At 40.9% G+C, this 72,089-nt stretch overlaps 1 protein-coding gene across 1 annotated transcript; it reads left to right on the top strand.

The window, feature by feature from the left end:
- Nucleotides 1-27,573: 27,573 nt before the first annotated feature.
- On the top strand, nucleotides 27,574-29,619 carry LOC110885142. The gene is made up of 5 exons (XM_022132835.2): nucleotides 27,574-27,876; nucleotides 28,000-28,089; nucleotides 28,193-28,241; nucleotides 28,431-28,519; nucleotides 29,326-29,619. The coding sequence occupies exons 1-5, from the start codon at nucleotides 27,832-27,834 to the stop codon at nucleotides 29,485-29,487; spliced, it is 435 nt and encodes a 144-aa protein (XP_021988527.1). The 5' UTR covers nucleotides 27,574-27,831; the 3' UTR covers nucleotides 29,488-29,619.
- The last annotated feature ends 42,470 nt before the right edge of the window (nucleotides 29,620-72,089 follow it).

The raw sequence follows: 72,089 nt of genomic DNA, 5'->3' as shown, positions 1-72,089 counted from the left end.
GTCGTCACCTGCTCCAGCCAACCACCTCCATCTCTTTCTCTCCCTGTTTCTCGCGCCGCCGCTGTGTGCGGCGGCTCTCTTTCGTCGGAACGGCATAAGCGACAGGGGGGGGGGGTTATATAAAACAAGATCAGACGTGTGTTTGTTAGATTAACATATCGGCGGTGATGGGGTTCCGGTGACCGGATGTTGTCGAGAGGAGAGCAGGGATGGTGAGACTTTTGTTTGTGTTTGAAGATGAATGGAGGGTTTTGCAAAGAGATGAAGCTTTATGCTTCTTGTGTGTGTATAAGTGCAGACAAAGGAATTTGAAAAGGAAAGAATGGGTGTCGGCTGGGAACAAATGAAAAGGGGCTAGGGTTTGAGCTCTTAAATACTTAGGTTAAGATTAATGGGCTTTGGGCTTGGGCCCAAGGCCCACAAGCCCAAACCCCGTGTTTATGTGGCCCATAATTTCCTACAAGACCCCTTACCAAAACCCGAACTTTCCTTAACGTCGTAAACTAAAATTTTCGAGTCGTAACACTCAAAATTACATCAGATGTCGATATATGAAGTGTCCGTTCATCGTTTACGTTAAAATGCGTAAAACTTGACTCGGTTGTCGTTCGTAACACGTTTTTCGATCCGTTTTCAACTACGGATAGCAAAACTTAAAACGAAGCTAAGTATATCATAATATTTCCGTTTTTAAGTTAATACACGCCTCTGATGCTTCCGTTTCGTTGTCGGTGTGTTCCTGCAGTCGCGTTTTCGTTCACGTTTATGTTTTGTGACGTTCGAGAGCACAATGAATCCGTAAAATCAAGTTCATATGTAAATATCATACATATAAAATTTGTATTTGTTGGCGCTGTCAGTATTTTGTACGCCATCAGTTCGTTATCGTTTATCGTTACGCAGTTCCTCCACAGATTATCATTCGCGTACTGTAAGGTCAAGTAGGCGTTCCTAGGCATTACTAAAGCCTAAATTAAGTTAATCCGTGCCTTAAAACACTATTAATTGTCATCTTAAACATTGGTTAATCGCGTAATTAGAAGCCGTTAATTACCGGTTGTCACAAAACATGTCGGAAATGGCCTTAAACCACGACAGGGACCTAAACTGTGATTTTTGAAAGTTGTCTTCTGATCAGGACATCCAGGCGGCCCGCGTAAGCCCAGGGTGATCCTTTACGCGGCCCGCGACAACCCTTCAGATCAGCAAAGGTCATTTTTCCAGCTGCTAGCAGCCTTTCAGCACTCCAAAGGGCAATGCCTCTTGCAAATCTCTGGGGTTGGGGTCACATTATGATACCACAACTTTGCGACACTTGTACGGACGAGATTCGAGCACGTAAATCAATAAACGATCCTAATGGTCTTGCATATCCTATAAATACCCCCCCATTCTTGTTTAAAACCCACAAATCTGATCTAAAAGCTTTAAGTTGAGGCCATTGCTTCATACCTGAGCTCCTGGATCAAGATTAGCTTTCGGGGACCCTTCGTAAGTGTTCTTTCGTTCTTTTATCGCTTTTCGAATCCTAAAGTCAAACTTCGTTTGACGTTCTGCAATTTTATGGTCAATGCGAAGTTCGTTTGAACTTCATAATGTGAGCGTGATCACGATGGTTATAGTCCCTAGTGACTATACCTACTGATTACCACGTTATCTAGGCTCAGTGACGAGTCGTAGTTTCGGCCAAAATGTGCATTCTTGCGTATTTTGTAACCAAACTACTCATAGGTATCAAAACCGTTTGTTTTGATACCAAACCTGTTTTCTAAACTTAGTTAAGCATGTTTTAACATGCTTAGCTCGTCACTTTTAGTTTAGTGCTTATATAGGGTCGTAAGGTAAGCGATCTAAACAATCACTTATACTTTGGAACCAGACCCATTTGGTCGATCATTAGGATCCGACCAAACACATTAGGTGACCATAGTTGTATAGGGAATAACCTTCCGAGGTTATACCTTATGGTCACATCGTTTAAGTAGTTGTATGATAGGTAGTTTATATGCCTTAGGTAAATTACCAAAATGCCCTTTTTACGCCAAAATTCACATTAAGCATACGTAACATAACTTTTGACATCTAAACTAATTTGGTAACAATATTAGATATGTTAAGGCATATTTTACTTATCATAGGACTAGTTAGGCGTTCCGAATGCGTTTTACGTGAACGACACGTTTAAGTAGCATAAGCTACCTAAACGGGTCGTAATGGGTCGTAAGCACTTAGGTTAGGTTTCATTTTAGTATGTGGGCTTTGTTAAACCATATTACATGAGTTCCCATACTCGTTTGGTTTACGAACCCTCATTCTATCAAATCCTCCGACTTAGGTCCGGTATATTAACATAGTTACCTATATTAGGTGCCGTTTGATATCCGTGATCTCTAGCACTGTTTGGTTGTTACTCAAGGACTTCTAAGCAATCTCAAGTGAGTACATAGACCCTTTTTTTTCTGTTTTCCAAACTGTTTTAGGGTGAAACACATGTGCCTACTTGTTACTTTCATGCTTTCATGTTTTCACATCATATACTTGCTATGTTCATTAGTACAATTATAGTACATGATTTACATTACATCGTTTTGCTATGTATGTTGACTGATAGTATACTTAGTACATTGTTTTACATTACATTTCATGCTATGTATGTCCATTGTGTGCATACTTAGTACATTGTTTACATTGCATTTCTGTTGCATATGCTCAGCCAGCATATGAACACATTATACTACATTTTGAACCGTTGTAACCATTTGACCATGCGAACCGTCGTAACCGTTTGATTATATGAACTGATTTTAACTGTTGAACCGTGTGAATCTTTTGTATCTGTTGACAAGATTTACATTTAACAATAGACATTGGACTATACATAAACATTTCTACAATTGTTAAATATTACATCTTGATGGTTTGGTTTGAGTAAGTGATTTGAGTAACGAGGCGTGTGTAATATGATACAAGCATGGTGGATACGCCGCTGGTACTTCCTATATATAATTGTTTGTATGATATTACATATCGTAGCATTATTTGAATCATTTCAATTTGAGACGTATAACGTTTTATACAAATAACATACTTTTCACAAGACATTGTTTACAAACAACTTATCTTATACAAACTCATTTTACATGGTTATTCATTTAACCATACATTATTCTCTTATTTATACATATCATCTGAACTTATTGTTTTTCAAACATAATTACAAAACAAATCAATTTACAAGGTTCATGACTAAACCATATTAAACATTTTCTTAAACTTACAAGTCATGAATCCTATTTTCACAAAACCTATGTATCTCACAGGCATTTTTATGCTGACGTACCTATTTTCACATGTGTTTTCAGGAGTTGATGCATAGGACTTATCGAAACATACGCCGCTGGTACTTCCTATATATAATTGTTTGTATGATATTACATATCGTAGCATTATTTGAATCATTTCAATTTGAGACGTATAACGTTTTATACAAATAACATACTTTTCACAAGACATTGTTTACAAACAACTTATCTTATACAAACTCATTTTACATGGTTATTCATTTAACAATACATTATTCTCTTATTTATACATATCATCTGAACTTATTGTTTTTCAAACATAATTACCAAACAAATCAATTTACAAGGTTCATGACTAAACCATATTAAACATTTTCTTAAACTTACAAGTCATGAATCCTATTTTCACAAAACCTATGTATCTCACAGGCATTTTTATGCTGACGTACCTATTTTCACATGTGTTTTCAGGAGTTGATGCATAGGACTTATCGAGACATACTTAGGAGGACCTGTGCCTTAGTGACTTAAAACGAAGCAAGAACTAGTTATTTTATGTTATGTACTCTTTGTTCTTGTTTAAAGACAATGTAACTCTCTGATTTAATAAATAAAACATAACTTTAATTGCCATGGATTTGAAACAATTAGTTCTGTTACAACACTCCCCGACGATTCCGCCACGTTTCGTTGTCTCACGTGGTTGGGGTGAGACACCTGAGCAAGTGGCTATGCTCAAGGCATCTAGGTGTATGAAGAAAGGTTGTGTTATTTATATGGCACAAGTAACGGTCGACGAGCAGAAGCCCAAGATTGAAGATATTCCAGTCATTTCTGAATACCCTGAAGTTTTTCCTGAAGAACTACCTGGTTTACCACCAGATAGGCAAGTAGAATTCAGAATTGACATCATCCCCCGAGCAGCACCTGTTGCTAGAGCACCTTATAGGTTGGCACCAACAGAGATGAAGGAATTGAGGACGCAGTTAGATGAATTGCTAGCCAAAGGTTTTATTAGACCTAGTTTGTCTCCTTGGGGAGCGCCAATCTTGTTTGTCAAGAAGAAGGATGGATCAATGCGTCTATGCATTGATTATTGTGAGCTTAATAAGGTCACTATCAAGAATAGGTATCCTTTGCCCAGGATCGACGATTTGTTTGATCAATTGCAAGGGGCAAGCTACTTTTCCAAGATTGATTTGAGGTCAGGCTATCATCAATTGAAGGTTAAAGATGAAGATGTACACAAGACCGCGTTTAGGACTCGCTATGGTCATTATGAATTCTTAGTGATGCCTTTTGGGCTCACTAATGCACTTGCCGCATTCATGGATCTCATGAGTCGCGTCTGCAAGCCTTATTTGGATAAATTTGTCATCGTCTTCATCGATGGCATTCTCATTTACTCGAAGAGTCAAGCGGACCATGAGAAGCATCTCCGTTGCATTCTGAAACTGCTTCAACAGGAAAAGCTCTATGCCAAATTTTCTAAGTGTGAATTTTGGCTTCGTGAAGTCCAGTTTCTTGGACATGTTGTGAGTGAGCGTGGTATCCAAGTGGATCCCGCGAAGATAGAAGCTATTATGAATTGGCAAGAGCCGAAGACGCCTACGGAGATTCGCAGCTTTCTAGGACTAGCAGGATACTACAGACGCTTTATTGAAAACTTCTCAAGAATTGCAGCACCCCTGACTCTACTCACTTGCAAGAATAGCAAGTTTGATTGGGGACCTAAGCAGCAAGAATCCTTCGATATTTTGAAGCAGAAGTTGAGCAACGCTCCAGTACTGACATTGCCAGATGGAATTGATGAGTTTGTGGTATATTGTGATGCATCACACACCGGGATGGGATGCGTGCTTATGCAGAAAGGCAAAGTCATTGCCTACGCTTCACGTCAGTTGAAAGTGCACGAAAAGAATTACACCACCCATGACTTGGAGCTGGGTGTCGTTGTATTTGCACTGAAGCTTTGGAGGCACTATCTGTATGGAACTAAGTGTGTGATCTATTCTGATCACAAAAGCCTTCAACACTTGTTCAATCAGAAGGACTTGAGTATGAGGCAGCGAAGTTGGATGGAAACTTTGAATGATTATGATTGTGAAATAAGATACCATCCAGGCAAGGCAAATGTAGTTGCTGATGCCTTAAGCAGAAAGGAAAGGGTAAAGCCTATAAGAATCAATGCCAAGAGCATTGAGATAAAGAATAATTTGAATGAAAGGTTGTTAGCTGCGCAGAAGGAAGTTGTTTTAGAAGCTAACTACCCTGACGAAAAGTTAGGGGTAACTGAAGAACAGTTATCCTATGGCAAGGACGGAATCCTAAGGTTAAATGGACGAATATGGGTTCCTGTTTATGGAGGACTTTGGGAAGTTATCCTCCAGGAAGCCCACAGTTCCAAATATTCCATTCATCCTGGAGCTGATACGATGTACCAGGATCTGAAGGCAAATTACTGGTGGATAGGCTTGAAGAAGTCTATAGCTGCCTATGTAGCTAAATGCTTGACGTGTGCTCAAGTCAAGGCTGAACATCAGAGCCGTCAGGTTTGCTACAGTAGCCTGAAATTCCCACTTGGAAATGAGAAATGGTGACGATGGATTTCATCACTAAGTTGCCAAAGACAAGGAAAGGAAATGATACTATATGGGTGATAGTAGATGACTAAGTCAGCACATTTCCTACCCATTAAGGAAACTTACAGCTCTGATATGTTAGCTCAATTGTACGTAGATAAGATTGTATCTTTACATGGCGTACTAGTATCTATTATCTCTTACAGGGATACTAGATACACATCTCATTTTTGGAAAAGTTTCCAACAGTCTTTGGGCACACATCTGAATTTTAGTACGGCTTACCATCCTCAGACGGATGGGCAGAGTGAGCGTACTATCCAGACTCTGGAAGACATGCTTCGTGCATGTGTAATTGATTTAGGTGGTAGCTGGGATAACCATCTGCCATTGATTGAGTTCTCCTATAACAATAGCTACCATACCAGCATTCAGGCTGCGCCTTTTGAGGCATTATATGGTAGGAAATGCAGAACGCCTATTTGTTAGGCAGAAGTAGGAGAAACTCAATTATCAGGACCTGAAATAGTCTTCGAAACGACGGACAAGATTGTCCAGATACGTGACCACCTAAAAGCTGCCCGGGATAGGCAGAAGAGCTACGCTGACAAAAGGCGAAAACCTCTCAAGTTTGAGGTTGGTGATAAAGTTTTGCTTAAAGTATCACCTTGGAAAGGGGTGATACGATTTGGCAAGATAGGTAACTTAAGCCCGAGGTATATAGGACCATTCGAGATCATCGAATGTGTAGGATCAGCGGCTTATAAGTTAAACTTACCCGAAGAGCTCAGTGGTATTCACAATGTGTTCCACATCTGCAATCTGAAGAAATGCCTAGCAGATGAATCACTAGTCATACCACATACAGATGTGCATATAGATGAGAGCTTGAAATTTGTGGAAAAACCTTTGTCGGTTGAGGATCGACAGGTTAAGAAGCTTCGAAGGAAGTATGTACCTATTGTAAAGGTCAAATGGGATGCCCGTAGAGGTCCCAAATACACGTGGGAGTTAGAATCCACAATGAAGGAAAAGCACCCTCATTTATTTCAGCAAATCTCGAGGGCGAGATTTCTTTTAAGGGGGTGAGGATGTAACACCTCGAAAATTCATGTCCAATATCATATCGACACGTGTCATGGACTTAAAACGTGTAAAGGATTGAATTAGAGGGACTAAAGTTGACAAACAAGGAATCTATGTGTGTAAAAGGATTCAAAATGTGAACAACAAATAAATATATCTTTCAATAACCCTACATGATGTTCATACCCTTAAACGAATAAATCATGGATCATACGAAGCTAATTGTGAAAGAAAGTGAGGAATTACAAACTATAGGGGCTAAATGTGTCAACATGTTTAAAGTATACCTCTGAGTGACCTTTTAGCAAACCCGAAGCTTTGTAATGGTTAATTATACTCACAAGGATAAGTGATCAAAATTTCACAAGGTTTCGATCAAGTATGAGAAAGTTATGACAATATTCGTATACGAGGGGTTAAAAGCGTCAATATTGAAATTTAAGACTTTTCGGTGAACGTATGAATAACCGGGGACTTAACAAAGTTGGTTTATAACTTGGGGTCCTTAAAAGTCAAGTTTAGGGGTTAAAAGTGCAAGAAACCATGTAAAAATCAAGTTTGGAAGGACCAGGGACCAAAGTTGCAATATTTGAAACTTGCTGACCAGAGAGACACCCTCACACGGCCCGCGTAAGCCCTCTATGGGACCTTACGCGGCCCGCCTCAGAGTGCCAGCAACCAAATTCTTGGCAGATGGTTGTTAAAGCTAGTTGCACCGCCTTAGAAGCCTTGTATTCAATACCTAGAGCTTGTTTGATGGTTTTAAAGGGTCTAGGGACACTTGTAATCATCTGGAATCAATCTTAGACTTGCTTGGCATGATCTAAAGGCATCAAGAAACCTATATAAGGGTCATGACTTGGGTTCTTCAAATTGCTCATTCACTTGAAAGTTCATAACTCACTTCTTGGAGGTTCCTGGAGCTCAAGCACCTTTCCTAGTGATCATTAGTTGTGCTTAGGACTATTGTAAGTATGCTTAACCTCCTTTAATTCAGTTTTGCTTAGTTAATTAGCGTAAAGTCAAACCGTCGTAATTAAGATTTGACTTTGTCATTACTCTTAATTTCTCCAGTCAAATTTTAATTTAAAAGTACCTATGAGTTGGTAATTATGTGGGTAATAAACCCTTAAAAGGTCACCCTCTGATTCCCACTCTAATTAGGTCAATTGTCGAGTCAAACTTGATTATAAAAAGTCAACAAAAAGCTAATTTTCAAATAAATGCATAATTAGCAATGTAGAAGCTATGCAACCTGTTTTGACATTAATATAACTTGGTAATTAATGTAAGAACATGTCTAAACATGTTCAACTCGACAATTTTCAGTTTAGGCTCGGTTCGGGACCGAAAGTCGCATAGTTTGACTTATGCTTTAACTTTCAGTTCTGACCCGTTTGAGCATGATTTAGGAATGACTTAGAGCCTTATTAGGACCAAGTTACCTATAAGTATAACCCTCTGAGATTATACAACTTGGTTCATTAGTTATCCGATTCATATGTATGATTCTGTTAAAATGCTTAAATGTTGACTATTATGCCCTTATCATCTTAAAATGTGACTTTTGATAAAGTGAAAGAATAGAAACCTTCACTACTGATTTATAGACTTGTCCCTAAAATTTGACATCAGTTTGAGGTCTAGATTAGGAGTTATGCTCATTAGCGTAATTAGAAAGCTTTTTAGTAATTAAACTGAATAATTAGCATATAGCCTATCTAAACCCAACTTCTTATACCAAACTTATTACCCACTGGTGTAATATAATATTTTGGGATTTTTGAAGATTTTTATTTACTTTTAGGCTGAGCATAACATAGAGTTCTAAGCTTAATTCGGTAATTGCCGGTTTTGCCCTTTTGGGCTATAAAATGAGTTTTACAAATCCTTTTGACCTCAAACCTTTTTCTACTGATCTAATATGATAAATAAAGTATTTTGAGCCTTCTGGAATAATAAAATTATCAGCTTTCCTTTGAAAACCCGGAAATGGCTCCAAATCACCTTTTTAAGCGTTTCTAACGCATAGTATGTATTAAAACCATTTTATAAATATTAGGTTTGATGCCTACTGATATTTTTAATAAATTTTTATATTTTAACAGTAAGCAAATGTTTTAAAACTCAGATTTCCAATTTTGACCTTTTAGGCATATGTGAAATTACCAAAATGCCCCTACGGTGCATAGTATGGTTATAAGTAATAAATTTCACATATATATGATACCCTACTATTATAACTTATTAAATTAAGTATTATTACTGATTACATCAGACCCGAAGCTCAGAATCATATTTAAACCCTTTTATAACCTTTTTAAATGACCAAAATGCCCTTACGAGGCATAACTTGAGTTTAAATTCATTTGGGGTATAATAGAAGATATCTTTCTGATGTCACAACATATTTAAGAAATATTAACTTAGGAAACTTGCATATGACTCTTATGGTTACCCGTTACACATGTTTCGCGTTCGGATCGGTCTATGTAACTAGTTTGCATATATTAGCCGAAACGGGTCAAACCATATCGTTTTTGTCTCAAAATTCAGAATGTGTTTAAGTTACCCATATTAAACAAGCATGCAAGCTTGTCGGGTCAAAACCACATTCTAAACCAGTCTTCGCTTTATCATGCGTTTGAACCGTGTCTTCCTTTTGAAAACTAACCGATCTAAGTCTAAGCTTAATTAAAGACCCGTTAGGATTCTAATAGGTTATTAATAACCTTCGTTCCAGATTAGGAGCCCAGTAAAAGCTACGTGCACTTGCTGTATTTGATTTATACGGGCTTGGGATACGGTACTATAAAAGTACCGCTTGGTCGGGTTTGTGTAGTCATTTAAATCGGATTGTGATTGATGTATTTGCATGACTCGTTTAATATGTATTATTTGGTGTATTGCCCTTGGGGGTTAAATGACCATGCCCCGGATATCCTTGACATCATTCAAAGAAATGGCCACAACCTAAGCACGGGGTGTAGGCGTACACCTGACAGATGCATTATGTAAAAACTGGTATCCCACTTAAAGGAATCTACCTTGTGGGCATTACACCTGTGGCGTGTCAGTTAACTTAAGTCCGGCCTTACAAACCGGCCCTAATGGACGACAAATGAGTAAAACTGTATAGAAGATTATTTTAATTGTCCCAAGTTACAAAAAGATTTTTGCCGAAGTGCATTCAAATCAATTTTCAAACACTTTTCAAAATGAGTCAGTTAAGTTGTATTTACCAGTGTAAACTGACGTATTTTCCAAAAAGGCTAAGTGCAGGTACTAGACGAAATAGGCTGGCTACTCCAGGCATCATTACTCAAGTCTCGCAAGCTTTAGATGTCAAAGTCTGTTGAACAATTTTTCTTTTTATTTGATCCGCCTGTGGATCTGTTTCGACTGTTTTTTGATACTTAAACATTACAATTTATTCAGTTGAAATAAATCTATCTTTTGCTTTCGTTGTGCATTTATATGTTGTGTTTTTTGACTATGATGATATCAATTACGTCACGATACGCCCCACCGGGCCCACCGGTGACACGTGGAAAATAGGGGTGTGACACCTTTCTAGAATTTTAAAGGGTCCAACATATCGAGGAGCGAGCTTTCCTTTATTGCCGTATCTGATCACCCCCTTCCAAGGTGAAACCTTCAGGAGTACGTGATCGCCAACGTCAAATTCAAGGGGCTTGCGGAGTCTATTGGCGTAACTCTTTTGACGACTCCGAGCTTTCAGGAGATTGTCTCGAATCTGGAGGATCTTGTCAGTCGTTTCTTGCAGCAGCTCAGGACCGGTAATTTGCGCATCTCCGATCTCATGCCATACAATAGGCGATTGACATTTTCTTCCATACAATGCCTCAAATGGTGCTATTTGAATGCTAGAATGGTAACTGTTATTGTACGAGAATTTGACCAAAGGTAAGTGCGCGTCCCAATTACCACCAAAATCTATGACACACGAGCGAAGCATGTCTTCAAGGGTACGAATTGTGTGCTCAGTCTGACCCTCGGTTTGGTGATGGAAAACGGTACTTAGATTAAGAGTAGTACCAAGAGCATATTGAAACGTTTCCCAAAGGCGCGAGATAAACCGACCATCGTGGTCAGAGATGATATCACGAGGCGTCCCGTGTCGTCAGATGATTTCGTCAGTGTAGATCCGTGCTAATCGTTCTACCAAAAGTCCTCTCGTATCGGCAAAAAATGAGCAGATTTTGTAAGACGATCAACGATAACCCAGATGCTATCGTGACCTGATGGTGTGCGTGGGAGTTTTGTTATATAGTCCATAGCTATGCTCTCCCATTTCCACATAGGGATCTCGGGTTGCACGAGCAAGCCAGAGGGTCTTTGTTGCTCAGCCTTGACTTTTGAACAAGTCATGTACTTCGAAACATAGATAGCGATATCCTTCTTCATTCTAGGCCACCAATACTGAAGACGAAGGTCATGGTACATCTTATCGGCACCGGGATGAATGGAATATCGAGACTTGTGAGCTTCAGTCAACAATATCTCTCGAAGGTTATTGCAACTTGGAATCCAGATGCGATCGAGATAGTAGTAGATACCGTTCGATTTGGTGACAAATTGAGTTTCAGCACCACACTTCTTCATTTCCTCTCGCAAGGTATTCTCAATGAAGCAGGCGTGCTGAGCGTCACGAATTAGAGCTTTGAGGTTGTGCCGGGAGTGAGTATTGCGAACGCTATGCAAATAACTTCGTCAACTTAGAGCATCAGCAACGACATTTACTTTGCCAGGATGGTAGCGAATATCACAGTCGTAATCGTTAAGAAGTTTAACCCATCGGCGTTGGCGCATATTCAGTTTCTTTTGATTCAAGATATGTTGCAGGCTCTTATGGTCGCTGAAGACCATACACTTGGTACCGTAAAGGTAGTGTCGCCAAATCTTTAACACAAAAACAACCGCACCAAGCTCGAGGTCGTGGGTTGTATAGTTCTTCCCGTGGATCTTGAGCTGACGAGAGGCGTACGCGATAACCTTGTCTCGTTGCATGAGAACACAACTGAGGCTGAGGTTAGAGGCATCGCAATAGACTACGAAGTCATCGTTTCCATCGGGTAACGTGAGGATAGGAGCATTGTAAAGCATATGCTTGAGAGTTTGAAAGGCAGTCTCTTGTTCAGTTCCCCAAACAAAAGGCTTGTCTTTGTGCGTGAGAGAGGTAAGAGGTACGGCGATCGTCGAGAAATCAGTGATGAATCGGCGGTAATAACCCGCCAATCCGAGGAATGAACGAACTTCGGATGGGGATTTGGGTGTAACCCAACTCTTAACATCTTCGATCTTCGCGGGGTCGATGTGTATACCTTGACTATTGACAATGTGACCGAGGAATTGAACCTCCTCTAGCCAAAATTCTCACTTGGAGAACTTGGCATAGAGTTGATTCCCTTGGAGTAATTCGAGAACCAAACGTAGATGTTGCGCGTGTTCGGCTTTTGATTTCGAATAGATAAGGATATCATCGATAAACACGATGATGAAGCAGTCGAGAAAGGGTTTACACACGTGATTTATCAAATCCATGAAAACCGCGGGTGCGTTGGTTAAAGAAAAGGGTATAACGACAAACTTGTAGTGGTCGTATCGGGTTCGGAATGCAGTTTTAGGTATATCTTCCTCATGGATTCGTAACTGATGATAGCCTGAGCGTAAATCAATCTTTAAAAAAGGCGTAGCACCTTGTAATTGATCAAACAAATCATCGATTCGGGGCAGGGGATAGCGATTCTTGATAGTTAGCTTATTCAACTCCCTATAATCGATGCACATCCGGAACGATCCGTCCTTCTTTTTGATGAAAAGGACAGGTGCACCCCAAGGAGTGGTGCTAGGGCGAATGAAGCCTTTGTCAAGTAATTCCTGGAGTTGACTCGAGAGTTCGTGCATTTCAGACGGAGCGAGACGATAAGGAGCTTTAGCAACAGGATTGGCTCCAGGAATGAGGTCAATACGAAAATCAATATCACGACTCGGGGCTAGACCAGGTAAATCGTCAGGAAACACAGCAGGAAAATCACGAACCGCAGGCACCTTATCCATTGCCTTCTTTTCCTTTTCCTTCGCTACTACGATGTGCGCCAAGAAAGCTTTGTATTCCTTTCGAAGATACTTGCTTGCTAGGATACACAACATGAGTTTGAGATCCTTCGATACGACTTTGCCATACACACAGAGTTGATCACCATTAGCGAGCGAGAAACGAATAATTTTATCAAAGCAAATGACTTCAGCACGATTCTCACGAAGAAAAACCATGCCTACTATGATATCAAAACTACAAAGCTGCATCGGGATAAGATCGATAGGAAAGACGTGATTGTTGAGTTCAAGTGTACAATCACGGAGAACAGAATGAACAGTAACGGTTCTCCTAGTGGCAACTTCAACGTCGAACGTCGTAGGGAGATTGGCGCGTTTACGTTTTAGGAGCTTTTCGAATTCTAACGGTACAAAACAATTATCGGCTCCAGTATCAAATAAACACGAAGCATATATACTGTTGACAAGAAACGTACCATTAACCACATTGTTGTCAGCTTGGGCTTGGCGGACGTTGATGTTGAAAGTACGTCCACGAGCTGCTTGTTGAGCTGGCTGCTGCTGCTGCTGTTGATGTTGTTGCGCTGGTTGCTGTTGTGGCTCTTGCTTCACCACTCTATTTGGGCAAACTTTTGCAAAGTGGTTAGGGTCCCCACATGCAAAGCAGGCTCTTGCGTGAGCAGCGGGGGCAGGAGCTGCTTGTTGGCCCTGTGGAGCAGGAAGAGGAGCTGGCAGTGCATGAGCTTGAACTTGAGCTTGACTAGTACGACAGTTAGCAGTTAAGTAGCCGTACAGGTTGCAGTAAACACAAAATCGACAAGCGAGCCCAACAGGATGATGATAAGTACAAGTAAGGCATAGCGGGTGTGGAACAGTATAGGCACGCTTAGCTGGTGGTGCATTGGTCACTGGTGCTGCTTCTTGGCGGTTCTGGGGTTGAGGTTGGGCAGGTACGGCACTCAGCGGTGTGGCGGTGACTGCACAATTCTTGTTTTTTTTGTTCTTGCGCTTGCGGCGTGAAGACTTGGAAGCTTGCGGTGCGGCGGTTTCAACGGGGGGAGCAGCGGTAACTTGATGGAGACTTTTGGTGGTGTTCTTGAAATAACCAGCCCTAACTCTCTTGTCATTGATTTCTGCAGTGAGTAGGTAAGTCTCTTCGATGGTTGTCGTCTTCGTGGCTTGCACGAAATCAGCAACACAATCTGGTAAAGCATAAATGTATTTCCTGATGGTGATATCAGGAGTAGAGACATGGCTGGGACAAATGATACTCAGCTGCTTGAAGCGGGCAGTTAGACCGGCGTTGTCGCCACCCTCTTGCTTGATGTTCTAAAACTCGTCCTCTAGCTTCTGAAGCTCATGGGGAGGGCAGAATTCCTTCATCATGATCTCTTTCAACTCCTCCCAAGTAAGGCCATAGGCTGCATCATTCCCTCGCATGTTCCTTTCGGCTGTCCACCAGTCCAAAGTCCTGGACTGGAAAACGCCAGTTGCGTTGACAGTACGGAGGTTATCAGGACAACCACTTTGGCGCAGGGTGACTTCAATTGAATTGAACCATTGAAACATGGCAGTAGGCCCGTCTTCTCTGGTGAATTCTTTAGGGCCGCAGGCCTTAAACTACTTGAAGCTGAAAGTTGCGCGGGGAGAGTAGGTCCTAGATTCCTCAGAGGACTTGCTAGCGTTTTCATTAAGTTCACTGACAATTTGCCGAATGACCTTAGCCATTTGCTTTGCGACTAGAGAAGAGATACGCTTGTTAGTGTGGTTTCGGCGAGCGGCGCGAGAAGTATGCGATCCAAATGACGACATTGTCTGCAACAGACATCGCCATAGGACTCAGACACAAGTCGATTAAATCTAGTATAGTCTATTATCTCTACACGAGCTACTTTTATATATATAAAGCACAGGAACACATCAATCACTTAGGCACGTAATCACATAGGCGCACAACCACGTAAGCACATAAGCACATAGGCACGAAATCATATAGAGCATAGAAGCACACATTCCACTATATTTTGCACGTATTCACCTTCATATATTGCACGTATTCACATATCATTCAAGTTTCGCGAAGCGCGTCCGAGTGTAGCGATTGCGAGTAACATAACATGCGAGGGTCCATAGAGTAGCAGCGATTTGTTAGCGTGTTGAGATAAATGTGCAGTGCGAGTTGTTCATGTTTATCAAAGCAAACAGCGAGAAGTGTATAAATCTCCAAAATCGGAACACATAACCACGTAAAACCACATAAAACACACAAAATTCCACATAAAAGCGATAAATCACAGAGTCAGCGGCTGCAAGCTCAGAATCGAAACACATAAAATCGAAATTAGATTGCCTCGGGTGACAGACGTCAACTACCCAAAGTGATTCGACTACTCTCAAGAACTCCGAGTACACGTTTTGGCCTAATAGACTGTGCTCTCTCACCGACATACGGTGAATGGCATGCATCCTTTCGGTTACTTCGTGAACTGAGTTGTTGGAATCCATCGAGACTTTGGTGAGAGTTTTGTAAATACCAAAATAGAGAGCGGAATCGATCATCAAGGTTCAGGTTTCACCCCCAACTTAACGACTGCATTCCAGTTTGTGTGAGAGAATCACGGGATAGAGAGGGAGATTTGCGTCGAAGTATGGATTTGATTCAACACAAATTTTCGTGTTTATAGTAAAAGGTGCGTCGAACGAATGATTTAATCGAGAGTTTACGGTTTTCACACCTAATCTCGATCCTATCACTCATTTTGCTTTCGAAAAATTCGTGTGTGTCGTGCTTACCTTAGGAAAGGCAAAGTGATAGAGTTCCAGCCTTAGGAAAAGCTGGTTTGCGCGAAGTTGTAGTATACGACGTTCGCGTAAAGATAAGTTCGAGAGAGCGTAATAGAAATAGGCTCGTGCAGAACCCCTACCGGGTTGCACAAGGCGGTCTGTTGGTACTTAGACTATAGACTATGTCGTTACTAAGACATCGACCCGGACTAGGTCAAGTCTTGCCTAATTCCCTATAGTTATGGCTCTGATACCAATCTGTCACACCCCAACCGATGTTGGAAACATCGGGGAGAGGCACTGAGCGAAACAGATTGTCCAAGAGAATCCATAACAACTAAAATTTACTAGATATTTAACGTTACGTCCCATACCATAACATATCAAATAAAAACAGTTATTACAGACATCTTGTTCCCAAAGACAGAAATTGTTCCGACAACTCAAATATTATGTCACACCCCAAAATCCACACGCGGAGTATCACCGCTTGGAGGCGTGACTGACCAAGATCCAACCATCAATCATATTGAACAAGCATGTAAGTAGTTTATAAAATCTAACACAATACAATTGGTGTCCAAACAAAACATAGTTTAAGTTGCAAGCGGAAGCATAATGTCTAAAACCAAATCATAAGTTTAAATGTTTCAAATGTTTAACATGGCACACAACTGTCCATGTCCCACAACGACTCTTCCCACTCCCATGCAAGCTCCAGAGATACCTAACGACCTGCAAGGCATGCAACAGAGAGTCAACAACAAAGTTGAGCGAGTTCATAGGAGGTGTACGTTGTAACGTAGTTTTTCAAGAACTATGAGTTTGTCTCCAACAACAGGTTAAATCAACTTTCTTATTTTCTAAACCATAATTGGTGGGGGCTACCCCATGTTGTAAACCACTAGTCTAGATGTATCCATAGGTGTCCTTCCCAATCCGAGGACAGAGGTACGTATTGAATACGTAGGTTTAACGTAGGTGCCCTTCCCAATCCGAGGACAGTGGTACGTAGTGTATACGTAGGTTTAGTGCTGGCATCCTTCCCAATCCGAGGACAGAGGTACGTAGTGTATACGTAGGTTTAGCGCTGGTGTCCTTCCCAATCCGAGGACAGTGGTAAGTAGTCTAGTAATGGTGTAAGTACAAGTGCTGTCATAGCTATTCAATCCCATTCCCAACCCACCGGGAATCCCATGCCTTAGGAGTGCGAACTCACCTTGGTTTGCTCGGCAGATACACGAAAAGGTTACTTGAGCTATATGTGGTCAACCACGTCCTAACATGGTTACCATACAAGTCAGGTTTTGGTTTCAAGTAGTGCACATAAGTTTTACACATAGCCTAACAGGTTACGAACACGTATTGGTCATGGCAAACACGTATAACACATTAGCAGTCAATTGTATAAGGGCCTAACTTGTGCGACTCGGATGATTGGGCCATCGAGCTTGTGCGAGCCCAATCATCTTGTGCGAGTTGGTAACAGAGGCCCAAAAAGCATACGGCCCAAACAGATAAGCAAGGATCACTTGTGCGGTCCGGATGGACTTGTGTGACTGACCAGTCCTTGTGCGATTGGGATTGGGCTTTGAGGCCCAATTGTCCAAATGTTCGTGTGTAGCCCAAGCCTTGTGCGATCGGCACAACCTTGTGCGATCCACAAGGTCTTGTGCGATCATGCATATACTTATTGTACATGGTGCTTAAAGTGGTTGTACCAAATCTTGTGCGACTAGACTTGTGCGACCAAAGCTTTTTCGATCAGATCAGACCTTGTGTGATCTGATCTTGTGCGACCGACAAACTTGTGCGATTGGTTATGTGATTGTCGTAAATCATGGTAATCAGTTACAAATCATTCAAATAGTTTCCTATTCCACATGTATTTCACCAAATCAATGATAACAGTTTTCCAATCATGCATTTGTCGATCCAATTGAACATTTACCAATTAATTCTTATGAACCCTAATTACAACAAATCATAATCAACAACCTATCATAACATACAATCGGATTAAACACCATGATTAACACATATCATCCGCACATAAACACATACCAGCCGATTAGCAAGCATTCAGTTAATAATCGTCTTTATCATTGTCCGATTATTAATTCCTATCATGATTTAATCATACCCATGTGAGCCGAATAACAACCCTAAATTCCATTACAATCAATTACGAAGCATCCTAAGGCTATCATGTAGAATCACATCGATCACAACATCATTCAAATCATATAACCAATAATAAGAACACTAACCGATTAGAAGGTAGGACGAAAAGGGTAATTCGAATCAAGAAGATCTTCGAAGAGATGGGTGTTGTTGCCGTCGGCTTAGAGAGAGAGAGAGAGGAGAGAATTAGGGTTTGTGTGTGTTGTGTATTTTGCAAGTAATGAGAAGCAACCCCCACACATGGGTGCTTGTATTCGCATAAAAGGGAGTGGGCCGAACCCTTTCTTGGGCTGCCCTTTTTGGGTTTCGAGTACAATAAGTGTAGCCCGAATGGTCTTGTGCGATCGAGTTAGAGTTGTGCAATCCGGGTTACATACATTCACATAACACAATAACATACAGAACAACATAACATTCAATTAATCATCCAGGTTCACATAATCATATAACGTTCACACCGGTTACATCTACATACAAAGAGAGGTTTGAAATACGAGTTGTCACATTATCCCCAAGTTGAAAGAAATTTCATCCCGAAATTTAGCACGTACTCACTAAGGAAGCTAGTTAAGTTGCATGGTTTTCCTGGGGTGTCACATCCTTCCCCCGTTGGATGGGAATTTCGTCCCGAAATTCTGCGGTAGCTTCAGCCTCAGTAGTGGTTTCGTTGTTCTTGAACAATTGGGGATACTTGTGTTTCATCTGATCTTCGCGTTCCCAGGTGAACTCTGGGCCACGACGGGAGTTCCAACGAACTCGAACAAGAGGAATTCTAGTATGTTTGAGAATCTTCACATCTCGGTCAGTAATCTCTACTGGTTCCTCGACGAATCGCAGTTGTTCGTCGATAGTGAGTTCCTTTAAAGGAACTATGAGGGGCTCATCTGACAGACACTTCTTCAGATTCGACACGTGGAAAACGTTGTGAACTCCACCGAGTTCTACTGGTAGGTTTAGTTTGTAGGCCACATTGCCTATTTTCTCTATGATTTCGAAAGGTCCAACGTATCGTGGGTTAAGTTTACCTCGTTTGCCAAAACGAACAACACCCTTCCAAGGTGAGACTTTGAGTAGCACTCAATCCCCAACCTGGAACTCGAGTGTTTCCTGCGCTTATCAGCATAGCTTTTCTGACGGTCATGAGCTGCCGCCATTCATTGCCGTATCTGGGCAATTCTTTGTGTTGTGTCTACCACAAGTTCTGGGCCAGTGATCTGGCTGTCGCCAACCTCTGCCCAACAAAGAGGTGATGGGCATTTACGCCCGTACAATGCCTCAAACGGAGTGGCCTGGATACTGGTGTGGTAACTGTTATTATACGAAAACTCCACTAACGGGAGATGTGTTTCCCAGCCGTTACCAAAGTCGATTACACATGCCCTAAGCATGTCTTCAAGGTTTTGGATGGTGCGTTCAGACTGCCCATCCGTTTGCGGATGATAAGCTATGCTCATATCTAAACGTGAGCCAAAGGACTTATGCATTGCTTACCACAGTTCGAAAGTAAAACGTGCATCACGATCTGATATAATAGAGGTTGGCACTCCGTGCCTCGATACCACTTCCTTTAAGTACATGTCTACTAAAGTAGAGAACTTAGTCAATCGATCCACTATCACCCAAATACTGTCATTTCCACGTTGAGATCTAGGCAGGCCAGTAACGAAATCCATGGAAATTTGCTCCCATTTCCATTGTGGTATCTCTAGTTGTTGGAGTAGGCCCGATGGTTTCTGATATTCAGTCTTGACTCTCGCACAAGTCAAACATTTGCTAACGTAGGTTGCTATGTGGGCTTTCATGCTAGGCCACCAGTACGTAGTCTTCAAGTCGTGGTACATCTTATCCGAACTAGGATGTACTGAGTAACGAGACTTATGCGCTTCATCCATCACAAGCTCGCGTAAGTTTCCATAGAGTGGGACCCAAATACGCCCTGTCACGTAGTAGGCCTCGTCTTCCTTTTGTTCTAACCGTTTCCTCGATCCTCGTAAGGACTCAGCCCTGACGTTCTCTGGTTTCAATGCTTCAACCTGAGCATCTCGTATCTGAGTAGGAAGACTAGATTGAATGGTAAGTTGTAACGCTCGCACGCGCTTAGGTGTAGTATCCTTTCGACTGAGGGCGTCAGCCACAACATTGGCTATGCCCGGATGGTACTTGATCACGCATTCGTAATCATTCAAAAGCTCGACCCATCGTCGTTGACGCATGTTTAACTCCTTTTGCTTGAAGATATGCTCGAGACTTCTGTGATCGGTGTAAATGGTGCACCTGGTACCGTACAGGTAATGTCTCCATATCTTAAGAGCAAAAACCACTGCTCCCAATTCCAAGTCATGCGTAGTGTAGTTCCTTTTGTGAACTTTAAGTTGACGTGACGCGTAAGCAATGATTCTGTCACGTTGCATCAACACACATTCCAAGACCCTGAATGGATACGTCGCAATAAACCACAAAATCGTCTGTGCCTTCAGGCAATGAGAGGATAGGTGCGCTACAAAGTCTATCCTTTAAGTGCTGAAACGTCGTTTCCTGTGCATCACCCCAACGATGAGTGACACCCTTCTGAGTTAGAGAATTGAGAGGTTGCGCAATCTTGAAGAAATCCTTGATAAACCTTCTGTAGTAACCTGCCAAGCCCAAGAATTGGCGGATTTCTGTTGGTGTACGGGGCGCATGCCAGTTCTTGATCGAGTCTACCTTGGATGGATCAACATGAATCCCATCCTCATTCACCACGTGGCCTAGAAAGTGGACTTCACGAAGCCAGAAGTCGCATTTCGAGAACTTTGCATACAGCTTCTCTATTCGAAGGAGTTCCAAAATAAGTCATAGATGTTGCTCGTGTTCCTCCTGACTCTTAGAATAGATCAGGATGTCATCGATGAAAACTATAACGAACTTATCCAGGTAAGGCTTGCACACTCTGTTCATAAGATCCATGAAGACCGCAGGTGCGTTTGTCAGTCCGAAAGGCATAACCATGAACTCGTAATGTCCATAACGAGTTCTGAACGCTGTCTTAGAGATGTCCTCATCTCGGACTCTCAGTTGATGGTAGCCTGACCTCAAGTCAATCTTCGAATAGTAGCTCGACTCTTGCAACTGGTCGAACAAGTTGTCAATGTGTAGAAGAGGATAGCGATTCTTCACGGTCACCTTGTTGAGTTCGTGATAGTCAATACACATTCTGAAGGTACCGTCTTTCTTCTTCACAAATAACACTGGAGCTCCCCAGGGCGAAGAGCTAGGACGAATAAAACCCTTATCCAAGAGTTCTTGTAGTTGCATAGATAGTTCTTCCAATTCCGATGGAGCTAAGCGATACGGTGCACGAGCTATTGGTGTTGCTCCAGGAGCTAGCTCGATCTGAAACTCGACTTGGCGATGGGGCGGAAGTCCAGGTAATTCCTCAGGAAATACCTCTAGAAAATCTCGTACCACGGGAATGTCTTCTATTCTCTTCTCTTTTGTTGATGCATCCGTAACGAGGGCTAAGATAACTGCGTGACCCCTACGTAAACACTTCTAGGCCTTAAGGAAAGAAATGATGCCCACCACAGCACCACTCTTGTCACCATGAATTACCAAAGGTTCTTTACCAGAATGAGGAATGCGGACGATCTTCTCTTTGCAAAGAATCTCTACTCGATGTTGAGATAGCCAATCCATACCAATAACGATGTCGAAACTACCAAGAACGATGGGGATGAGATCGATAGAGAAAGCCTGACTCGCTAAAACAAGATTACAACCCTTAATTATATGCGTGGCCTCTAGACTTTTACCATTTGCTAACTCTACTATGTGCTTAGTGTTCATAAGTGTTGGTGTGCGCTTGAGCATTTGACTAACTTTTAAGGACACATAACTGGTATCGGCACCCGAATTAAATAAAACATTAACATAAAAGTCGTTCAGTAGGAACTTACCCATCACAACATTGGGGTCATTCCTAGCATCCCCCCTGACCAATCACGAACGCACGTCCCCTGGCAACATTGCCGTCGTTGTTACCCCCGTTGTTGCCTCCATTATTGTTCCTGTTTCCTTGGTTGTTGTTCTGATTCTGATTCTGGTTCAACTGTGGGCAGTGTCTCTTGAAATGACCTTCAGCACCACACTGGTAGCATCCCCTGTTACCCTGCTGCTGTTGTTGCTGGTTCTGTGCAGCTTGTTGGTGCTGTTGTCGATTCTGGTTTGCAGGACGTGAGCTTCTGCAATCTTTGGCTTCATGACCAAGCTTGTTACATCTCTGACAACGATCTTTGTTGCACGGCCCGCTGTGGTGCAAATTACATCGATTGCACTTAGAGTGATTTCCCCTGTATCCACCCTGACTTCGATTACCAAAAGACTGTTGACTGGGGCTCCTGTACTCATCTGTCTTTCGCTGCTGGGACTGAGACTGAACCGAAGTGGAACCCTTGCTCGAATTTCCATCCCACTTGCGTTTGTTGTCACTAGGAGCATCTGAAGTAGCTGTGGCAGCATTAACACGTTTTGGCAGTTTGTTCTGTTCGACCGCCTGATCTGTGAGACGATGAGCAAGTCGAGTGACTTGCTGGATGGTGCCAAGATTAGCCGCGGTCACATGACTCTGAATTTCTGGCACAAGACCCTTGAGATACAGCTCGATATGTTTGATGGGAGGGTCTACCAAAGTGGGACACAAGGTAGCTAATTCGTTTGATCTCTTCGTACAAGCCTCAATTTCAGATCCCGTCATCTTTAAATTGAAGAACTCCACCTCTAGCTTGTGGATGTCGTCACGACTGCAATACTCTTCCTTAATCGGATCCTTAAAGTCGTTCCATGGGGTGGCATTAGCAGCTGCCAGCCCTAACATTTGAACCTGTGCTTTCCACCAGGTTAACGCAGCACGTTCGAGTATTCCAGTAGCGTACTTTACCCTACGAGCCTCAGGGCATTCACACATCTCGAAGACAGATTCAAGCTTCTCAAACCAGTGGAGGAGGCCTACAGCTCCATCGGTACTGCTGAAGGTACTACGTCGGCAATCCATGAAGGTTTTGAATGTGCAAACAGGTGGCTGGGCATTCTGACCTATTGCGCGAGGATGATAAGACAAGGTTAAGTGCGAGAGTTGGGTCATGAGAGTAGGATCTAACATCCTAGGATAGGTTTGGAATAGCAGGTTATACCTCCTGCCTGAGTGGCTGCAAGTGCTGTCGTAACTTGTTCATTGATAAGAGCCGTCAGCTGGGCTCGAGTTTGGTTCACACGTCCACTCATGATCTTCACACGTCCACTCATGATCTTCACATCGAAGGAAACACAAGTAAGAAAGGTGTCGCGAATGTGCGTAAGTGTGGAGTGACAGAAGTGAGTAAGCACGCAATGTTGCAAACAGTAGTCACTATGTTATCTAAGCATACCATGAGCAATGTTCTATGTAAACTAACAAGCAGGCAATATAAACATAAATCATATGACCTAGTATGTTGAGTCTTGCTCGTGGAGCGAAGCGTCGTTGTGGATCGTTAAGCACTGTACAGGTTATAGTCTGGTTTTATCAAAAAGCTTTTCCCTTTTTAAAACCAAGTTCACTATAACCAATGGCTCTGATACCAATCTGTCACACCCCCAAAATCCACACGCGGAGTATCACCGCTTGGAGGCGTGACTGACCAGGATCCAGCCACCAATCATATTGAACAAGCATGTAAGTAGTTTATAAAATCCAACATAATACAATTGGTGTCCAAACAAAACATAGTTTAAGTTGCAAGCGGAAGCATAATGTCTAAAACCAAATCATAAGTTTAAATGTTTCAAATGTTTAACATGGCACACAACTGTCCATGTCCCACAACGACTTTTCCCGCTCCCATGCAAGCTCCAAAGATACCTAACGACCTGCAAGGCATGCAACAAAGAATCAACAACAAAGTTGAGCGAGTTCACAGGAGGTGTACGTTGTAAAGTAGTTTTTCAAGAACTATGAGTTTGTCTCCAACAACAGGTTAAATCAACTTTCTTAGTTTCCAAACCATAAATGGTGGGGGCTACCCCATGTTGTAAACCACTAGACTAGATGTATCCATAGGTGTCCTTCCCAATCCGAGGACAGAGGTACGTATTGAATACGTAGGTTTAACGTAGGTGCCCTTCCCAATCCGAGGACAGTGGTACGTAGTGTATACGTAGGTTTAGCGCTGGTGTCCTTCCCAATCCGAGGAAAGAGGTACGTAGTGTATACGTAGGTTTAGCGCTGGTGTCCTTCCCAATCCGAGGACAGTGGTAAGTAGTCTAGTAATGGTGTAAGTACAAGTGCTGTCGTAGCTATTCAATCCCATTCCCAACCCACCGGGAATCCCATGCCTTAGGAGTGTGAACTCCCCTTGGTTTGCTCGGCAGATACACGAAAAGGTTACTTGAGCTATATGTGGTCAACCACGTCCTAACATGGTTACCATACAAGTCAGGTTTTGGTTTCAAGTAGTGCACATAAGTTTTACACACAGCCTAACAGGTTACGAACACGTATTGGTTATGGCAAACACGTATTGTGCGATCGAGTTAGAGTTGTGCAATCCGGGTTACATACATTCACATAACACAATAACATACATAACAACAAAACATTCAATTAATCATCCAGGTTCACATAATCATATAACGTTCACACCGGTTACATCTACATACAAAGAGAGGTTTGAAATATGAGTTCACATATTATTTAGTTTGTTTCTAGACCACTTAAGCTTGATTCCATGACATCCAACAAAATCCTAGTATCTTAAACACCCGTCACATACGTTAAAATAGGTCAATACACATAATGTAAAGGTGAGCATACAAGTTTAATAGAATAATAGTAGCGAAAGCGTTTTACGCATAACCAGCATGTAACATGATGAAATGTGAAGCTAGCAAGTTATTGACAATGAAATATGCACAGACATGACTACAAGTTGTAGAATGCGCAACACATATCACCACTGTAACAAGTGAAGAAATACCTTAACAACCCCTGTCCACGACAGGTGCTGAGTCCAAACTATAGTACTATCGTTGCTATGGTGTCAGGAAACAATCCCTGTGTAAATATAACATACAAGCATCCATCGAATAACACATATAGCATGCAAGCGGTTAGCATATAAAAGTAGTTGCGTTGTGTGTCGAGTGATTTGGTATAAGTAACGTATGTAACACCCAAAAGTGCGTTAAGCAAAAAAGGATCGAGTATACTCACAGTTCGTGTTAAATAAATAACACAAGCTTGGGTTGAAGGGAGCGCTGGAGGGTTAGCCTGATTAGATAACGACAGTATAAGCGTTGAACAGTGCGTGAAATAGCGTGTCGGTGGGATGAGTGACGAAGGATGATCTGATCATATGACCGTTCAGACGGATGGTCATCCGGACGGATGACCATTCGGTCAGAGGGTTGGATGATGTGAACTTTGAAGTCTTCGTTGTAGCATTTTTAAAGATGAGAAATATTTCTACTTATCAGGTCGTCCGGTCGGACGGTCATCCAGACAGATGGCCGTTCGCTCGGATGGTGATCTGTCCAAGTGAAACATTGCAAGGGTTCAAGTCTCCTGGTAGGATAGTCATTCAATCGGATGGTCGTCCGATCGGATGGCTATTCGTTTGGGACTGATATTCTTTAAGATTTTGCAAAATGTTTAAGTGTTGAAAGAAAATCACAAGTCTTCCGTTCGAATTGTTGTTCGATCGGATGGTGATCCGATCGGACGACAATCCGTTTGCAACCTGTTCGTTTGGGGAACTTGTAAAATTCGTTAAATTAAAAGTTTGCGGTTTAGCCGAGACGACGTGACAACGTGTCAAAAAACGGAAGCCCCGTTGAGTCCAAGTCATCAGATCGGATGGGAATCACCCCGTCTGATCAGTAACTGTTCTTGATTGAACTTCACGTTTAACCCGTTAAGTTGGTCATCTCTTCGATAGTAATCCATTCTCAGACCGGTACTTCACTAGAGGATGAGTAGAAGGGCAGAACAAGCTCAGATTATATCGGTTTTGAGTGAAAAGTTGAGAAAGTTTGAAGAAGGTTTGAATCTAGTTGAAAATGTTTAGATTTAGGTGAAATCAATGTTTAAACATTGTAGAAATCCTTTAGATCAGAGTTGTTCTTGGTGGAATGAGGTCACAGCTTAGTGTTCATGAGAACCCATGATGACATCATCCTAGAACAACCCAAATCCACAGATTTTATGGTGAAAAGTTGAGATTTGTGAGTGAAATCGATGAGAAAGTGTGTGCTGATTAAGGAAGTACAAGATTCGAGATGAAAACTTACAAGAATCGCGAGGAATCGAGAGAAAAGGGCCGATAATGCGCTGGGTCGGAGGAGAGCTGTCACATCACGTGAACAGTGATGTGACAGGTGAGTATTTATATGGGAAAGAGAGAAAGGTCGTGCAAGTCGGAGGGTCAGATGGCCTTTCAATCGGATGGCCATCCGTTCGGATGACCATTCGATCGAAGGGCTTCATTGAGTTGGTTTCCGACTTTTCGTTTCGTGCGTTGAGCATTGCGATGCGTTTAAGCGGGTGTCGATTAAGCGATGTGATAGTTCTAAATAATAGTTACACAAATAACATAAATAACATACAACAACATAAGTAACCTTGCGCTTCCAGTTCATGATGAGATTGCGTTGCGATAGAGTTGCGATTGCGTTTGTGATTAATCACCTCAAAACATATAATAGACATGCACAAGTAATAATAGCATACATACGTAAAACAATATCCAGAACTGCGATTCAAGTTGCGATGAGATAGCGTTAAGTAGATTAGCGTTTATTTGCGTTTATTGCATTGTTACTCCACATAATACAACTAAAATAACATAAACTAAAGCATTGATTAAAGAGGTTCGAAAGTACAAGTAATAATTAAGCAAGGAATGACAGATCAAATTAGCAATCCCTTCTTCCTTTGACTTTGACTTTGACTTTGACTTCAAAAGTCGGGTTGTTACATTTTTCATGTGGGTTTTGTTTTGATTTTGGTTTATGATGAACTTGTTTTCCTGAAAAATCCAGAATAAAAATAAGACTAGTGTAGTGTTCTTACAATTTTTGCTAGAAAAAATATGGATGAAGATGAGAAAATAAGATTATCCAAGGTCTCTAGTGCTTCTTCAAGTCTTGAACCCTTCTTGAATCATCCATGCATGTTTGAAATTAGTGTTCTTGAGTTTGAAAAGGATGAAGATGGTGATGGGTGCTCTTAGCCCTAATTTTTAGAGAGAGATTAAGAAGATGGTATTTGTTGATGGTTTTGGGAATTATGGAAGGAAGATGGAGTGAAAACACCAATTAAAATCTTGGAAAGCACACTAATCTATATATATATATATATATATATATATAAACATGTTAAATAAGGGCTGAGGTGGCGCGTTATAAGAGCTTCTAATTTGATGTGGCGTGTGATAAGGGCATCTAGATGTGGGTTTGGGAGGGAAAAAATTCGGGTCTTTTTTTCTTGATATGGGCAGACACGGGATCCGGGTTCTGACCCGGATATAAATACCATCTAAATCACGCTCCTTTTGTAATCCCTGTTCTAAACCCTAGCCTCTCCATCCTTCCTCTTTCGCCGCCGCTTCTCATCGTGCCCTGAAACCTTCCTTCCCCTTTGTTGTTCTACTTCATCATCTTTCTTTTATTCTCGGTGAACTATGACATCTCTTCAAATCACTGACCTTTATCTTCAAGTAACAACCATTATCTAATCGATTCACACAAAAACCCTAACCTCTTCATTTAAATGCAACTCTTTACCCTTCTAATCAGCGGCTATGTACAATCTGTTCCGAATCAAACTCCAATTTCTTCATGTCAAGGTACAGTCTTTCTCATCTTTAGTCTTTAATTCAACGTACGATCTTTCTCATCTTCATTTTTTGAACATCCATATAAACCCTAATTTTGTAACCAGTATGAATTTTCTGTATGTTTTATTCCAGGAAAATCGTTTTTTTTCTCCGGATAGTATGACTTCGCTTCCATGGGATGATCGGAAATCGAAATCGGTGGCTAGGATGAAAAGAGCGAAGGTATGTAACTCAATCGACGGTAACCAGTGTGATTTCATTATTTTGTTGTTTATTTGATTCTTCATCCTTTGTAATTTTGTATATCGTGTGTTTTGATCGATAGGGAATTTGGCGATTTCGAAGAACAGTTCACGGTATCTCTTACATCAACGGTATGTTTATAGTCTACTTTTTATATAAAGAATCAATGTTTTTTTTATTTTTGTTTTGTTTTGTTATCATTTAAATAATGGTCTGCATGTTTGATTTGGATATGTTTTTTTGAAGTGATGATTAATATTTAATAGTTTAAGAATACCTCTTATACTGAATTTAATGTTGATTTTGTTATTAATATGAAGCTGAAAGATGCGAAGATAATACTGGGTTCTTCTCTTCAATGGCTCGTAGAAAAATCTTACAGGAGATGGGCTTTGATTTCACAGTTATGGTCAGTCATGATGAGATATACACTAACTAATTGTTATAGAGTTTGATGACTATTTGGGCTCAAATGCCTATGGGTTTTGTTTGGTTTCTAAAAATGAACACCATTTGGTTGTAGAGTTTAAATTTTATGGATTCTTACAGTAATGAGAATTGAGTTTTGATTTCAACAGTAGTTAAGTTTGTTAATATATTTAGTTAGTACATAACCCCCTTGATGTACAATCTCTCTTTTTTTTAAAGAAAGCAATTTTTAACCAACCCGATCCGACCCGAAACCCATTCTGACCCGGACCCGTTTCAACCCGAACCTGTTCCGACCCGAACCAAAACACCCCCTTTTTTGTAATTGACCCGTTTTGACCCGAACCCATCGTGACCCATGACCCGACCCGAACCGACCCGTTTGCCAGGTCTATCCTTACTGCAAAAGTTAAGATCCATTTTGAAATGGGAGAGCCACCCAAGTAGGGAGTTCGGGCAGAAGTTTATTTATTGAATTTTACCTTTACTTTTAGTTGGTGTTAGTTCAGTTATGCCCGTCCAATCGTCCATCTATGTTCAGTGACGTTCATACATTTGTGTCTGTGAATCGTTTGTTTATGCAGTTAAAAAATGAACTTAAACGAAGATGAACATGAACATAAGCACACTAAATTTCTTAACAAACAAGAAATACCATGTTTGTTTAATGTTCATGTCCATTCGATTCGTTTACAAACAGCCTACACCCAAGTAAACTGTTTTCATCATTATTTGGGGATTTAGATAATTGACTGATTGATTTTGGTTTGTGATTTATTTATTTAGGCTGCAGACATTGATGAGATGAGTATCAGGAGGGAAATCTCTAACCCAGAAGTTACTCGAGAAATCCCTCCAGTCTTAGCTGCCAGCCAGAGTGCAAGACTTTTAAACTCTCCGTATTCGAATAGCCACATCTATTCTAAGGTGGTCATGGAATATGAATAATACCATCTAATTCATTCACTTATGATTTTGCATTGTGCTTGCCAAAATTTGTTGCATTAATCATATCTACTGACTACATATCAAAGATTTTAAGAATGGTCCATTATTTTCTTAAAAGGCATATTATTTTTATACGATTTTCTAAAGAAAAGTTACATTATAAAATTAAGCATTTTAAATAGCTTGATTTGATAATAGTCTTGCTATACATTCTAGGGAAAACAAGTCACATAAAAAAAACATTTACATATTCATATAGTGTGCGTAATTATGTGTCCACATAATTATAAACATAGGTTACATAGTTATTATATCTATATCTATATCTGTACTATATAATAAAAGAAACCACTTTGAAGACACATGTCGCTTTATGAGGTGATCTCAATTAAAATTTATAGAAGAGATTTGATGATAAAGATAAGTGATAACCATATATTAATTATTAAAATTAAAAGATTTTGATGATAAGAAGAAGAATAACTGATAACCATATATTAATTAATAAAATTAAAAACTATATATTAACGTTTTTATAATCTATATCTATATATATATAAACATGATAAATAAGGGCTGATGTGTCATGATATGAGGGCTTGGAAAATGATGTGGCATCACCTTAGGCATTCTAGAAATTGGTTTTGGCTCCAAAATTTCGGGTCATTTTTTTTTCTTCATATGGGTATACAAGGGATCCGGATTTTGACCCGGGTATATATTGTTTCTAAAATTTTATTTTCATTCAAGAACACTACAGAACTCTTCTCTCTATCTTCCCTCTCAAAACCCTAGCGCAGCCATGTCTGAAATGGAGGTTGCTTGAAGCGGATAAACACTAATCAAATGATTCTTCTTCCTCCGATGTTTGGAACTAGGGCTGATGTTTGAATGTTTGGAACTACTTACTGCATTTAAAATGAATTTGTACATATTTTTGAATGTTTTGGAACTACTTACTGCATTGAATTTAATAGCAAGTACTGGTGTACTGGAAATAGTATAATAGTGATGTGAAGTTTACAACAAGAAAAAGTTTAAGAAACCAAATTAAAAAGTGTGATGAAGATAAGGGAAAAAGAATACTTTAGAGGTTAAAAATGTTTTTTATATACTTTTATTTATTGTAAATTAAATTTTTCTACCCGAAAAGTTTGATGTGGAAAGTTTTTGTTATGTTTTTACTTAGGTCATGTGTGGCTTCATGTACAGCTGTGCTAAATACTTGGTTTAGGTAGCATTGGGTCAGGTTTGGTAATCGGGTTTCGGTTAAAAAGGTAAAAACATAAGTGCCTTTATTTCTTTGGGATTATGGTAAAAAAAGTGGTTTGGCTCAACTCATTTATTCATAAGTGCTTTGGCTTAACCGGTACCGTATCGCATAGCATAGAGGTGCACATGTAAAGAAAAGGAAGGAGGCGCACCATGGAAAAAAGTGTTATTTTACGGCAAATAACGTTTGAAAACATGTCTTTTAATTTCAACATTGGTACCGCATAGTATTGACACCAAATTTTAACTTATTTATTTTAACACTTAATAACGTTTGAAAACATGTCATTTAATTTATTTAATGACATAATTAGATTATAAATTGATTTTTCCTGCCCGGAAAGTTCCCGGGTTATAAAGATTCACAACTACATGATATATTTTTATTAATTAATATATATAGATGTATATTTATTTTTTAGATATAAAGATTCACAACCCGGGAGTATTCCCGGGTTATAACCTAGTAATACTCTAAATGTTTCCAACACACCATAACAAGATGAGTAGGCTCAAGGGGGACCCGCTAATTTCGAAAATTAGCTAGGGGGGGGGGGGGTATTTGCTTTATTTATTTATAAAAATCTTGTTTAATTTATAAACTTTAAGAACTTTGATATTTTATATAAAAATATCTACAAGGTTTTAAGCCTTCATATTTTAAAGTAGTATGACACTAGGTAAAACTAGTCCACCATTTTTAGTTCGTTGATCGGGTGAAAATGTTGGTTCGGGTCCTGTACCGGGTTAAATATTGACACTGTGTTTTGTTTAGATAAATACATGACAAAAATTATTTTTTCACATGTTTTATCATTCAAATAATTAATCCAACTTTTTGGACTAAAAATTTTATTATTTCTGACACAGTTCCGGTACCGGCTTTGCTGTCTGGCTGTTTACCGAACTAGCCGTGCAGCTTAACGCAAAAGGATTCTATTGCGGATTTTGTGTCGTTTTAATACCCATTATATTATATAAGTCAAATAATATTTATTTTTCGGTTTTCGGACAATTTCTGTTTCGTTCTACGGAATGCTGTACACTTCCGCAGGATTACTGTATTTTTCTGCGGACTTGGATAATTTGGTTTTTAATTAGAATTTTCTAAATAATAAAGGCGCATGCTATTTTTGATAGAGTTTTATCGAATAATTGTGTAGACATATATGTATGTCTTGTTTTTTAATCGTGTCAGACTGTACCGCGACTGGTATTGTTTATTCGCGTTCCTAATGTCGGTCTAGGATATTATTTCTAAACGCAACGGATTTGTTATCATACTTAACTATGATTTTTGTAATCCCTAGATTTTTAAGACTTAATTAAATAAAATCAAGTCATACACGCGAAAATAATTAATGTAATTAGTTGTTCAGGTTGTACGGAATTACCGGAATTTTGCCGATTGTCACATTCTCCCCCTGTTAAAGAAAATTTCGTCCCGAAATTTTAAGTTGCATTACTCTTTGCTGGGACTTTCCTAAATAGGTGAGGGTACTTTCTTTTGATTTCGTCTTCTCGTTCCCATGTGAACTCAGGTCCGCGTTTCTAGTTCCATCGGACTTTGGTTAGTTTGATACGACTTCTCCTCGTTTTATGAATCTTTGAATCCAAAACCTCAACAGGTTCTTCGATGAAATGGAGTTTGTCGTCTATATGAATTTCGCCCGGGGGAATAATAAGTGATTCATCCGAAAGACACTTTTTCTGATTTGACACATGAAAAGTATCGTGAACGCTATTGAGTGTTTCTGGCAACTTTAACTTGTAGGTGACGTTTCCAATCTTTTCCAAGATTTCGTATGGTCCTATGTATCTCGGGCTAAGCTTTCCTTGCTTCCCGAATCTAGCTACACCTTTCCATGGCGAGACTTTTAACAACACCTTGTCTCCAACCTCAAAAGACAATGGTTTGCAACGTCTATCCGCGTAGCTTTTCTGTCTGTCTCGAGCCGCCTTAATACGGTCTCGAATCTTGAATATTTTATCAGTAGTTTCTTGAACCAACTCAAGACCTAGCATTTGTTTGTTGCCTAATTCCGCCCAGCATTGCGGAGATCGACACTTACGTCCATATAAAGCTTCGAATGGTGCGGTTTTAATACTCGTGTGATAACTGTTATTGTATGATAACTCTACTAAAGGCAAGTGAGTGTCCCAATTTCCGCCTAAGTCCATCACACAAGCACGCAACATATCTTTTAAGGTTTGAATCATGCGTTCACTTTGGCCGTCAGTTTGAGGATGAAAGGTCGTGCTTAAATTTAATTGGGATCTAAAGGCCTTTTGAAATGACTGCCAAATCCTTGATATAAAGCGATCGTCTACGTCAGAGATTATCGACACAGGTACTCCATGTCTTGCTACAATTTCCTTGAGATAGATTTCAGCTAACTTCTCAATATTATCTTTCTCACGTACATGCAAGAAATGAGTTGACTTGGTTAATCGACCGACGATTACCCAAATCATGTCGTGACCACGAGAAGTCCTGGGTAATTTAGTTATGAAATCCATAGAAATATTTTCCCATTTCCAATTAGGGATTTCGGGTTGTTGTAGCAATCCAGAAGGTTTTTGGTACTCGACCTTAACTTTAGCGCATGTTAGACATTTTCCAACATATGTTGCGATATCACCTTTGATATTAGGCCACCAATAAAATTCCTTGAGATCGTGATACATCTTATTTGCTCCAGGATGTATCGAATATATTTGGATTTATGAGCCTCATCAAGAATCAGGTCTCGAAGACCACCAAAATGAGGAATCCAAATTATGTTCATGAAGTATAAAGCTCCGTTCTCTTTCGGCTCTAATTGTTTTTCCATACCTCTAAGCATTTCTGCTTTGAAGTTTTCTTCCTTTAATGCTTCTTGCTGAGCATCACGAATTCGAGAGGTAAGGTCGTTATGAATTGTGAGTTTTAAAGATCACACACGCAAAGGTTTAAGTCGTTCTTTTCGACTTAATGCATCCGCGACAACGTTCGCTTTGCCCGGATGATATTTGATCTCCCAATCATAGTCATTCGACAATTCAACCCATCGTGTTTGGCACATATTTAACTCTTTTTGGTTAAATATGTGTTGAAGACTCTTGTGATCCGTGAATATCATGCATTTTGTACCATAAAGGTAATGACGCCAAATTCTTAGTGCAAATACCATTGCACCTAACTCTAGGTCGTGTGTGGTATAGTTCTTTTCATGAACCTTTAATTGGCGTGATGTGTATGTAATAACTTTCTCCCTTTGCATCAACACGCATCCTAACCCTTGTCGTGAGGCGTCACAATAGACTATGAAATCATCCGTGTTGTCTGGGAGTGTCAGAATTGGTGCATTACAGAGTTTGTCTTTAAGCATTTGAAAAGCTGCTTCTTGTTTTTCTCCCCAATCAAATTTCTTATCTTTTTGAGTGAGAGAAGTGAGTAATTGAGCAATCTTCGAAAAATTCTCAATGAATCTTCGATAATAACCGGCCAATCCTAGAAATTGGCGTATTTCGATTGGTGTCTTTGGTGCACTCCAATTCTTTATGGCCTCATATGCCTTTCTCGTTGACTACATACCCAAGAAATTGAACTTCGCGAAGCCAAAATTTGCATTTGGAAAATTTCGCATAAAGTTTCTCCTTTTTCAACAACTCAAGAATAGTTCTAAGATGGTGCTCGTGTTCACTCTTGTTTTGTGAATATATCAAAACATCATCGATAAACACTATCACGAATTTGTCAAGGTAAGGCTTGCACACGCGGTTCATTAAGTCCATGAACACCGCTGGTGCATTTGTTAAGCCAAAAGGCATAACAAGGAACTCGTAATGACCGTAGCGAGTTCAAAATGCCATTTTTGGAACACTTTCTTCTTGATCTCTGAGTTGATGGTATCCTAATCTCAAATCAATCTTCGAATAATAGCTCGATCCTTGAAGTTGATCGAATAAGTCGTCAATCCTTGAAATGGATACCGATTCTTGATCGTGAGTTGATTCAATTCCCGATAGTCTTGCACATCCTAAAACTTTCGTCCTTCTTCTTCACGAAAAACACTGGAGCTTGCAGGGTGAGTAGCTTGGCCTGATGAAACCTTTGTCCAACAACTCTTGAAGTTGTGTGGACAATTCTTGCATTTCCGAAGGAGCTAATCGGTATGGAGACTTTGCCATAGGTGCGGCACCTGGAATTATGTCTATTCGGAATTCGACTTGTCGTTGTGGAGGTACTCCCGACAAGTCTTCTGGAAAGACTTCAGGGAATTCCTTCACAACCGGGATTTCCTCAAATTTTAGCTCCTTGGCCTTTTTGTCAACTAAGTGTGCTAAGAATGAATTCGAATGATCTTGTCATAACATACGACTTCGGCTTGATTGGTGGATAGCCAATCCATTCCAATTAAAATATCAAAACTACCTAGTTGAACGCGCATTAGGTCAATTTTGAATTTTCGTCCTCCTAGTTCTAAGGAACATTCTTTAACAATTTTATCGGATTCAATCACTTTTCCATTCGCTAATTTGATAGTGAATGGAATATCTAGTTTAGTTGACTTTAGTACAAGTATATCTTTAAATTCTAAAGATATAAAACTAAAATCTGCACTAGTATCAAACAAAATAGAAGCGAAATGATCGATGACAGGGAACGTACCGGTGATTACGTTGGGATCCTTGTAACAACTCTCACTAAAATCAATACTTATGATGTTAATTAGCTATTAAGGAAACCCTAATTAAGATCCCCAGGTGATTCTGCACAAACCCTGAAAGTTTTAGAACAATCAAAATTAGGATCAGGGCCCCTAAAACTCAGGGGGGTATTTCCTACTTGATGATTATCCACATAACTCGTTGTAGAAATCTAATTGGTCAAAACTGTTGACTCATCAAGGCTAGTCCCGTGGAGGGCAAGCCAAAGAATTATAGGTGTCCCTTACGGACCGTAAGGGATAAGGCATACGGTCCGTAAGCAGGAGCAAATTCGTGTATAAATAGCAGGCTTCGGGACTTGCTTCTGGGCACAAAAACGACGCTCAAACTTCAAATTGACGTCGAGTTATAGCTAGAACAGTTCAATAACACACACAATCACTAAGTGCTGCTACGATTCAGGGTATTAATTCGATCGCTATTACGATTCATTTTCCGATTAATCAATATATCCAATGGATGTTTAAGTGCCGCCCACATAGGGTTATACTTTGTCGTTCGTCGTTAAATCGATGGATGTTTAAGTATCGCGCTTTGTCGTTCGTTGTGAGAATTTGATTTCGTGAGTTATCGTAAATGCTGTATTGAGTATTTACCTAATTTCGTGTGCATTAGGTTATTAGGCTTATCAGTAGGCTAAACTCTATTCAATACCCTTACAATCAAAGAAGATAGGCAAACCAAGCAAAGCAAAAGCAAAGGTGAGTTCATGAACTTTCAACAAGGCACGGCCATCCTCCAGAGGTAGGATGCCACTCCACTAATCTTCGCACACATGCCTGCAGGGCCGCGACAAGATGCGACGCGATACGGATACTAACCTTCGCACACATGTCTGGGAGACCGCGATACGGGCTAGTAAGCCAGTGAACCGACCGTGAATTCACTCAACTTTGTTGTTGACTCGTTGTTACATGCCTTGTAGGTCGTTAGGTCCCTAGCTTAAGGAGCTTGCACTAGGAGGCGTGGTCGTTGTGGGAAAACTTATATTAAACTTATGTTTTGCTTCCACTGTAAACTCAAACTATGTTTTGACACCAATTGTATTGTTGTTGGTTTTATTTACTTAAATACGTTGTTCAATATGATTGGTGGCTATGATCCTGGGCATGTCACGCCTCCAAGGCGGGGTGGGGCTTTGGAGGGGTGTGACAGAGTGGTATCAGAGCCATTGGTTATAGTGAACTTGGTTTAAAAAAGGGAAAAGTTTTTTTGATAAAACCGGACTATAACCTGTATAGTAATCCGCAACGATGCTTCGCTCCAAGTGCAAAGACTCAATACTTTACTGTGTTATTTATTTTAAGTGTTACAGCTAAGGATTAAGTCTTCCCTAAGTATTTCATATATCAAACTTTAAGAAATATCTATCTGACGAATAGCTGATAGTACCTCTTCAAGACATTTAAGTGAATGAAAAATTTAAAGATTAGTTGAGAAACCACTTATATAGAAGACAGAAAGGTTAAGTTTCTCGAGCATAAAATATTAGTACTAGTATCCTTACTTATTCGAATAAATCTCGAGGACGAGATTTCTATAAGGAGGGGAGAATGTAACAACTCTCACCAAAAGCAATACTTATGATGTTAATTAGCTATTAAGGAAACCCTAATTAAGATCCCCAGGTGATTCTGCACAAACCTTGAAAGTTTTAGAACAATCAGAATTAGGATCAGGGCCCCTAAAACTCAGGGGGGTATTTCCTACTTGATGATTATCCACATAACTCGTTGTAGGAATCTAATTGGTCAAAACTGTTGACTCATCAAGGCTAGTCCCGTGGAGGGCAAGCTAAAGAATTATAGGTGTCCTTTACGGACCGTAAGGGATAAGGCATACGGTCCGTAAGCAGGAGCAAATTCGTGTATAAATAGCAGGCTTCGGGACTTGCTTCTGGGCACAAAAACGACGCTCAAACTTCAAATTGACGTCGAGTTATAGCTAGAACAGTTCAATAACACACACAATCACTAAGTGCTGCTACGATTCAGGGTATTAATTCGATCGCTATTACGATTCATTTTCCGATTAATCAATATATCTAATGGATGTTTAAGTGCCGCCCACATAGGGTTATACTTTGTCGTTCGTCGTTAAATCGATGGATGTTTAAGTATCGCACTTTGTCGTTCGTTGTGAGAATTTGATCTCGTGAGTTATCGTAAATGCTGTATTGAGTATTCACCTAATTTCGTGTGCATTAGGTTATTAGGCTTATAAGTAGGCTAAACTCTATTCAATACCCTTACAATCAAAGAAGATAGGCAAACCAAGCAAAGCAAAAGCAAAGGTGAGTTCACGAACTTTCTACAAGGCACGGCCATCCTCCAGAGGTAGGATGCCACTCCACTAATCTTCGCACACATGCCTGCAGGGCCGCGACAAGATGCGACGCGATACGGATACTAACATTCGCACACATGTCTGGGAGACCGCGATACGGGCTAGTAAGCCAGTAAACCGACCGTGAATTCACTCAGCTTTGTTGTTGACTCGTTGTTACATGCCTTGCAGGTCGTTAGGTCCCTAGCTTAAGGAGCTTGCACTAGGAGGCGTGGTCGTTGTGGGAAAACTTATATTAAACTTATGTTTTGCTTCCGCTGTAAACTCAAACTAGGTTTTGACACCAATTGTATTGTTGTTGGTTTTATTTACTTAAATACGTTGTTCAATATGATTGGTGGCTATGATCCTGGGCATGTCACGCCTCCAAGGCGGGGTGGGGCTTTGGAGGGGTGTGACAATCCTGTCGCGCCTCTTTAGCTCCAACCACAAAGGCTCGTCCACGGCCTTTATTTTCTTTTGGACAATCCTTCCTGAAGTGTCCCATATCACCACAATTGAAACAACCTTGGTTTTTCCCTCGTTCGTTATCGTTACCGTTGTGCGGTGCCCCATATTTCCACACTTGTCACATGATGTGTGTGAATTAAATATATTTTTAATTGAGTTTTTCTTCACACAAGTTTAGTTTTAAAAATGGTTTTTCACCTAGGAACTAACTACACACATAAAAGGGCAAATGTACCTGTCGGGTGGTAATATAGCTAATCGGCAAGAACCGGATATCAATCCGTGGACGCGGTGTCTCGATACTAAACTTTTGCTACTTTAAAGCCTTTTCAATTGATGGGTTTGGTTTTTCTAACTTAGCATGCAAATAAATAAGCTACTAAAAATTCTAGAAAAGAACAATATCTAAGAAAGGTTGCCTAAACTAAGTTTCCACTAACAAACATGTGACAACTAGGAGAAAGGATTAGTGATGGTGCAAGTTCTAAATTTACTAAGTCCCCAATCAAGGCTTCCTAGCCATATAATTCTTAGGAAAACTTAAAATGAATTAACATTCTAATCACCTAAAAATTATTCTTTTAAGCTCACTTGCTAAGTTGATGTTAATCTTTAATCATGAGTTATTTGTTTGTCAAAACTCCTAACTCTACAAATTAGGGAAAACTACCATGAACAACACACTAATCACCCTAACTTGGTTTCAAGAAGTTGGCACTATCAACATGTTCTTGATATGAACCACAAGCATGGTCATGCTAGATAATAACCTTGGCCTAAATCATCAAACTAACATGAACACAAACTATAGAATTTATATAAACAACTTTTGATCTTTCCAAATCTAGGTGCAAGAATTCATACACATGTTCAAATCATCATTCATATCACCTTAGCAATCACCATTCCTAGTTTCATGCTATGAATCATGCTAACAAGTTAACAAGATTCAATAATCACAATCTTTACATTGGCTTTCCAACACATCATGTAAATACTTATGAGCAACCATTCAAGAACAAGAACTTTAAACATGCACATTAACTCCAAGAACAAGATTAAGTGTTAACATGAAGATTAACAAGAACAATCATCACATCTACTTCCATGTTATCACATATTCATTAGCTTCAACAAAGTTTAGACAACACAAATGTTTAGCCAATAAGGCTCATGACTACCAAATCAAGTGCAATAAAACATAAATTGTTCATAATGTAGTAAGCTAACCAAGTTAAAGACAAGATTAAAATGGCATTTGAGTAGAACTTCAAGTGATTAAGTCCTCTTCAAGGCTCCCTCTTAGCTCCAACAAGCTTCCAAGACTAGATTCTTGAGAGAAAACTTCACCAAAATGCTCCAACTCCCTTCCAAATGAGCTAAAACTCGTATTTAAGCTGCTGGGAGAATGGCACGACCATGCCACCTTTTAGCACGGCCGTGCTTGGCAAGTGCCAGAGCCACTTTCTCGTATGTTGACCATGTTTGTTATCATTTTGGGAAAAACCCCGCTCAAATGTTTCCGAGGTGGCACGACCGTGCCGGGCCATGGCGTGGTCATTTGTGGTCGTGCGTGCTCGATAATGACTGATGCTATCTCGGAGATGAGCTGATCAGATAATGATTTTGACCTGGCACAGTCGTGCCTGGGTTCGGCACGGTCGGGCGATCGCTGATCTTCGACGGTTGGGCTGTTGGGTGCTAGTGTTGGCCGAGAGTGCCGATATTGGAAAGGGTGGCATGGTCGTGCGCCTGGGTGGCACGGTCATGCCATATCTGGCAGTTTGTTGGAATGTTCCGTTTTCGCTCCATTTTGCTCCAAAAGCATCCGTTTCAACACCGGGCCGAAGCCCGGACCTGTATTTTCACAAACAACTCAAATGAGTACCAAAATCAATGAAAATACAAAGAGTTTTCTCATAGACGGGGCGTATTTGATGTTTAAAAGATGTATAAATTCTTATACATCAAACATCCCCACATTTGAACTTTGCTTGTTCTCAAGCAAACTAAAATTAACGAAACTCTCTTAATGGCAATCATCTCAACTATTATTTCATAAGCACAAATAAATAATTCGGGTTATAACAATCAAGGAGTGCTCGATATAAAGAAGGAACCGAAAAGAGGGGTATGCAAAATATGTTTATGAGTAATGATCCATCTTAGAAATCCCTACAAGTTCACCATGCGTCCTCACAATGTTCACACACACTCGGCTAAATATAGGTGTACATACAATTTATGGAGTATGTTTAGAACACTCGATACCGAGACGATAACTATGCGATATCATAAGCTTGTGGAAGGATCAAATCTAATCACTCGACAAAAATATAACATAAATCATGAGGTCTTGTTTGGGTTGTAACTTAGCTTGGGTTAAGGGTGTGGACGTGGATTTTTAAAAGTGGCTAAAACGGCTGTAACCCGACGGTTCGACTAACTTGAAACACAAGAAAATAGAACTATACAACTAAATGATAACTAACCGAGAGCTAACTAACAAGTATTGCTTTTCAATCCCAAAATTGCTCTAACAAAGTCGATTGATAAGGCTTTTTCAACTATATTTCTTTGGGGTTTGTTTTTTCTATAGCCCATGCTTTGGAGAGAACTAAGTACGTCTACTTAGATAAAAACTCTTGATCATGAGGGTACATAACAACGAAGAGGAAACTATACAAAAACTACAAGTTAATCATCAACCGAACCGGGCTTCCAACCAAAAATGGGTTAAAAATATAAAAGGATAATTTAGCTAAGTGGCTAATATTTAGTGGTTTAAAAGAAATGAACGGGAAAGGTTCAAATTGGTTTAACTAGGGGAATGATTTGGGTAGAGAGATGAATAAAAATGGCTAAAATAAAAAAAAGTTTCCTGATGCCTCAATCATTTCTATGCTTGTATTTTTGCTTTGTGGCCTCGAAATGTATACCTAACACAAGTTCTGAATCCCAAAAGTCATCCGGCTCACTCAATCTTTGCCCGCAAAAACATGAGCAAAAATAATCCTAAAGCTATAAGGCTCAAAAATAACTCACGGAAACGGGCGTATTGGGTAAATATGCAAGGCAAACAAGTAGGTCAATCGCTTGATTTCTCATGCTCAATTTTATACAAAAAACATGTTACTTGACGGTTTTCCTTACACGAGCGAACCCCCTTTTTGCGTTTACCCTTATTTATTTATAAAAAATTTTGGTGCTTATTTCGATACTTATGTTGATTTGATTAATATGCCCAAAAAACTATTAAAGAGTGCTTTGCATTATTATTATTATTATTATTATTATTATTATTATTATTATTATTATTATTATTATTATAAATTTTTTTAATATATAAATAATTGAAAACAAAGCTCAAGCAATAAACCAACTCCCCACACTTGAATTGTACATCGCTCTCGATGTACAACAAAAAATTGAATAAGCAATGGAAATGTGAATTCAATACAAATAAAGGAAAGCAGGAACACGAAAACTCCCCTGAAATATAAAGGCTAGAATCGGAGCAAGACAACGTAAAAAGGAGCATCCACAACGAACTACCAAGTCATCCAACAAGCCGACATCTCATTTGAGCCAACACTGCACACTTAGCAAAAATGATCAAATTAACAAGAAGTTTACCCAACCCATTTTTACCCTTGCCCTGGTTTATTAATTTAACCCACTTCTAAAGCAATAAAAACAATACTAAACACCTACGACAGAGGGGTGTATGTACAACGGAAAATGGCACACCCCTCAAACACGAAATAATGATAAAAAGACGAGATGGGTAGCGGGACTAAAACCTGTCACCGGATCCCGAAGGACCGGCGTCGTCCTGGCGATCAAATCTAGATCTACGTGAAAAGCGCGGTGGCGGCTGCGTATATGGATTGTTGAGTGAGCCCGCGATATGCTGCTACGACCCAAACAACAGTCGAAGCTGCGACGGGTCTGCTCACACATGTCTTCCATGAAGTTCCCCTGCCTATGTTGTTCCGCGTGTATCAGATCAACATCTCGCCTCACCTCTTGTTGGTCTAATGCAAGCCCATCCATACGCCTCCAAAGATCCATCGATGACGGCTCATAAGCACCGTAGGCGCCATGCTCAAAACCTCCACCACCATATCCACCGAACACATTCTCCCAGTTCGGGCTATCAAACCCGTGAGCTAGTTCCACAATTTGCATGTGGGGGCCCGCTCCCCCATCGGCCCCCTCCTGTCCCTGAACTGGAATATCGTGCATGTGTACGTCATGATCGTCACCATCACCACTGTCATCATCATCCTCATCAGCTGTAGATAGCGGGTCCCAAATCCTCCCTAATTTGTCCACAAGCTTCAGGATCCCTTCCACCTTCCGGGTCAAATGCATAGAGTTCAACTGTTGCAGATCGAGAAGGACATAGTCACATGCTTCGGTCAAGTTGTCTAACTTGACCCGATAGTATTTGGTGAGTTTGTAAAACAACCATCCAAATTATATTTCAAACACCCTAAAATATATTAAAATGTCCCAATATGTCTTAAAATACACCCCGTATGCGAAAACGGGCCCCGAATACCGTTATTTTATTAAAAATTAAATAAAAACAAATTTTAGTGGTCTCTCGCAGGGCGCGTAAGCCACCCCCTTGACCTACGCGGGCCGCGAGCGCTCGTCAATGAGGCAAGACCCTGGGCTGCCACGTGGAAGCCACACGTCGAAGCTATGACGCTGACCTGGATCAGCTAGGGCCTACCCACCCTAGGTCGCAGGCCGCGTAAGCCCTGGAGGAATGCTACACGGGGCGCGAGGAAGACCAGAATCAGCCCTATAAATAGCAGACTTTGGCAGAACAATCGAACCCGCTCACATTTCTTTCTCTCTCGAAAATACATATAGTATATGTCACACCCTGGCTTTGCGGAAGTGTGGTTAATTTGGTGTGACTTCTTAATACCATAGCTTAATCATAACAAAGCTATATGAATTAAAAACATGCAAGATCATCCATTAAGTTTTAAAAACCAAATACAATACCATTGTCTTAACGGGAAAACACCCTAACAACCATAACATTGTTCAACAACACAAACATGACATAAACACACAGTTTAAGGACTGTGACTTGTCCAGGAAAGAGTCACATTCCCTAAACCCCGGATGACCTCGTACAAGTGCAGCGGGAAAACGTGCCATACCGTGCCAGATCCCTTAGTTCCCTGAAATACATGTAAGTTGAAAAATCAACAATAATGTTGAGCGAGTTCATGTGTAAGTGAGTAAATAAACCTTTGTTCGTATAAAATCCTGGTATGTAGCAAATAAGGAAAAAGAGATCACCAATGGTTTGCAAGGCCATTGATATGTGTGAAATGCAAGTAGGAAGGCTCAAACCTAGCAGATTTATGCGTCGGGTACAAAGTCATCCCGAGGTCCGTTATGCTGGGCCTAGGACTGGGCTCGCTACACCCAAATAGATCTATCGCTCCTGCCCCTCGGTCCTACCCTGAGGATTAATGACCTCAAGTTTCCGCCTACCCATTCACATGATCTAAGTAACAAACCTCCTTACGCTAACCATACCATGTAATAAGTATTCATAAACATTGTAACATGTATTTCACCCCCGCAGTTTAGAAAACTGAAAACAGTTAAGAGAAAAGGGGGACATAAACTCACAGTCGGTGCGTCTCTACCAAGTACTCCAAATCAGGCAGCTGTGCAACGACCTACATGTGCTAATTCTATTAGACGGACGGCCGTGCCTTAGCTTTATAGTTTAACTTTTTTTTTTGGGAAATAGTTGGACAACTATTTCGGGTTTACTTTTCGTATATACTTGGTAGTTAATCTCCTTCCCAAGGATGGGGGATTTAATACATGTGCGTTCGAATTATATCATTAAGTCTCACTTAATATATATTTATTTCTAATTCCAAAATATAAATATTTTTCTCAAAAATATTATATTTTCATTTCACATAATTTTTCCCAAAAATAATACGTTGATAAAATACGCGTTCATAATTATTTCCGTAAAATGCGTAAGTTACGTTTTATCATTCGAGTGGTAATAAATATTACCAGTGTAACTTATATAGTTATCGTAGAGGCGTTCGTATTATTTTGGATCTGTTAAGGTTTGAAAATATTATTTTTACTCTAAAAATAATATTTATGTATTCTCACAAAATAATCATTAAACAGTGTTGTGAAAATATATTTACTAAACATATATTTATCACGTTTAGTTTTGTGAAAATCCCACCTCCGAATATTTAGTAAATAAAGTCATGGCGAAATTTATATTTCGAAAACATGTCGAAAAGATATTTCTAACACTTATAGTGAAAATAATTCTAAGTGTTAGGTTTTTAGAAAAATGTCGCCAGAGTTTCCTCTGTAACTGGAGGTGGCCACGCTTTCAAGCGTATCATTTTCTTTTACAAAATCAATTTCAACAACTTCCTTATTCAATCAAACAATTTCCGACACAACAAACTAGTCGACAAGTACGTAAATCGCATAATCACATGAACTTGTAGTTTTTCTAAAATTTATAGCGTACGTCTCCTTACATTTAGTGGATCTTCATATAAAGTAATGTGATCTCGTAAAAACCTCGTTTTTAAAGTAAATCCGTCTTTACAACTTCCCGTCATCTTTTACAAAGATTGTTATTTTGTCGAAACTTTTCATTTCACAAGTGTTTACACACTTGTGGTTTATAAAAATCATGCTTGTTAGTGTAAGATCCATTTTTAGAAAAACATGATTTCTTTGACGCTTGGTTCTTTGAAAATACCACTTGCAGATACGTAGATCTGCTAGTTTTAAACACTATTCCACATGTAAAACATTTTTACACAAGTTCATGATTCGCGTGTGGTAGAGTTTCACCTTTTAACCCTTGTTCTATTCAAAACAACCATATGTCATGATTCGTGATCATGACCAAACCGGGTTAAATGATGATCCGAGCTACCACAACATAGATCGGGTCTAAATAATCAAAACTTTCAATTACTACAATCTTTACACAACTAGTGAGCTTTTAACCATCATTTTTCATGTTTTTAGTAGACTTTAATGCACTATTTTGTAAGATTTCGAGTTTTAATCATTACACCACATATTAACCGCTTTAGATTAGTTCAAGATAGTGTTTTAAGCATCATACCTCTAGCTCGAGGCTAGGGAAGAATCTACGCGCAAATGAGGTGGATAAAAGCTAGAGAAAGAGGTCCTTCGAGCTCCGAGTGCACCAAGCTTCCTAATACGTGACCCTTGATGTTTGTGTATGCTTGGAATATGAAGATCAAACTCGAAAATGGATGGAGGGCCAAGGGGGTGTTCGGCCGTGATATGTAGAGAGGGAAAGAGAGAGTTTGGATGGTGAAGTGTGGTGAATATTCATTTGTGCATTAACATGTTCTTATAGACAATTAGTTAGGTTATAATCCAATGGGTTTGATGTCCTCTTGATATGAGACAACATGAAATATAAAATTTAAAAATGGTACAAGATCTAGTTACATGGTGACCGATCGGCCCAAGGGGGGGGGGGGGGGGGGTAAGCTAGTCCATTTCTAACTATTGGTTGGTTACTTAGTTAAGTTAATAGGTTAGTTAAGCACTTAACTCGGTTAGTGGTGTGTTATGTTTTAACGCGGGTGTTAGGGTGTTCAGGGACCCTAACTGGCTCAGAAAAAGATGAATAATGTTATTAACAATATTTTCATGTTCCGGGTATAGTCCGGTTGTTTGGTTGGATAGTAATCCGTTAAAGCGCTTAACAAAGCTTTTAAGTGTCGTTAATACCATTTTTAGTGACACAACTTATTCCCGACACTTTTGAAAGTGTCTAGTAATATTTTTTCATGTTTTGGCACTTTATTAGCCAGCTAGAAGCTGTTTTGTTCATTAAAGTGCTGTGTTTTGTGCTTAGAGTACGTTTTAGGCACATCCAGTCATTGTAACTTATTCCTAGAGACGCAGTTCTACAACCTTTGTATCCCTACACTCACTATGGGTGTAGTAAAATATTTCTAGCTCATACAGGCCTTAGAGGCATTATCTGCCTAATGCTGGCTTTATCAGCATGTTCAATGGTTATCCGTTCATAGTGCTACTGTGCTTTTGTGCATCATGTTTGTCACTAAGGTTCATCATGTAATAATGTAGTGACGGAAATCAAAGTATGATGCAGATATGTACAAGTATCAGAAGTCAAGTAGCAGTTCATCAGTAAATTCAGTTAAGCACAGTAATCAAGCAGTAATTCATTATTAATTAAGTCGTACGGGTACATGTTTAGTGAGGGTTGTCACATTCTCCCCCCGTTAGAAAAATTTCGTCCCGAAATTTTAAGTTCTGCTTGTAGAAGTATGGTTCTTAGGAAATAAGTGGGGGTATTTCTCGTTCATTCGGTCCTCACGCTCCCAGGTGAATTCAGGACCATGTCGGGCATTCCAACGAGCTTTGACGAGCTTGACGAGCTTGACACTGCTCCGGCGGGTCTTGTTCACTTTCCAATCCGTGATCTCAACACGTTCTTCAACGAAATGGAGCGTGTCGTCAACATGAATTTCGTCGGTAGGAATGGCAACGGTATCTTGTGTTGGACTCTTTCTCAAATTTGATACGTGGAACGTATCGTGAACACCATTTAATTCGGCAGGTAGATCCAACTTGTATGCTACGGACCCAATTCTTTCCAGAATTCTGAACGGGCCAATATACCGCGGATTCAACTTCCCACGCTTCCCGAAGCGTGCCACACCCTTCCAGGGTGATACCTTCAACAAAACCATATCTCCTACCTCAAATTCTAGAGGTTTCCTTTTTCGATCCGCGTAGGCTTTCTGACGGTCACGAGCCGCACTGATGCGATCTCAGATCTGTGCAATCTTATCTGTGGTTTCCTGGACCACATCAGGACCAACCAACTGTCTATCACCTGCGTCAGACCAACAAAGCGGTGATCTGCACTTGCGCCCATATAAAGCTTCGAATGGCGTGGCACCAATACTGGTGTGGTAGCTGTTGTTGTATGAAAATTCAACCAAAGGCAAATGCTTATCCCAGCTACCGCCCAAATCCATAACACATGCTCTCAGCATATCTTCCAAAGTCTGAATTGTCCGTTCGCTTTGACCGTCGGTCTGCGGATGAAACGCGGTGCTCATATTCAACTTCGAGCCAAAAGCTTCTTGGAAGGATTGCCAAATCCTTGATACGAACCTCCCATCTCTATCAGAGATGATCGAGAGAGGTACTCCATGGCGTGTGACAATCTCTCTCATGTAAATTTCGGCCAACTTGCTCGTATTATCCTTTTCTCGGATAGGTAAGAAGTGCGCTGACTTCGTTAATCGATCCACTATCACCCAAATAGTGTCATGGCCTCTTGGCGTTCTTGGCAACTTTGTAATAAAATCCATGGAGATTTGTTCCCATTTCCACTTGGGAATTTCTGGTTGTTGCAGAAGTCCTGAAGGCTTCTGGTATTCCGCCTTAATCCTTGGCGCATGTTAAACACTTGCTCACATAAACAGCAACATCGCCTTTCATCCTAGGCCACCAATAATAATTCTTAAGATCTTGGTACATCTTATCCGCTCCAGGATGGATAGAGTACCGTGATTTGTGAGCTTCATCGAAAATAACCTTCCTTAGATCACCAAACAGAGGAACCCAAATCCTTTTCTCAAAACACAACGTTCCTTCCTTGTTTGGTACCAATAACTTCTCCATCCCACGGAGATACTCTTTCTCAAGGTTTCCTTTCTTGAGAGCTTCTTTCTGCGCGGCACGAACGCGCAGGGGAAAATTGGTTCGAATAATCATCTCTAAAGCCCTAACCCTTATGGGCTTGATCCTTTCTTTTCGACTTAGGGCGTCGGCGACCACATTCGCCTTCCCTGGGTGATACTTTATTTCGCAGTCGTAGTCGTTTAACAACTCAACCCATCGTCTTTGCCTCATATTCAACTCCTTCTGGTTGAATATATGTTGCAGGCTCTTGTGATCGGTGAAGATCGTACACTTTGTACCATAAAGGTAGTGTCTCCAGATCTTTAAAGCAAAAACCACTGTGCCAAGCTCCAAATCGTGAGTGGTATAGTTCTTTTCGTGCACTTTCAACTGACGCGATGCGTAAGCAATAACCTTTTGGCGTTGCATCAACACGCAACCTAATCCTTGACGCGAAGCGTCGCAGTACACCACAAAATCATCCGTACCTTCTGGTAGCGATAAAATCGGCGCATTACAAAGCTTCTCTTTCAATATCTGAAACGCTTCTTCCTCTTCCTGTTTGATTCCCCAATAAAACTTCTTGTCCTTCTGAGTGAGGAGCGTCAATGGTTGAGCGATCTTTGAAAAATTCTCAATAAACCTTCGATAATACCCAGCCAAACCCAAGAATTGTTGAATCTCGGTTGGCGTCTTTGGCGTTTCCCAGTTCTTGATTGCTTCGATCTTGGTGGGATCCACGTGGATTCCATCGCCATTTACCACGTGCCCAAGGAACTGGACTTCGCGTAGCCAAAACTCGCACTTAGAAAACTTGGCATACAGCTGTTCCTTCTTTAGCAGCTCCAGAATGGCTCTTAAATGCTGCTCATGCTCAGCCTTCGTCTTTGAATAAATCAGAATGTCGTCGATGAACACAATCACGAACTTGTCCAAGTACGGCTTGCAAACTCATTTCATCAAATCCATAAAGACTGCAGGTGCGTTTGTCAACCCAAACGGCATAACTAGGAACTCGTAGTGCCCATAACGAGTTCTGAAGGCTGTCTTTGGGATACTCTCCTCTTGTATCCTTAATTGATGGTATCCAGATCGAAGATCGATCTTTGAGTAAAAGCTTGAACCTTGCAGCTAGTCAAACAGATCATCAATCCTTGGCAGAGGATACCTATTCTTGATCGTCAGCTTATTCAACTCCCGGTAGTCGATACACATCCGAAAACTACCGTCCTTCTTCTTGACAAACAAAACTGGAGCTCCCCAAGGCGAGAAGCTTGGTCGGATAAATCCCTTGTCTAACAACTCTTGAAGTTGTGTCGACAGTTCCTGCATCTCAGACGGAGCAAGTCTGTAAGGTGCCTTGGCCACAGGCGCGGCGCCTGGAACTAAATCGATGCGAAACTCCACTTGCCTCTGAGGCGGCAATCCAGGCAAGTCCTCTGGGAAGACCTCTGGATATTCCTTCACGACAGGGATGTCTTCGATCTTCGGTTCTTCAGCTTTCTTATCTACAATGTGTGCCAGAAAGGCAGCACATCCCTTCTGTAAACATTTTCGCGCTTTGAGGCAGCTGATAATCCTCAACGGTGTATCACGCTTCTCTCCATGAACCACAATTGTCTCACCATCTTCGGTTGGGATACGAACAACCTTTTCATGACAAACTATCTCCGCCTTGTTGCTTGATAACCAAACCATTCCTACTACCACGTCGAAGCTTCCCAACTGGACTGGTAGTAGATCCAGAGCAAACTCGCGTTCTCCCAATTCGATCACACAGCCTCTGATAACTTCGTTGGCTTCTACCAACTTTCCATTAGCCAATTCAATCGAGTACGGAATATCTAATTTACTAGCGGCTAAACCAAGCATATTCTTAAACTCTAACGACACAAAGCTATAATCGGCGCCAGTATCAAACAAAACGGATGCATAGCGTTGGTTTACAGGGAACGTATCAGTAACGACATTGGGGTCCTGGCGTGCTTCCCTTGCTTCAATGTTAAACACTCTTCCACGGGCCTGGTTTAACTCTGGGCAGTTCCTCTTGTAATGCCCAAGATCACCACAGTTGAAGCATCCGGGCCTTTGCCCATTTCCACCACCATTTCCAACTTGATTGTTCCTCTGGTTACGATTTACAGCGTCCGGTTGATTAGCATTGTTGACTCTATTCCCATCACCTCCATTGTTCCCTTGTGGGCGATTTCCATTTCCGCCTCGGTTGGTGTTTCTGTTTCCGAATCCTCCCTGGCCTCTCTAGCCAGCTATGGCCCAACAAGAATCCTTCAAGTGGCCAGTCTTTCCATAAGCTTCACAAACTTTCAAACCACAGCGGCCAGAATGGTGGCGCTGGCAGGTATTACACTTGGGCTGGGTGCCCATGTATCCTTTTCCTTTCTTCCCACTACCAGCTGTAACCTAAGCTGGCGTGCTTGATTCTCCTTTCTTAACAACCCCACTAGTGCCTTGCTTGAAGTTCGAGAACTTCCGTTTGTTACCTCCTGATGACTCCACATGAGTCTCTTTGCCAGGGTTTGCAAGTTTTTCTAGTCTAATGACTTCCGTAACGAGTGCCAAGCCCATCTTACTTGCAGCCATAGATGTTGGTGGTGTGGATGCTGTCATTAAGCTCAGGACTTGAGGTGCCAGTTCCCAAATGAAATGTCCTAATTTCCTCAATTCTGATTCTACCAAGTACGGAACGACTCATGCCAAATCATGAAGTCTTTGCATGAATTCCAACATTTTCGGACCTTCCATTATCAGGCTCTGGAATTCACCTTCTAACCTCTGTGTTTCTGTTTGGGTGCAATACTTCTTACGCATTATTCCTTTCAACTCATCCCAAGTCAACGCGTATGCTGTAGTTAGGCCCATTATTCGAACCTGAAGGTTCCACCATAATCGAGCTCCATCATGAAATAACTCAGAAACGTATGGGACTTGTTGTTCTGGCGTACAACCACTCATTCGAAAGATGGATTCCATACTTTCAATCCATTTCACAAAAGCTATGGCACCCCCAGTGCCGTCGAACTTCGGAGGCTTGTAATTGAGGAAGTGCCAGTAGGAACAACCGTTATTTTCTGAGGTGCCTCTGCTAGGTTCGGAGCGTAGGGCCTCGTGCTGTGCTATAGCTGTAGCAATTATCTTTTGAAGTTCCGCCTCTGAGGTGGGCATGCGTATTTCGCGTCTTGGTGGCATCTTCTAAAAGATGTTTCACGTAGGTTAGGTCGTAGCAGGTGACATGTACGCATGTATTCAGCAATATCAGCACATAACATCTCATGTTATAAATAAATCAGCCACATAACATCCCATGTCATAGAACATAAACAATAGATCACTGCGATTGTATTGCCACCTATCGAGACCAAAATGTAAGGTTTACAGGTACCCAACTGTATCATACAACATCAATGACTTAGTAGGGGACGACCCTAGGCAAGTCGTGCGATCGCTGGACATGTTCAGGAATCTCTGGTTCGTCCATTTTCAAATTCCAGGACTCCATCTCAAGCTTCTGTTATTCCAGTCCTAGAACCACATTTCTTCTCAATCATTTCCTTGAGCTCGTCCTAGCTTAGTGCATAAGCAACATCTGTGCCAAGGGTCTGAATCTGAAGATCCTATCATGAGAGTGTGCCATCTAGAAATGACCCCGAGGTAAAGGTAACACTCTGTTGGGGCGAACAGTTAGTCATTCTTAGAATGGAGTCAATTTTTTCGGACCAACGAACAAATGCAATGGCGCTTCCTGTTTCGTCGAAGTTCAGAGGCTTGCAGTTCAAGAACTGCTTATAGGTGCGGTCAGTTGGGGGGTTATTTCCAGTAGTGCCATTGCTGTGCTAAAAGCAGAGAGCTTCATGTCGTGTAATTGCCTGTGAGTTGCGTTTTTGCAGCTCGGCTTCCATCCTTGGCAACGTACTGGTGTTTGTGTCATGCCTGGGTGGCATTCTCTTTTGCCGAAATGGCATGAAGCGGGTTAGACATCATCTCAATTGTCTAGGAGATACATAGCACCATAAGCCATCATGTAATCTCCCAATTTCACACGAAAATATACTCAATGTATGGGTGGGGAAATAAATTTCTGAGCCTTCACATAGGCTTGCCAATGGCTTGTTGCTTGAAATAGAATGAACTCGAGGCTTCATCGCCTTGGTCATTGTGTTCGAGTTATTTCCTGCTATATTGGTTTTCATTAGCTTGACTCGCAGAGTCCACCAGGATTTCTGTGCACTACAAGTCGTTATTACGTGGGCCCCCGTAATAATAAATTGTCTTGCACAGTTACCCCAAATTTTCTCTCGTCCAAGCAGATGATCAATCAAGGAGCCCCGTGATCAATCAACGCCTGGCTTAGGGGCCACGGCTGGCTCCGGATCAACAAACTCCATCTCAAAATCAGCTGGATCAACCATCACAGAGGGTTACAGGATCCTCCAAGGGCTGGTCTAAGTGTATGAACTCAAGGTCATGGTCTGGATCAAAACCGGGTGGAAGAACAAGATCACCCTCAATACTGTGATCAAACTCAAAGTTGTGTGCGGGAACCGGTGCAGCTGATGATGCCGTATCAGGGTCGGCGTCGTGTGAATGGTGCTGCACTCCCTGTATATGCGAAAATGCGGATGTCAGGAACTCAAATGAGTCTGGGACAGGGGAATGGGCATGAGTTTCCCCTGCAGGAGCGTCCGCAAGCAGTAGGCTAATACCAGTAACAATAGGGCCTCGCCCTCGAATGGGTCCTCCTCTAGTAGATCGTTATCATCGTTAGAGGCCACGTCGGGGGGGCATATCAACAATGGGATAAGCGGCAAGGGGCACAGCAGCAGGGATCACCGCGGGTGGCAAATTCCCAACAAGATGGCCATCAGTATGCTCTGCTACGACTTCAGGCAGCGCAAAAGGGCCGAAAGTCGTCATTGTCTGTGCTGGTAGTATGGGAAATGTACACCTCGTGCTCCGATGAAACTAAGTCGTCTGATACTATGGCCATGGGATTCGTAGTGTCCATCTTTCTAGTACATGATGAAAGCATGACGTTTGTAACACAACCACATATACTTATAATAATCAATCATATAATCATATAAACATGTTAGTCAATAAGCAATCAAATAATTCTACTAGTCCCACTAGCCTTCCAGTCTCCTAGACTGATACTCCTAGTCCCACTAGCCAAATTCTCCCAGTCTCTAAGACTGCTCTATCATCCACCTCGACCTCTTAGATCGAGCCTCGGCCTCCAAGACCGAGCCTCAGCCTCCAAGACTGAGCCTATTCTCCCTAGTCTCACTAGCCTTCTACCTCGATCTCTTAGATCGAGCCTCGGCCTCCAAGACCGAGCCTCAGCCTCCAAGACTGAGCCTACTCTCCCTAGTCTCACTAGCCATCTACCTCGATCTCCTAGATCGAGCCTCGGCCTCCAAGACCGAGCCTCAGCCTCCAAGACTGAGCCTACTATTCCTAGTCTCACTAGCCATCTACCTCGATCTCCTAGATCGAGCCTCGGCCTCCAAGACCGAGCCTCAGCCTCCAAGACTGAGCCTAAAAACAAATAAATAAAATGTGCTCAACATTTGTTTGTAAAAACGTTTTGGATCTGGACTTAAGTGGTATGCAGTAAAAATGTTTTCGTGAGAGCCCTAGTGATCATAGTCTAGACTCGAGAAGGAATCCTAGTTCGCTATGATCAGAGCTCTGATACCAAGCTGTCACACCCTGGCTTTGCGGAAGCGTGGTTAATTTGGTGTGACTTCTTAATACCATAGCTTAATCATAACAAAGCTATATGAATTAAAAACATGCAAGATCATCCATTAAGTTTTAAAAACCAAATACAATACCATTGTCTTAACGGGAAAACACCCTAACAACCATAACATTGTTCAACAACACAAACATGACATAAACACAGTTTAAGGACTGTGACTTGTCCAGGAAAGAGTCACATTCCCTAAACCCCGGATGACCTCGTACAAGTGCAGCGGGAAAACGTGCCATACCGTGCCAGATCCCTTAGTTCCCTGAAATACATGTAAGTTGAAAAATCAACAATAATGTTGAGCGAGTTCATGTGTAAGTGAGTAAATAAACCTTTGTTCGTATAAAATCCTGGTATGTAGCAAATAAGGAAAAAGAGATCACCAATGGTTTGCAAGGCCATTGATATGTGTGAAATGCAAGTAGGAAAGCTCAAACCTAGCAGATTTATGCGTCGGGTACAAAGTCATCCCGAGGTCCGTTATGCTGGGCCTGGGACTGGGCTCGCTACACCCAAATAGATCTATCGCTCCGGCCCCTCGGTCCTAAGGATTAATGACCTCAAGTTTCCGCCTACCCATTCACATGATCTAAGTAACAAACCTCCTTACGCTAACCATACCATGTAATAAGTATTCATAAACATTGTAACATGTATTTCACCCCCGCAGTTTAGAAAACTGAAAACAGTTAAGAGAAAAGGGGGACATGAACTCACAGTCGGTGCGTCTCTACCAAGTACTCCAAATCAGGCAGCTGTGCAACGACCTACATGTGCTAATTCTATTAGACGGACGGCCGTGCCTTAGCTTTATAGTTTAAGTTTTTTTTTTTTTTTTTTGGGAAATAGTTAGACAACTATTTCGGGTTTACTTTTCGTATATACTTGGTAGTTAATCTCCTTCCCAAGGATGGGGGATTTAATACATGTGCGTTCGAATTATATCATTAAGTCTCACTTAATATATATTTATTTCTAATTCCAAAATATAAATATTTTTCTCAAAAATATTATATTTTCATTTCACATAATTTTTCCCAAAAATAATACGTTGATAAAATACGCGTTCATAATTATTTCCGTAAAATGCGTAAGTTACGTTTTATCATTCGAGTGGTAATAAATATTACCAGTGTAACTTATATAGTTATCGTAGAGGCGTTCGTATTATTTTGGATCTGTTAACGTTTGAAAATATTATTTTTACTCTAAAAATAATATTTATGTATTCTCACAAAATAATCATAAACAGTGTTGTGAAAATATATTTACTAAACATATATTTATCACGTTTAGTTTTGTGAAAATCCCACCTCCGAATATTTAGTAAATAAAGTCATGGCGAAATTTATATTTCGAAAACATGTCGAAAAGATATTTCTAATACTTATAGTGAAAATAATTCTAAGTGTTAGGTTTTTAGAAAAATTTCGCCAGAGTTTCCTCTGTAACTGGAGGTGGCCACGCTTTCAAGCGTATCATTTTCTTTTACAAAATCAATTTCAACAACTTCCTTATTCAATCAAACAATTTCCGACACAACAAACTAGTCGACAAGTACGTAAATCGCATAATCACATGAACTTGTAGTTTTTCTCAAATTTATAGCGTACGTCTCCTTACATTTAGTGGATCTTCATATAAAGTAATGTGATCTCGTAAAAACCTCGTTTTTAAAGTAAATCCGTCTTTACAACTTCCCGTCATCTTTTACAAAGATTGTTATTTTGTCGAAACTTTTCATTTCACAAGTGTTTACACACTTGTGGTTTATAAAAATCATGCTTGTTAGTGTAAGATCCATTTTTAGAAAAACATGATTTCTTTGACGCTTGGTTCTTTGAAAATACCACTTGCAGATACGTAGATCTGCTAGTTTTAAACACTATTCCACAAGTAAAACATTTTTACACAAGTTCATGATTCGCGTGTGGTAGAGTTTCACCTTTTAACCCTTGTCCTATTCAAAACAACCATATGTCATGATTCGTGATCATGACCAAACCGGGTTAAATGATGATCCGAGCTACCACAACATAGATCGGGTCTAAATAATCATAACTTTCAATTACTACAATCTTTACACAACTAGTGAGATTTTAACCATCATTTTTCATGTTTTTAGTAGACTTTAATGCACCATTTTGTAAGATTTCGAGTTTTAATCATTACACCACATATTAACCGCTTTAGATTAGTTCAAGATAGTGTTTTAAGCATCATACCTCTAGCTCAAGGCTAGGGAAGAATCTACGCGTAAATGAGGTGGATAAAAGCTAGAAAAAGAGGTCCTTCGAGCTCCGAGTGCACCAAGCTTCCTAATACGTGACCCTTGATGTTTGTGTATGCTTGGAATATGAAGATCAAACTCGAAAATGGATGGAGGGCCAAGGGGGTGTTCGGCCGTGATATGTACAGAGGGAAAGAGAGAGTTTGGATGGTGAAGTGTGGTGAATATTCATTTGTGCATTAACATGTTCTTACAGACAATTAGTTAGGTTATAATCCAATGGGTTTGATGTCCTCTTGATATGAGACAACATGAAATATAAAATTTAAAAATGGTACAAGATCTAGTTACATGGTGACCGATCGGCCCAAGGGGGGGGGGGTAAGCTAGTCCATTTCTAACTATTGGTTGGTTACTTAGTTAAGTTAATAGGTTAGTTAAGCACTTAACTCGGTTAGTGGTGTGTTATGTTTTAACGCGGGTGTTAGGGTGTTCAGGGACCCTAACTGGCTCAGAAAAAGATGAATAATGTTATTAACAATATTTTCATGTTCCGAGTATAGTCCGGTTGTTCGGTTGGATAGTAATCCGTTAAAGCGCTTAACAAAGCTTTTAAGTGTCGTTAATACCATTTTTAGTGACACAACTTATTCGCGACACTTTGAAAAGTGTCTAGTAATATTTTTCTCATGTTTCGGCACTTTATTAGCTAGCTAGAAGTTGATTTGTTCATTAAAGTGCTGTGTTTTGTGCTTAGAGTACGTTTTAGGCACATCCAGTCATTGTAACTTATTCCTAGAGACGCAGTTCTACAACCCTTGTATCCCTACACTCACTCTGGGTGTAGTAAAATATTTCTAGCTCATACAGGCCTTAGAGGCAGTATCTGCCTGATGCTGGCTTTATCAGCATGTTCAATAGGTTATCCGTTCATAGTGCTACTGTGCTTTTGTGCATCATGTTTGTCACTAAGGTTCAGCATGTAATAATGTAGTGACGGAAATCAAAGTATGATGCAGATATGTACAAGTATCAGAAGTAAAGTAGCAGTTCATCAGTAAATTCAGTTAAGCACAGTAATCAAGCAGTAATTAATTATTAATTAAGTCGTACGGGTACCTGGTTTAGTGAGGGTTGTCACAGTATAAGCTATTTTTGGGCATAAACCCCCCTAATTAATGAAGTTCTGCTCCGTTGTAAGTATTATAACCCCGGTTACGTACTAGATATGCTGCCCGATTGATCTACGGTTCCGTAACAGCTGTCGAGGTTCTACCCGACGTAGTCGTTGGAATGCCATCTCGGGGAGAGTATTACTAATGTAAATATTGGGTTATTATACTAACACATGTACACTTGTGTAAATTATATATAATCACCAGGAAACCCTTACAGAAAACCTAAGACAGCAATGTGAGTAATCTCCTTTTTGTAAACTGTTTTTACAAAACCTTAAATATTTTACAATGTGATTAAGCAGTGATTGAGTCTTCGTAGTTCTTCAATTACTGCCGGTATGTTGGGTTTTTGTATACAAAATGTGGAACACGTTACCATTGGACAACGAGATAGCCAATGTGTAATATGACCCACCAGTCAGGATTGATAGTATTGAATGAGTAATTGTGTAGAAATAAACATTGTAATAGCTCTCAATATTGTTAAAGGATAAAACTCTTCTTGATTAAACTGGGACTCACTCACCAGTATTTCCCACAGACAAAATATTTTTAAACGCATTTCAGGTAACAAAATGTGAAAGCCAACTAGAAGCCAGCTGGACAGCACGGAAGGCTTGGAAAAAGTGGCTATAAAAGTTACCTAAATAAAAGAAGATGTTTTATTCAATAAAATAGGGATTTTCCCTATGAAAATGTTTGTAATGAAAACTTGGGTTTTATCCCAATATGTTTAATATTATAAAAGCGTGGTATTTACTCTCATAAATATTTCCTAACTATGGTCCTGATGAAATTTCCTAACACCGATACCACTAAAACTGGTCTCGCGGTCGCCCGTTCCCAGGACAGATAGGGGCGGGGGTTGCGACAGAAGGTGGTATCAGAGCTAAGCTACTGATTTAGCCACATAAGTTTTCTGCTGACACCAAGATATTATTCAAATTGTTAGGAAATTAATTACGAGAATATGTGCATATCTGTATTTTATTGTTGTGTGTTATTTGACTATTTGTTAGTTTACAGTATGAGTGATCAAGGACCCTCAGACGCTTATCGTCAGTTGTCCGATTCACCTAGGAGTGAAGGTACCTCTTCACAGCCTGCCCTCTCTGGGTATTCAACTGACCAGGAAGAAGAGATGTTTGTGTTTAAGGCTCAGTCTGAAGAGCCGTTCCCTGAGAAAAACAGAGGATGGTTCAGTAAGGGAGCACACGGGCGTAGGAAAAAAATGAAAAAGTTGCAACAGCAGAGAGTCCTAGCAGCAGCTAAGCGAGAGACAGATGCCCATGCACAGGATAGGCTTAATAGGAGCTTAGCCAATTTTCATATCCTAGCAACCACAGCTGCCGACCCAAACTTGGAGCAACACATAGCCCCACAACCCTTACCTTTGTTCCCCACACAGCCGATGGAGATAGAAAATAACCTAGAAAACCAAGTCTAAATGCATGATTTTCAACCCTGAGGAGATACCTAGGATACTAGCCCCTAATCCCTTAGACCCAGATTACGATCCGTGGTTTGATGATCACATGGATTATGTGCAACGCTACCACCTAACCGACGAACCCATGCCGAACTTAGCAGCCTGTCCAGGACTGGACCCTCTAGATCCCTACTACGATAACGATCAATACATTAGGGAGATCTTAGAAAATCCGTACCCTCGACAGGAACCCATGCCCCAGTACCCAGACCCAGTACCAGCACCTGCACCCCCAATGAGTGTAGAAAATGTGCAAGAGCTCCGGACTTTCGGAGAAGAGATTTTAGAAAGTAGTGTGAAGATGAGCAGGTCGGAGAGCGACTCGTCTGGAAGTACGACGAGCGCCATATGGATTTCTGGATGAATCTATATCCGTAAAAGTGATGGTGGAGATAGTAATAATAATAATATATATAATATGTGTGTATGAAATATATATATATATATATATATATATATATATAATATGTGTAATAATAATATATGTTGTAGTATAGACCACCTCGTGGTTAGTGATGCATAGTAGTATTGTAATTTTAATTCCAGTTTTAGTTTGTATTAGATGTATAATAGATAAGAAAAAGTAAGTCGCAATGCTCGACGTTTTTGACCAATATGTGTGTTGTGTGATTGTTGCCTAAATTATTAATTATTTTGTGATATTAATAATTGGCAAATGTTTAAAATTCAGACGGACAACAAAGTGAACCAGGAAAACCAGAATAATGATAACCAGAGTAACAATAACCCAGATAATGAAAACCCGAACAACAACAATAATGGAAATCAAGTGGATAACAGTGCCATGCAACATATAGTGGCACAAGGGATAATAGATGCAATGCCATATATTATCAAAACGGTTACGGAAGCGGAAAATAAAAGTAAACATGATAGTAAACGACCCTCTAAACCCGAACACAGCGTAAACAATGGACCCGTACTTCAAGTGCCCATTCCCAAAAGAAGAAGAACCATGTCTTATGGTTGTTCTTATAAAGAATTCTGGTCTTGTAAACCAATGGAGATCTCGGACAATGAAGGGGGCGTTGCATCTCTACGCTGGATAGAAAAGACTAAGGCAGTCTTAAGAATAAGCAAACAAATGGAATGAGAGGAATTTAAAAACATGGTAGAAAGGAAATTCTGCCTCCCAATGAAAAAGAACATATAGCAAACAAATTCCTAGACCTTAGGATGATTGGGGTAGATAGTAAGGGTTATACTACATTATTCTTTGAATATGCTAGAATAGTACCAACCCTTGCATCACCTGAACCAGTATTAATCTCCCGTTACATCTGGGGGTTAATTGGGGAGATTAGACATGTAGTTAAGGCAGCTAGACCTCAAACCATAGAAGAAGCAGTAGAACTAGCAAACACCTTGACAAATGAGTTAGTCCGTACACGAGAAGAGGATAAAAGGAGGAACCTAACCCAGATGCTTACTCAAGAATTCCGTTCTGGAAATTCTAGTCATGGGAAAAATATAGGTTCTACTTCTGCCCCCTATTACAAGTACTGCAAAAGGAAGCATTCTGGAAGATGCTCCATATATTGTAACTTTTGCAAAATATCTGGACACAAGGAGGAAGATTGTAGGAAGAAGCCTAACAACAGGATATACTACAACTGTGGAGAAAAAGGTCATATCAAGCCTAACTGTCCAAAACTAGCTCCAGCCACGAACACCAAGAATACTAAAAATGCTACAGCATTTGTTCTTACTTCAGAAGAATCATAGATGATCCCAGATGTGATCGTCGGTACCTTTTTAGTTAATGATGTTTTTGCTAAAGTATTATTTGACTCTGGGTCAAACCAAAGTTTTATTAATACTTCATTTTGCAAACTTCTCAATCGACCATTAACCAGACTTCCACAAGAATGTCTAGTAAAGACAGCAAATGGGGAAACTATTAAGATTTCTGAATTCTTGCAGGGAGCAAGAGTAGAAATTTTAAATCAGAAATTTATTGCAAATCTTTACCCAATGAATTTGGCAGGATTTGATGTTGTGTTAGGAATAGATTGGTTAATATCCAATAAAGCTAATGTTTTATGTGATCAAAAGTCAATTCAAGTAAATTCACCAAAAGGTGAAAAGATCACAATTAAAGGAAATAAAACCTTTAGATCCGTAAAATTCATCTCTGTGATGAAAACGGCAAGTTATATAAGAAAAGGATCATTAGTGTATTTGATTTCCTTAATCACTAACACTAAAGGAAAAGAATTAAAGGATATTCCAGTAGTATCCCAGTTTTCAGATCACCAATTGCCAAAGCACCCTACCGTTTGGCACCTGCAGAAATGCAGGAACTGAAGAAACAATTAGATGAATTGTTGGAAATGGGATTCATACAGCCAAGCACATCGCCATGGGGAGCACCGATTTTATTCGTTAAAAAGAAGGACGGATCAATGCGCATGTGCATGACTACCATGAATTGAACAAAGTCACGATTAAGAATAGGTATCCATTACCAAGAATCGATGATATGTTTGATCAGTTGCAAGGAGCACGATTTTTCTCTAAAATTGACTTACGATCAGGATATCATCAATTAAAGGTACAGGAAGAGGACATTCCTAAGACCGCTTTCAGAACAAGGTATGGCCATTATGAATTTACTGTCATGCCATTTGGTCTAACCAATGCCCCAGCTGCATTTATGGACATGATGAACCGATTATGTAAGCCATATTTGGATAAATTCATAATTCTCTTTATAGATGATATTCTTATTTATACTAAAAGCAAAGAGGAACATGCAGCGCATCTGCACGCACTTCTAAGTTTATTGAGAAAAGAAAAGCTTTATGCAAAGTTTTCGAAGTGTGAGTTTTGGTTAGAACAGGTACAATTTCTTGGACATCTAGTCATTCATGAAGGAATTCATGTAGATCCCACCAAGATCGAGGAAATTACCAAATGGAAAACCCCTGAGTCACCAAGCGAGGTTAGAAGTTTCTTAGGATTGGCCGGTTATTATAGAAGATTTATTCAAGATTTTTCTAGAATAGCCATTCCCTTAACTAAGCTAACCTGTAAATCCGTTAAGTTTGATTGGGGACCAAAACAAGATGAAGCCTTTAGAATTCTTAAGCAAAGACTAACCCATGCACCCATACTAGCGTTACCAGAAAGAAGGAACTGAAGATTTTGTAGTCTAATGTGACGCTTCTAAGTTATGTTATGGATGTGTGTTAATGCAACGTCAAAAGGTTATAGCTTACGCCTCTAGACAACTTAAGAATTATGAAGAGAATTATTAAACCCATGATCTAGAGTTAGGAGCTATAATTTTTGCCCTTAAAATTTGGAGACATTACCTTTACGGTAGTAAGTATACCATTTTCACCGACCATAAGAGTTTAAGGTATGTTTTTGAGCAAAAAGAATTGAATATGCGACAAAGACGCTGGATGGAGATACTTAGTGATTATGATTGTAATATCCAGAATCATGCAGGAAAGGCAAATGTAGCAGCTGATGCTTTAAGCCGAAAGTATCATGAAAAGCCAAAAAGAGTACGTTCACTAAAACTAAATCTACAAGTAGATTTAAGTGAAGAGATTAGAAAAGCACAAGAATCAGTAATCAAGGATGATACTGAAAAGTTAAAAGGAATGATTATGGAATTAGAATAAGGAACAGATGGAATTTGGAAATTCTATAAGAAAAGAATGTGGATACCTAAATTAGGAAACCTACGCCACCGTATATTAGAAGAAGCCCATAAGTCTAAGTCTACGATGCATCCTGGAAGTGATAAGATGTATCAGGACTTAAGAAAGAATTTTTGGTGGATATGAATGAAAAAGGATATAGCAGCATATGTTGCAAAATGTTTAACCTGTTCACAAGTTAAAGCTGAACATCAGAAACCCTCAGGTTTGTTGCAACAGTTAGAAATGCCAGTCTGGAAATGGGAATTGATAACAATGGATTTTGTTACTAAATTACCCAAAACAAGAAAAGGTAATGATACAATCTATGTAATTGTAGACAAACTAACTAAGTCAGCTCATTTCCTACCAATGAAGGAAACTTTTAGCATGGAACAACTAGCTAAATTATATGTAAATGAAATAGTTTCATTACATGGAATTCCTCTATCAAATGTTTCTGACAGAGACAGTCGTTTTACCTCTCATTTTTGGACAAGTTTCCAAAAAGCAATGGGAACCAAGTTGAACCTAAGCACCGCTTATCATCCTCAAACGGACGGACAAAGCGAAAGGACAATTCAGACTGGAGGATATGCTTAGAGCTTGTGTAATTGATTTTGGAGGTAAGTGGGACGATCACTTACCATTGATAGAATTTTCTTATAATAACAGTTATCACACCAGTATCAATGCTGCACCTTTCGAAGCACTTTATGGACGAAAGTGCCGAACACCAGTTTGTTGGGCAGAAATTGGAGAAAAACAACTATCTGGACCTGAGATAGTACAAGAAACAACAGACAAGATTATTCAAGTCAAGGAACGACTGAAAGCAGCACATGATCGACAAAAGAGTTATGCTGATAACAGACGAAAGCCATTGGAATTTCAGGTAGGAGATAAAGTGTTATTGAAAGTCTCTCCTTGGAAAGGAGTGGTAAGATTCATAAAAATGGGAAAGCTAAGCCCCAGGTATGTTGGACCTTTTGAGATTATTAGATGAATAGGACCTGTAGCCTATCAGGTACAACTGCCAGAGGAAATGGCAGGAATACATGATGTATTTCATGTATCTAATCTCAAGAAATGTTTAACCGATGAATCACTGATGGTGCCTCTTAAGGATGTAGAGCTAAATGAACAGTTAAAGTTTGTAGAGGAGCCTCTACAGATTGAAGACAGGAGAGTTAAGAACCTCAAGCACAAGAGACTAATTCTAGTCAAAGTAAAATGGGACTCCAAAAGAGGACCAGAATACACATGGGAGCTTGAATCAGAAATGCAAAGGAAACATCCACACCTATTCTAGTAGATCTAGAGGACGAGCTCTAAAACTAGGTGGGGAGAATATAACAACCCTCCAAATTATATTTCAAACACCCTAAAGTGTATTAAAATGTACCAATATGTCTTAAAATACACCCCGTATGCGAAACAGGCCCCGAATACCTTTATTTTATAAAAATTAAACAAAAAACGAATTTTAATGGTCTCTCGCGGGGCGCGTAAGCCACCCCCTTAACCTACGGGGCCGCGAGCGCTCGTCAACGAGGCAAGACCCGGGGCTGCCACGTGGCAGCCACACGTCGAAGCTAGGACGCTGACCCGGATCAGCTAGGGCCTACCCACCCTAGGTCGCGGGCTGCGTAAGCCCTGGAGGAATGCTAAGCGGGCCGCGAGGAAGACCAGAATCATCCCTATAAATAGCAGACTTCAGCAGAACAATCGAACTCGCTCACATTTCTTTCTCTCTTGAAAATACATATAGTATGAGCTATTTCCGGGCATAATACCCCCTAATTAACGAATTTCTGCTCCGTTGTAAGTATTATAACCCCAGTTACTTATTAGATACGCTGCCCGATTGATCTAGTGTTCCGTAACGGCTGTCGAGGTTCTGCCTGACGTAGTCATTGGAATGCCATCTCGGGGAGAGTATTACTAATGTAAATATTGGGTTATTATACTAACACATGTACATTTGTGAAAATTATAGATAATCACCAGGAAACCCTTATAGAAAACCTAAGACAGCAATGTGAGTAATCTCCTTTATGTAAACCATTTTTACAAAACCTTAAATATTTTACAATGTGATTAAGCAGTGATTGAGTCTTTGTAGTTGTTCAATTACTGCCGGTATGTTGGGGTTTTGTATACAAACTGTGGAACATGTTACCATTGGACAACGAGATAGCCAATGTGTAATATAACCCACCAGTCAGGATTGACAGTATTGAATGAGTAATTGTGTAGAAATAAACATTGTAATAGCTCCCAATAATGTAAAAGAATAAAACTCTTCTTGATTAAACTGGGATTCACTCACCAGTATTTCCCACTGAAAAAATGTTTTTGAATGCGTTTTAGGTAGCAAAATGTGAAAGCCAACTAGAAGCCAGCTGGACAGCACTGAAAGCTTGGAAAAAGTGGCTATAAAAGTTACCTAATAAAAGAAGATGTTTTATTCAGTAAAATAGGGATTTTCCCTATGAAAATGTTTGTAATGAAAACTTGGGTTTTATCCCAATATGTTTAATATTATAAAAGCATGGTATTTACTCTGATAAATATTTCCTAACTACGGTCCTGATGAAATTTCCGCTGCTAAAATAATAAACACCGATACCACCAAAACTAGTCTGGCGGCCGCCCGTTCTCGGGACAGATAGGGGGCGGGTGTTGCGACAGTTTGGTAGCAAAGGCCCCTCTGCAGATTCGTGACGTGGGCGTCGAGCCTACACCTCGAAAAATCAACTCTGCAACGCTGACTGCTAAGTTGCAATTTGAGCCGGTGATGATGCAGTATAGGTGAAAAAGGTCGCGGGTGGTGATATCGCCTGTGCTGTCATCCCGACCTCCCATGACATGAAAGATAACGCCCTCAATGACTCGGTGAAGTGGGTCAAGGATCCATGTTGCCTTGTCCCTCCTCGGGTCCCATATTCGACCCGGTACAGTGATCTGATCCCAGAAGGCTGCCTTGTCTGCGTTTGGCTCCCAATCCTGTAAACTACCATGAAACAACTCCGAGTCTATCTCATCCTACGTGTAAAACCCTAACACTACATCGAATCGGCTGATCGACTGATGATGCCATTTCCTACCCAATCGATATTTTACACCAACATTCTTTTCATACACATCTGGGCACGGAAAGGTGAATCGGAACGATGCAAAGAACTCGATCACCAACTCCACATACTGAAGCTCCGCTATCTCGAAAAGGCGGTGTCACACCCCCAAAAATCCACACGTGGAGTACCACCGCTTGGAGGCGTGACATGACCAGGATCAAGCCACCAAACATATCGAACATAATAAGTAATAAATGTAAATCAACCAACAATATGAAAGGTGTTCAAAACAAAGCATATTAAGTGTCTAGCGGAAGCATAAGTGTAAACCCAATGTAAGTAATAAGTTCAAATGTTTAAATGTTTTAACATGGCATCCTCGATCCATGTCCCACAACGACTGCGCCTCCCGTGCAAGCTCCATGTAAACCTAAGGTCCTGCAAGGCATGTAACAGAGGGTCAACAACAAAGTTGAGCGAGTTCACAGTTGGTTGTTCAGTTATAGTAATTGTATTGTAAACCATATGTTCGTTTAATAACCCATATATCGTATGTACTTGAATCGCAGTCTCCTAGACATGTGTGCGGAGATTTATGGTGTGTTTCCCATGTTTTCTAGACTAGGTATATTTGTATCGTAGCCCACCCGGCATGTGTGCGAAGTTTAGAGTATGGTTCGCAGCCATTCCAGGCATGTGTGCGAAGATTGGTTCTATTATCGCAGCCATTCCCGGCGTGTGTGCGAAGAGAAGTACATGTATCACTAGTCTAGCAGTTTCTACCAATAACCTTTCTCTCCCGAGGCTTATGGTATGTAATTCCGATAACAATTTAAGCATAAGTAATCATCCAAACCCATTCCCAACCCCGGGAATCCCATGCCTTGGTAAGAGTGTGAACTCACCTTGGTTTGCTCGGCAGATACACAGAAAGGTCAAGTCTAGCTGCTAGTGGTCAACCACGTCCTAACATGGTTACTATACAAGTCAGGTTTTGGTTTCGAGTAGTGCACATAAGTATCACATAAGCTAGCAGATTAGGAACACACATTGATCATGGCAACCACATAATGCACGTTAACATATTAGCAGTCAATTACATAACGTCTGATACTTGCACAATCCAAAGGTAAAGCCCAATAACCAGGCGGCCCAACATATAAGCATAGGTCTTGTGCGATCCGGACGGCTTGTACGATCCGGTCGACTTGTGCGATCCGATTGGGTTGTGCGATCGGAATTAGCCCAACCCAACATGTATACCCAGCCCAACAGTTAATCAAATATTACAACTTGTGCGATTCGGGTAATCTTGTGCGACTGGATTAGTCTTGTGCGAGTGGTGTCTTTGGATGTCCGGCCCAACAACATCAACAGTTTATTCATTGGTGTGTGGCCCAACATATTGTGCGATCGGCACGGACTTGTGCGATTCGCATTATGTTGTGCGATCATGCATAAAGTAGTACTAGGTGCCTTAAGTGTTTATACCCTGTCTTGTGCGATGCCCTTGTGCGATCAGATCAGGTCTCGCGTGACTTGATCTTGTGCGACCGAGAGGGACTTGTGCGATTAGTTATAACACTCCAAAAATCATGCACATTGGTTACAATCTCAATCAATTCGTTTGACCAACTAAATAACTTCGGTATTTACAATCATCAATTAACAGATTTCCAACCATCTGATTAGCATACAAACGATCAAACAAGGTTTTTAAAATCTAATTCATATGAACCCAAAATATAATCAAAACATAAACATCAATCACAATCATTAACACGGCTCATGTTCCTAACAAACCCACCATCATCCTAATCGTACATCACAGCCGATTATTTGCAATTGATTCTAGATCATTAACAACATCACATGATTAACAATCCTATATTGATCAAAATCCTTTACATGAGAGCCGAATATCAACACCAACCATCAACATTCATAGTCAACAATATATCATTCGTAAGTCATTGTATGAGAATATCCAAATCACGATATCCATTAACAAGGCAAAAACTATGAAACACTAACCGAATTGAAGGTAGAAAAGAGTGATCCGAATCAAGAAGCTCCGATGGGAGGGTGTTTGGCTGCCGTCGGGTTCGTGAGGGAGAGAGAGAGCACTAGGGTTTGAGTGTAAAGTGTTTTGCAAATTATAAGGGGTATACCCTATCCCCTAAGTGATATGCGACATAAGGGAGTGGGCCGAACCCTCATTTGGGCTGCCCATTGATCCATATACAAAGAGTAAGGCCTGAATGGGCTTGTGCGATCAGCCGAGAGTTGTGTGTTTGGGCTCGTTTGCATACATACATATATTACACATAGCACATATAAAACATAGCATTCATTAAATTAGCATATGAAATAATTACACCAAGTTCACATACGTTACATTAAGCACATGCATAAGTTCGGAAATACGAATTGTCATATTATCCCCAAGTTGAAAGAAATTTTGTCCCGAAATTTGGTACGTACTCACTGAGGAAGCTAGTTAGGTTGCATGGTTTTCCTGGGGTGTCACATCCTCCCCGCGTTGATCAGGAATTTCGTACCGAAATTCCGTGGTAGCTTCAGCCTCAGTAGTGGTTGTACTGTTCGCGAACAATTGTGGGTACTTTTCTTTTATTTGATCTTCTCGTTCCCAGGTGAACTCTGGGCCACGACGGGAGTTCCAACGAACTCGAACAAGAGGTATTCTGGTGTGTTTGAGGACCTTAACATCCCGGCCGTGATTTCTACTGGTTCCTCGACGAATCGCAACTGCTCGTCGATAGTGAGCTCCTTCAAAGGAACTATGAGGGTCTCATCTGACAGACACTTCTTCAGATTCGACACGTGGAAAACATCGTGAACTGCCCCGAGTTCTGCTGGTAGGTTCAGTTTGTAGGCTACTTTGCCTATTCTTTCTACGATCTCGAAAGGTCCGACATACCGCGGATTGAGTTTGCCTCGTTTGCCAAAACGAACTACACCCTTCCAGGGTGAGACTTTGAGTAGCACTCGATCCCTAACTTGGAACTCGAGTGGTTTCCTGCGCTTATCAGCGTAGCTTTTCTGACGGTCACGAGCCGCCGCCATGCGTTGCCGTATCTGTGCAATCCGTTCTGTAGCATCAACTACCATTTCTGGACCTGTGATTTGGCTATCTCCCACATCTGCCCAACAGAGAGGTGACCGGCATTTACGTCCGTACAATGCCTCGAATGGAGAGGCTTGAATGCTGGTGTGGTAACTGTTATTATACGAAAACTCCACCAAAAGGGAGATGTTTTTCCCAGCTGCTGCCGAAATCAATAACACATGCCCGAAGCATGTCTTCTAGGGTTTGAATCGTGCGCTCAGACTGCCCATCCGTCTGAGGGTGATAAGCTGTGCTCATGTCCAATCGAGAGCCAAAGGATTTGTGCATTGCTTGCCACAGCTCTGAAGTAAATCGAGCATCGCGATCCGAAATGATAGAGGTGGGCACCCCGTGCCTCGAGACTACTTCCTTCAAGTAGATGTCTGCTAATGTGGAGAACTTGTCTGTTTCTTTGATTGCCAAGAAATGAGCAGACTTTGTGAGTCGATCCACGATCACCCAGATAGTATCGTTCCCACGCTGGGATCTAGGCAGGCCAGTAACAAAATCCATGGAAATTTCCTCCCATTTCCATTGTGGTATCTTGGGTTGCTGAAGTAGGCCTGATGGTTTCTGGTATTCCGACTTGACTCTCGCACAAGTCAAGCACTTGCTAAAGTATGTTGCTATGTGAGCTTTCATGCTAGGCCACCAATACGTTGTTCTAAGATCGTGGTACATTTTATCCGAACCTGGATGTACCGAGTAGCGAGGCTTATGAGCTTCATCCATTACAAGCTCGCGTAAATTTCCATAATGTGGGACCCAAATGCGTCTTGTTACATAGTAGGCGCCGTCTTCCCTTTGTTCTAATCGTTGCCTTGAGCCGCGTAGGGTTTCAGCCCTGACGTTTTCTGGTTTTAATGCTTCTACCTGAGCATCTCGTATCTGTGCAGGAAGACTAGACTGAATAGTGAGCTGCAATGCTCGTACGCGTCTAGGTGTAGTGTCTTTTCGACTGAGGGCATCAGCCACAACATTGGCTTTGCCTGGATGGTACTTGATGGCACATTCGTAATCGTTCAGCAACTCAACCCATTGACGTTTTCGCATATTCAGTTCCTTCTGCTTGAAGATATGCTCGAGACTCCTGTGATCGGTGTAGATAGTGCACTTGGTACTGTACAGGTAGTGTCGCCATATCTTAAGCACGAAAACAACAGCTCCCAGCTCTAAATCGTGCGGCGTGTAGTTCCGTTCGTGAACCTTAAGTTGGCGCGAAGCGTAGGCAATGTCTTTTTCCCGTTGCATCAACACACAACCAAGACCCTGTATTGATGCGTCACAATAGACCACACAATCGTCCGTGCCCTCTGGCAAAGAGAGGATAGGTGCACTGCAAAGTCTATCCTTTAAGTGTTGAAAAACGGTTTCCTGAGTATTGCCCCAACGGTAGGTGACACCCTTCTGTGTCAGTAGTGTAAGCGGCTGTGCAATCTTTGAGAAGTCTTTAATGAATCGTCTGTAATAACCCGCCAAACCCAAGAATTGGCGTATTTCCATTGGCGTACGCGGTGCAGGCCAGTTCCTGATCGACTCTACCTTGGATGGATCAACATGGATCCCATCCATGTTTACCACGTGGCCTAGAAAGTGGACTTCACGAAGCCAGAAGTCGCATTTTGAAAACTTGGCGTACAGTTGTTCCTTTCGAAGAAGTTCCAAGATAAGACGTAGATGCTGCTCGTGTTCCTCATGTTTCTTGGAGTAGATCAGAATGTCGTCGATGAAAACAATCACAAACTTGTCTAAAAAAAGGCTTGCACACTCTGTTCATAAGATCCATGAAGACTGCCGGTGTGTTCGTTAGCCCGAATGGCATGACTAGAAACTCGTAGTGGCCGTAGCGAGTTCTGAATGTTGTTTTGGAGACGTCCTCATCCCGGACTCTCAGCTGATGATAACCTGAGCTCAGGTCTATCTTGGAGTAGTAGCTCGACCCTTGCAACTGGTCGAACAAGTCGTCAATACGTGGAAGAGGATAGTGATTCTTCACTGTCACCTTGTTGAGTTCGCGATAATCAATGCACATCCTGAAGGTACCGTCCTTCTTTTTCACGAATAATACTGGAGCTCCCCAAGGCGAAGAGCTAGGACGAATGAAACCCTTTTCCAAGAGTTCTTGCAATTGTTTAGATAGTTCCTCCAGTTCTGATGGAGCTAAGCGACACGGTGCACGAGCTATAGGTGCTGCTCCAGGTGCTAGCTCGATTTGAAACTCGACCTGACGATGAGGCGGTAGACCAGGTAAGTCTTCAGGAAACACCTGAGGAAAGTTGCGTACCACTGGAATATCCTCCAATTTCTTCTCCTTCGTTGACGCGTTTGTAACAAGTGCCAAAATGGCAGTGTGGCCCTTACGCAAACACTTTTGAGCCTTTAGAAAGGAGATGATGCCTACTACAGCACCACTCTTGTCGCCTTGAACTTCGAGGGGTTCTTTACCAGAACGGGGAATACGAACTATCTTCTCCTTACATAGGATCACTGCGTGTTGTTGGGATAACCAGTCCATTCCAATGACGATGTCAAAACTACCCAAAACTATGGGAATGAGATCGATCGAGAAAGTCTGACCAGCGAGGATAAGATTACAACCCTGAACTATGTGTGTGGCCTCTAGACTTTTACCGTTAGCTATTGTGGGTGTGCGCTTGAGCATTTGACTAACTTTCAAAGATATATAACTTGTATCCGCACCCAAATCAAACAAAACAGTAACATAAAACTCGTCAAGATGGAACTTACCCATTACCACGTTGGGATCATTCCTTGCTTCTCCCTGCCCCAGCACAAATGCACGTCCCCTAGCTTCATTGCCATTACTGTTTCCACCGTTGTTGTTCCCATTGCCCTGATTGTTGTTGTTGTTGCGATTCTGGTTCAACTGGGGGCAATCCCGCTTGAAGTGGCCTTCAGCACCACACTGAAAGCATCCCCTGTTGCCTCGCTGTTGCTGCTGCTGTTGGTTTTGAGGAGCAAATGGTTGTTGTTGGTTCTGATTCGCAGGTCGTGAGCTCCTGCAATCTTTAGCTTCGTGCCCTATCTTGAGACATCTCTAACAGCGGCCCTTGCGGCACTGACCACTGTGGTGTCTGTTGCACCTGTTACACAGTGGGTGAATTCCCCGATATCCACCTTGCCCCTGACCACCAGAAGATTGCTGACCCAGACCCTGGTAATCATTAGTCCTGCGCTGCTGCTGTGCTTGAGACTGAACGGTAGCTGAACCTTTGTTGGAATCCCCATCCCATTTCCGCTTGTTGTCATTGGGGATAGCAGGAGTAGCAGAAGTGGTAGCGGTAGCGGTAGCAGTAGCGCTGATGCGCTTAGGCAGCCTGTTCTGTTCCACTGCCTGATCCGTGAGGCGATGAGCAAGACGTTGAATGTCCTGGATATTGTCGAGGTGCTTGATTGGAGGGTCCACCATAGTTGGACACTCGATGTGCTTGATTGGAGGGTCCACCATAGTTGGACACAAGATGGCCAGCTCGTTTGACCGTTTCGTATAAGCTTCAATTTC

Source organism: Helianthus annuus, chromosome 15 (genome assembly GCF_002127325.2).
Source record: "Helianthus annuus cultivar XRQ/B chromosome 15, HanXRQr2.0-SUNRISE, whole genome shotgun sequence".
NCBI classification, from domain to species: Eukaryota; Viridiplantae; Streptophyta; class Magnoliopsida; order Asterales; family Asteraceae; genus Helianthus; species Helianthus annuus.
Note: the sequence above shows the minus strand (reverse complement) of the source record. Positions and strands in the feature narration are given on the sequence as shown.

Bases quoted from the DNA above. Each gene is read 5' to 3' on its own strand.
- LOC110885142 (XM_022132835.2), top strand. From the start codon at position 27,832: ATGTACAATCTGTTCCGAATCAAACTCCAATTTCTTCATGTCAAG. The intron at 28,090-28,192 runs GTATGTAACTCA...TTTGATCGATAG, and splicing joins CTAGGATGAAAAGAGCGAAG to GGAATTTGGCGATTTCGAAG. The intron at 28,520-29,325 runs GTCAGTCATGAT...TTATTTATTTAG, and splicing joins GCTTTGATTTCACAGTTATG to GCTGCAGACATTGATGAGAT.